Raw genomic sequence first — 72,089 nt, forward strand, 5'->3', positions numbered from 1 at the left:
GTATAAGGACAATGATCTCAAAATTGTGACACTATATAAAATATCTTAATCAAAGATAGAAATGTAGAGTGCAATATGACAACAGTATCCATAATATGTATCAATATACAAAATATCCTAAAAAGAGGTAGAACATATAGACAGTGTGACAAATATAATTTTACATTTTATCAACAAAAAATATTTCAAATAGAAGTGGGAACATATGTATAATATGTCAATTATAGTTTTGAATTTATATCAATATACAAATTATCTTAAATAGGAGTAGAAAAATTTTTTACATTTGTATCAATATACAAGAATCCATACCAGTGCAAATTTTCTAAGGCTGATAGTTTCCTAAGTTAGTTTACCAGTGGATACAATAATATATCTTAATACCCTACCCTGTCTATTCTCCTTTTAGGGGAAGACTAGTGGATACATGTTCTACCTATTACTGTGAAGTACCAGCCCCTAGGGTGTGGCCTAGGGACAATCCTTAAAACCTGAAGGGCACATACACCTTCTTCTGTTCTCCCTCATGGACTTGGAAGACAGATAGTTTCTCACAGGTTTATTCTCTGCCTGACCCAGTACCTGCCATCCAAGTCCTTGAGGGAGAACAGAGGAGGGCATACATGCCCTTCAGGTTTTAAGGGTAGCCCCTAGGCCACACCCTAGGGGCTGGTACTTCAAGGTCATAGGCAGAACAGGTATCCACTACAGGAGTGATTCAAACTAAGACACTCATGATAAGCTGTGGTCTCTACATGTGCATGTACAATTGAGTACACACACACACACACACACACACACACACACACACACACACGTTTAAATGCAGCAGTCACCTTAAATTGGTGGAGGAAACACAATCCGTGGAGCACAAAAAGTCCTAAAATCTATTGGCTAAGAAGTGATACTCCCTTCGAGAATGTGGGTAGAGGATCTCATAGGCCCCACAGATCATAAAGCTTCTTGCCTCTGGTGATGGTCTCATGTTGAGGTAGATAATAAGACCCTATTGCTGAGGGCCCTGAACACTGTGGCTGTAAATATGGAGAAATCAGGTTGGAACCGAACAGAAAGTTCTCCCAGCTGATTGGCTCTTTTAGTGCCACATTGTGCTGTGCTTGCTGATGCAGAACTACCACAAGAGAGTCTTGCAATGGCCTTGACAACTTCACTGGTATCCAGATTGCTGACCTTGCTCTAAGAATATATACACCTTCAAGGTAAAATTTAAAAACATACTAGAATTAACACAGGTACTAAGGGTACAGCATTCACAAGTCATGCTGTAATTATTTGGGTGCCATTGTACAGGCCCTTTCAGTAGCAAGTCAGGTAATGGTACACAAGCCATAAAAGGATGGCTTTGACTTAGTCTAAAAGACAAAGTGTACTTGTCATTCTTAATGTTTAATTTTCCTTCCTATGCCTTAAGAGGGTGGAAGGCACTTGCCAATTTCCACAAGTTAGTCTGAATTGAATTGCCAAATTGCAGGAGAGGGCTTGCCATTCCAATTCCATGCCACTGCATAGATTCATTAACAGAAGCACTAATTTCCATAGATCCAATCAAATTATACCATTTCCATCTTAACTCTGAGTGAGAATATTTTTCTTGAGGGGTGCTGTAAGGGCTCTAGTTAATGATGTCTCCTTTGGAGATATTAATTAGCACTCAAGGTTTTGTTGCCAACGAACCCAGTCAGATTCCTTGTTGGTAACCCAGTAGATTCATGGAACTAGTAGCATTAATCTCCTGTCCTTTAAAACCAGATACATGAAGCATATAAAATTTATTACGATAATCTTGGGTAGCATTGACTGTGGCTAGCCATACTTGAGAGGTTATATTTAGGCACTGAATCCCATTTCCCATGCAAATAGGAATTCCTCCTACTCCAACAATTTACCCTCCTCCATTGGCGTAGTAGGACCTCAGTTGTCATAAGGACCAGGTAGCCAAGAAGATTCATTAACTATTGCAAGAATATTCATATCTTCCCCACTTATTGCTATGTTAATTGGAAGATTGAGGATAAAAGCCCAATAATTATGATCCCTTTTACCTGCACCATTACCACAGAAAGCATGGCAAGAAATAAGTTTGTAGCCTTTAGAGGCTTTTGAATCATGGGAAGTATCATCTCTCCTTTGTCACATAAACTCTTAAGCTGTCCCGAGGCTGGGGGTGGGTACGTAAAAGTTATTTGCTCCAAAAGCCTGCTGTGTCTTGTCTTTCACAGGGGCATCTCTATGGCCTCAGCATCTGGGAGATTTCTCTTGTTCATGCTGGATTTTATCAATTTGATGGGATCTACAATCTTTTATCTCTCCTGTGGAAATATAAGCATAATCTCAGCCTTAACTTAACACTTTCCCTGGACTATTTGATGTTAAAAGATTTATAATACATGGTTTGACTCAATTTAGCAGTTCTTTCCATAACTCAATGTTGTTTCTATTTCATTAGCGTTTTTTCAAAAAAATTAAAGTTAGTAAGGGATTATGCAGTATATCCCTGGGGAGTCCTCATATCCCCCTTCTGTTTAACAAGCATCTCTTAGAGTATGATTAGATCTTTCAACAATTGCTTGTGCTGCAGGATTGTGTGGTATTCCAGTAACATGTGTTATGTTGTAATGTGCAAAAAATTATCTCATTTTATTGGAAACATAAGCTGGGCATTATTGGTCTTAATTTGTGGTGGTATGCCCATTACAGCATTTGTTTCTAATAAATATGTAATTATAGAATCTGCTTTTTCAGAACTTGAGGCAGATGCCCACTGGAACCCAGAATAATTGTCAATGGTATGATGAACATATTTTAATTTCCCTAAATTTACTAGATGAAATACATCCATTTCCAAATTTCATTCCTTGGTGTATCTTTAGGATTAGTTCCTGCAGGTAAAGGAACTTGATTACAAAAAGAACAAGCAGGACAGTTTTTTATAATTTCCCTAGCTTGTTGCCAAGTAATAGAAATTTTTTTCTTTAAGCCTCTACTATTAATATGGTGTTTCTTATGGAATTCTGAGGCTTCCAACACAGGTCCTATTAATAACTGTTCAATTTCTGTGTATCCTTCTGCTAATGTCCCAGACAATCCAGTATGAGATCGAATATGAGTAATATAAAGTGGGCAATTCCTGTCTCAGATTGCCTGTTGCATTTGTACAAATAATAAAGTTAAATCTGAATTATCAGGAATAAATTCAGCAGTCTCTATATGAAATACAACCCTTCCTACATATTGAGAATCAGTAATTATATTAAAGGTTTAGAATGTAAGAACCCCAGAAATAGTTACCCTTTTCACTATGTGGGGAAGAATTCATTCAATTCTTTTTATAAATTGAATTCACTTACTTTTTGAATATTTGATTTTAATTTCTCCTAAGAAATTACTATAAGCTCTTTGCCAATCATCATTAATCTCCCATAATTGCCTAATTTCAGTATTGGTATAGGGTACCACAATCTCAGCTGGATCCATACCTGACAATTGATGAAGTCTTAATCTCTTTATGATTAGTTCAGAAACATTTTCTATATAGGTTTTTAATTTTTTACTGTTTTGAGCTAAGAAAATCCACTCCAAAATATAATTCTCTCTCTGCATAAATTTTCAGGAGAAATTTGTCATCACCAACAGGGTAAATTTTTCTGTACTACATTAAATATTCTTTATGATGTATCTATATCAGAAGCAGCCAACAAAATATCACCCATATAATGATAAATAATAGATTGAAAAAATTGTTTACATGCTGCTTCCAGTGGCTGATTTATGAAATATTGACACAAAGCTGGACTATTAGCATTCTCTTTGGGAGGACATTCCAATAATATCTCCTTACTGGTTGAGCATTATTTTGTAAGTAGGAATTGTAAAAGCAAATTTTTCTCTATCCTGTTCTTGTAAAGGGATCATAAAGAAGCAATCTTATAAATCAATAACTATAATAGTCCAATTTTTAGGTAATAAAGAAGGTAAAGGAATACCAGGCTGTAAAGATATCATAGGTTGAATTATCTTATTAATAGCTCTTAGATCAGTTAACATTCTCCATTTTTCCAGATTTCTTTTTTATTAAAAACACAGGAAAATTCCAAGGGCTAGTAGTTTCCTTGATGTGCTTAGCATCTTACTGTTCTTTTACAAGGTTTTCAAGCACCTGCAATTTTTCTTTAGTTAAAGGCCACTCCTCTACCTATCCAGGCTTTTTAGTTAGCCATTTTAAAGGCAGAACACTTGGGGTACTGGCCCCTACTCCAAATTTGGATAGCCAATTCCTGTCCTATCCTGCCTTTATAAAACTTGTATAGCCTATGGTCTATCATTATAATTCTTCCCGATGCTCTTTCCAGGAATATATCATAATTTAAACATCGATTTACAAGCTATTTCTAAAATTGTATGAATATTAATTTGAGCTCCCCATTGTTGTAACAAATCTCTTCCCCACAAATTCATGGCTACATCAGCCACATATGGCTTTAATATTCCTACTTGTCCTTCCAGCCCTATACATTTAATCCACTCTACACTCTAGTTTCACTTGAGATAAGATTCCAATGCCTACAAATTGAGTGGAGACTTCTTGTAAAGGCCAGTTGGGATCCCAGTATTCTTGTAAAATTATAGATACATCAGTATCAGAATCCAATAATCCTTCATTCTCAATCCCATTTAATTTTACTTTTAATTTAGGCCATTCATCATTGATAACTGTTTGCCAAAACAGCTTTTTCCCTGTACTTCCAAAGCCTCCCATTCTACATTTAGGTGCTACTGTGCCTTTAACATATGGAAGCAATAATATCTGAGCAATTATATCACCAGCTTCTACTTCCAGGGTCCTTTTCACATATGCCATCTATAAAATCATTAAAGACAATCTCTAAAGAATTTGAAGAGGTAACTTTAGGCAATATTCTGGAGTGTTTTTATAAAATCTTAAAAAGAGGATCCCTTTTTATAAATCCCAAGTAACACATTAATGCAATGTATCAATTATTAACAGTATGGATTAACACAATTTACCTGTATTTTACTTACTGGAAAAATAATTTTGCAAGCTCTTTATTGGTAAGAGATTATTTTCTATGAGGTTTTTATCCTAGCAACCACATTATTTAATAAGCTAACAGCACAATCTGTTTCAAGTGTTACATTTCTATAGAATTTAACCAAGAATTTCTAGAAAGCAACTTAAAGAACACAGGCAAATTCTCAGTAATGAACCATAGACAAGAGCATAACAAATACATAGTTTAAAATTATGAATCCTGTTCCTTTAGTTTATCTACCATGAAAATCAAACATTCATCCAAACATTTGTTAGACAATCAAAAGAAGAAAACATCCTCTATACCCTGAATGATTAATATCTCTGGAAATTTAAACAGCATCAATTTAGCATTCCATGTCCTGACCACAACATTCTTTACCAGAAGTTGGGTCCATTTAAACTTCCTCTTTCTCTTATTAAGGGACTACTAATAATGAGTTATTCCCACAATTAGGGAAAAACAAAAACATTTCCATGAAGGGATCTTTAATATTGAGTTATTCCTGCTCTGAGGGAAAAATTTAAAAAAAACCCAACATTTGAACTAAATAAAAATCTAAGCTCTGGGCTTGCTGTGCTTGTTCAGGCTGCAGCAGTGAGGCCACCTGTTGATTCTTTGTAATTCAGATACCACCGCTCTGTGCAGGCAGGCAGAAAGAGCTCAGAGATTTTGCTATCCTCAATTTCTTATATTGGAAACAGCTTTTTCTCCCTCTATTTCTACTGAGAAGAGGCTTTTTTCTTTCCTTTATTTCCATTTATGGGACCTTTTAATCTTTAGGCCTAGTTTCATTGTTTTCCCTTTTTTTACCAGGAAAATCCTTTTTTCTTAATTAAAATTTTCTCCCTTTCCATTAATAAATTTTCTTTTATTTCCTTTCCTCCCCTCTTCTCTATTGGGAAGATTTCCTTTTTTATTTTCTTTCTTTCCCTTTTCTCTATTGAGAAGTCTTTTTCCTTGATTTATTTCCTATCTCAGGAGCCATTCTGTTTCTAGCTTTAAAAATCACAGTTACTACTTTTTCTTTGACAAGCATTTTAGCAACTAAACATTTTGTTGCTCCTGAGATGAGGAGTTTAAATTCCCCATTGTTGTGCCCAGATCATGACCCCCAGAGAGACCACCAAAGACGAGCATGCCGAAATGCAAAAGCAAGGTTTAATTTCTGGATATCCAATACAAGCCTAGGCAGGGACTTCGTCCAATACATCCAATGCAGTGGAGGCTGGAGGAAGTGCCCACCTATCTGCAAGCTCAGTTTTCAAAGGGAAAAATCACAAAGTTACATCATTTGGGGGTGCTAGTATGGGTACAATTCTGATTGGCTCACTTCTAGGGACTTCTAGAAATTACTTCTAAGAGAGTGGTTGCCTGCCACCATTTCTCATTGGCTGCCCTCAGGTGGGGGCATTTTTATGGTCAGTTACCCTGAAAACCAGGGAGAGGACATTCCATAGTCTGGCAGGCACTACCTCGTGACTACCTTGTGACTCTGTACTTTTACACTTCCTGGTTTCTGGAATCTGAACTGACTGGTTTCAGTAACTAATGGCCTATTCCCAAAAGGAGAAATCTTAGGCCTTAATTTTAGGGTGAAAGCATTTTGGTCTTATTTCTAAGATGGCTCATTTTGGTCTCACATTTCCCCCTTCTCATGTGCCTAATGGAACCCAATCATGGGTTTCGGCAGTTAAGTATCCCTCTGTAATAATGGCCATGTATAGTTAGCCATCTTGTCTCTATGCCAGGGAGTTTTCTTTTGACCCAGCATTTCAGTCTTTTCTGAACAGGGAACATGGGATGACACATTCTCTTCTGGAACTGCTTCAAGCTGGCATTGGGGTGCCATTGTCAGGGCCCCCAAAAGGCTGAAAAGCTAGTCAAAGACTGGGCAAGGGGGCATTTGTCAGAAGCATGTAGCTGCTTGACCCCATAGGGACAGGGAAGAATGATGTTAACTGGGCTGGTCCACATCAGCTTTTAGCAAGTCCGGAGCTCACAGTAGTCTGAAGCAGTGGAGTCAGCAACTGAAGCTTGGAGGTGACTGCCAGCCAAGTGGAAATCTGTTGAGACAAATTTAAACTAGGAACAGAAGTTAAAATTTATGAACTTATTTGGAACCCTTAGGTCCATACCCTTAGTAATGGGAAAAGCAGTAGTCCCAAGAGCAGGAGAGAGGAAAAATACCATCTTTAGGAATACTTATCTGGGGTCCTTTCAACCTCTGTGAAGTGGGTCTAGGTTTTTATGACTCTTTTGATCCTTTGAGGCCTACTTACAAAATGACATACAAGTTTTAGCTACATTAGTATTACCAATCTGTACTGAAATCCATATTGTAGACAAAGCAGGTAATGGGTATCTGTAAAACAGCAGAAGTGGACTCATACCTTTGAGTCCCAACAAGAACTACAGATTTGGGTTAAAAGCTTGTGCATTTTCCTTCTGTCCAGAAAGCCAGGTATAAATTGGACAGAGATATTTGACCTGATGAGAAGCACTTTTAGGTTTACATTTAGACATATTTAGATGACATCTAAAACAAATCCAAAATGTTGAGCTTGTGACTGAATAGTAAGTAGTCATTGCTCTACCAGCTCATCAGGGCTCCTAAATGTTAAGCTCTGAACCATAGAACAGGAGAGTAATCTGAAGCATATCTTATTTTAGACTCATATCTGAACCTTTATGACTTATTTAAATTTTTATATCTTAGAACATTTTCCTAAAAGTGAGCTAACAGGCTAGCTATAGCCTTGCAGAAGGATCTGGTTGTCTGATGCTGCCACACTGACAAAGTTAGAGCTAGCCTAGCCATCAGTACTATCAGAAATCTGAGAAGGATAAACTATATCTGAGTGCAAACCAAGAAGCATCCAATCCTATAAATTACAGGGACCAATCCCTACCCAGGTCTCCATAGCGTTGAAGGCACCAGTCAGAACAGCATCAATCTTCTTCCGCCATCAGGCCCATTATGATCCTGTTTCCTGACTTCAGCACCAACGGCTCCATCACAAGCTTCTCGTCAGCTCCTTCACCAGGCTCTAATGTGAACATCACTTCTCCATCAGGCTGAGGGATGCTTCAGAAGAGACAGTGTTGATCCCAGATGAACTGTCTAGTCAACTTGATGTCCACATCTACCTGGACAACCCTGGTGACACCATCTTTGATATGGTAGAGAAGACACTCAGACATCAAGGGGTCCTCATTCAGATTTACTAGATGGGGAGTCTCTCTCTCTCTCTCTCTCTCTCTCTCTCTCTCTCTCTCTCTCTCTCTCTCTTTGGAGAGAAGACACCCACAGTACCACCATCCTCTCTCTCAGGCAGCCAAGCCCACCTCAGACAGCAATGCTTTCTCTCCATTCTCAGGGCTTCTGTCTTACATAGCTTCTCCTCCCAAGTCTCATTCAGCTCGGCAATAATCTTCTCCATCTCCTGCAGCCTCTCCATGGCCTCTTCAGGCCCAATCTGGGGCTCAGCACTTCAGACCTCCTAGAGCAGAGGCTGAGAGTCCCTGAGCCATCAGCAGCTCCAGTAAACATGCCACCTTGTCCTGCAGCTCCTCCTGTAGCTCTCGGGTAAGCCTGGCATTGGGGCGTCTTGCCCTGTGGTCAGTGTTGCCATAATCCAGGCAGAGACGTTGTGGTATCTCGTACATAATCTTCTCTGGAGACCGTGGGTCACTGCTAGGATCTGAAAGCCTGTCTGATATAATAATCTTTTAGACAAACATTTAAATGCCATATTTTGCAGATCTCTGAAGTATGAGGGCTGTCCAGGTATATCTGAATAGACAAACTTTGTTTCTAGTTACTTGTTTCAAGCTCAACCCTGAAAACATATGGAAGGGACTGAGTAAATGAGTAAACTTATCCATGACTACAATTAAAAAAAAAACTTGATTACCTATGACTGACTATTTATGTTCTCTAACAGTCTACAATAAGTAGCCTAAAAACAATGCTTTTCAGTTGAAGCTCTTCTAGCATCAAATACAGGTTCAGTAAAGAAATCAAAACAAAATATCAATATAAAACATATATGTATCAGTTTATCCAAATAACTTAAGCTTAACAAACTTAGCAAATACAAGGAGGCTAGACAACATTCTTAAGCCTGAACGAACCTTGGGTAAGGAGAAACATTTTTTAAGTAATTGGTTTTTAACTCTAAAAACTGTTCTTAAAAGATTAAGATCTCTCAAATGTCTTCTGTAATATCAACAATAAAGTATCTTTGTTTACTTTAAGGGGGAAAAACATGGCATCATCATAATCTGTATAAACTAAAACCAAGCTCCAAAGTGCAAACAATCCCAAAGTTTAATATCTGGGATTTATTTATAATCCTTTTGGTTCTTTTACTTAGAGGCTTGGATGATTTCTTTGACCCTACCTTTGGCAGCACATACATAGCCTGCCTGCTCTATTTTATTATGGCTGGTGCTTCCGATAATCATCACCTGGTACTAGCATTTTTTAAAACTGCTAAGGTCCACCACTGCAACTAGACTCTTTTTGGAACTCTAGTCCTGCCATACATTTGCAATCCTCAGCTGTTTCCTATGATTCCTTTATGTTACAAAGTTTAGCTGCCAGAGCAAGGTATATTCCTGTGTATAAAAGCATTGATGTGCAGCTTTAATATTTACTAAGTATCTTATTTATTAAACATAAGTTGCCATCTATTTAAATTCTCTAGAAACTTGCTGTTGAACACTTGGTAAAGACATAAGTACTTAGGTGTTAACCTGAGTAGATCTTTATAACCTTAGTAAAAGATGGCTGCCAGCCACATGGCTGCCCATGAGGTCACCAGCCAAGATGGAGGGAGCCACGTGGTTGCTATTTAAAGCTCATTTTTCTAAACAATAATTACTTGCACACATACACACAGTTAGATCCAAGTTCCACACATACATACAGTTAAAGCTTGCTTACATTTTTAAGTCACATACCTGTCCACATACATACATACATAAGTGGTTTGCAGAATCATTAGCCATTTTTAAGATGAAAACCAACAAGAATTAACTTTTAAATTCAGTATTTGCAGGTATAAAAAACCATAACAGTTTACATCACATACCCTCTGACTTTCTACAACCTTCCATGTACCCTCAGTCCATTCCATTGATCCCTCAGACATTTAGACAAATTCTGCTTTTTCTTTTCTTTTAAAACAGAAACTCTTACCAAAGTCATTCTTGTGATTTCCCTTAGTAATCTAGAATATATTGTAAAGTTACAATATTTTAAACAAGAACAGAAATACATGCATATGCCATAACAAGAATAACTCTCAATTTGCATCAGCACTGTACCACAGATAAGAAACAGTAGGTTAGTCTCACATAGGTAGTGACATTCCATTCTTGGAGCAAGACCTTGATCAGGTTTTAACCCCAGGGCAGGTCTTGGGAGCCCCACCCAACAGCATGGAAGAGGAAGGGGATGGGGAAGGCATGCACCATGGAGACAAAAGATTGCTGTTAACCTCAGATTTTCAAGTACACGAGAACAGCAGACTGAAAGTGACTCCATGTCCTGGCTGGGCCCACAGACTTGTAGGCCACTCCTCAGCTGTGACCCTGGAGGGGCAGTTAGTTCTCCACTAGCCCCCATACTGAGCTCCTTGAGGCTCCTGATGGCTCCCGCCAGCTCTGCCCCGTGTCCACACAGGAGCCCAGCCAGAACCTGCCGGCCATATCTGGGCTCCACAGTGCTCACAGCTCGCCCTAGCACACAGCCATGCCTAGTCCCCATGCAGCCAAGCCTCTACTCCATAGCTTTTTAAGTGAGCTGGGGCCCCGAACCCACTGCATCTAGGCCCCGTGATGCTCACAGGCTGCCTAGCCTGTGCCAGTTCAACCACAAAAGGGGCCTCCATCCCTTCCACTGGCAATCCGGCCCACAAGTCCTGATGCATACACAAGCTCAGGCATAAAACACTCACACATGTGGCCACAGTTTTCACACATTTATACATTTATATAGGTATAACAAATCACACTGACAAACAAGATAAGCAGACAAAAAGGAAGAACAAGGGCCCTACAGATGGTCTAGGCAGACGAGAGTCCAGAGAGGGAGCCTCGATTATGCCAAAGACGGTACAGATGGGACAGGGACAATTCAACAGAGTCTCCCAATCCCCAGAGTTTACAAAACAGATGGACCCCTCACAGGTGTCCAAACAGACAGACCCTTCACGGGCGTCCTAACAGATGGACCCCTCATGGGCGTCCTATGACAGGGGGGGGACCTGTGGGGACTCTGTGTCCTGCTGAGGGGTTGGGACGTCTCCCAACTCCTCCAGGGTCACCTTACAGGTGCGTCCGCCAAGGTGAGAGCCTGTCGGATTCAACCGCCGGCTTCAGATAAGAAAATGAAAGTAAAAGGAAAGCAAAGACAAGAAAATGGAGCACTCTTACCGATCGGTGCAGATGGACCTCCGGAGCTCTTAGGGGTCCCGGTGGGGGGTCTCTGGGGATCCCAGAGAGCCCCCAAATGTTGTGCCCAGATCATGATCCCCAGAGAGACCACCAAAGACGAGCATGCCGAAATGCAAAAGTAAGGTTTAATTCTGGATATCCAATACAAGTCTAGGCAGGGACTTCGTCCAATACATCCAACGCAGTAGAGGCTGGAGGAAGTGCCCACCTATCTGCAAGCTCAGCTTTCAAAGGGAAAAATCACAAAGTTACATCATTTGGGGGTGCTAGTATGGGTACAATTCTGATTGGCTCACTTCTAGGGACTTCTAGAAATTACTTCTAAGGGAGTGGTTGCCCACCACCATTTCTCATTGGCTGCCCTCAGGTGGGGGCATTTTTATGGTCAGTTACCCTGGAAACCAGGGAGAGGACATTCCATAGTCTGGCAGGCACTACCTCGTGACTACCTTGTGACTCTGTACTTTTACACTTCCTGGTTTCTGGAATCTGAACTGACTGGTTTCAGTAACTAATGGCCTATTCCCAAAAGGAGAAATCTTAGGCCTTAATTTTAGGGTGAAAGCATTTTGGTCTTATTTCTAAGATGGCTCATTTGGTCTCACACCATGACCCTGCCAATCCTGGAGTCCTCTTACTCTGTGAGTGCTTCCCTCCAGTTCTTAAGATGGCCAGCACCTCTGTCTTTCTTCAGCAGATCATTTGTCCTTCAGCCACACATTGGGGTCCATTTGTCACATTGGGTGCCAAGTGTCGTAAAGTGTCATGGTAAGAGTGCTGCGGGCCGCAGAAATATATCATAAGAACTCAGCTGGTTATGGCAAAGTCACTACCTGGAGGAATCAGGGAATTCCTCCAGAGGAAGCCAAATCCCAAGGAGTTTTTGGTGTTACTTGGCTTGTTATATATCAGCTGTCTTCTGTTATGAAAATCATGTGTGCCTTCATAGTTTTCCCAATTGACTTTTCCCTAAGAACAGCTAACAATGTGGACTGATCACTCTCTAGACATACACATTGCAGGCATTTGGAGAACAGCCTCAGGAAAGGCTTTCTCTGGAATCAGATATCTCCCCTAGCCACTTTCAAGGACTAAAGGAGACACCACCCAGGTGGTTGCCCAACTTCCGAGGACTAACAGTGATAACCACCCACAGGCGAGTCTCCTGACTTAAGGTAAATTCCACAAGGAGACACCGCCCAGGTGGTCGCCCAATTTCCGAGGACTAACAGTGATAACAGCCCACATACAAGTCTCCTGACTTAAGGTAAATTCGACAAGGAGACACCGCCTAGGCCAGGTGGACGTTAAGTAATAGCTTTACACAATTTAGCTCGGACCCTCCTTTTATATACCGCGACTTCCAGGGCAGAGGGTCGGAGAAGAGAAAAGAGAATGGAAGAACTAGACGGGTAAGAACTTGAGAGGAACAAACTGAGATGGGGAAGAACTAGATTGAAGGGCTAGAAGAGAGGACTAGAGGAACGAGATGGAAGCTGAGGAAGAGCCAGATGGGGAACAACAAGATGAGGAAAAACGAGATGAGGAGAGAGAAAGAGATGGGAGAGAAGATGATATGGGAAGGAACAAGATGGATGAGAACCTAGAAGGGGCAGAACAAGATGAAGGAATTAAGATAGAACCCAGAGGGGACCATGGACAAGGGTAGAGAGAAATCAGGCAAGAAAAGACCTAAATATGAGAGCAGAATATAAGCTTGTAACTGACACAGAATAATAAAGTTTATGGACTAAGGAGTTTCGTGTACATAGATTCATTTCTTCTCATCAAAGATTAATTATCAGCTGGTTGTAGATTCTTCCCGGACCCTGGGAGGGGACTATCGAGGGGCTGGACCCCCATAGTCCCCGATACAAGAGTATGTAAGTTCACATGGATCCATGTAAAGAAGACTCAGAGGCACCTTAAGAATGAATGTAGCCTCTCTCTGCTACAGGAGGATCCAGTCTCTAAGGACTGAAACACTTTCCCTTCGCCCAGGACATTTATTTTCTATATTTAAAGTTTAGCCAGTTGATTTCCATATGTTCAAAACAACCTGAAAGAAGTTCCCAAAAATACAATGCCAAGTACAAATTCCTCCATTCACTAGGTACCAGTTTTCTGGGATTCCTGAACCAAGTTTGGCATAGGCCTTTGTATCCTTAGGAGACTCTGAGACAAGAGTTGAATAGAACAACAAGAGAAACAAAGGATATCTGCCAAACAAAAGATGGATTAGGGCTCGGTGCTACTCCCTGGAGCCCAGGCCAGGTATAGCCCAGTGAACGTGCAATCACAGAGACAGCCTGGGACACTGGACTGAGATACCTTTCTTTCCCAGAATATGACTGATACTCTGCTTCTGAGCTAAGTCTACACAAGCTTAAGATGGCTTGTGTGCATGTACATGTACATCTGTGTATGTTTGTGTGTGTGTGTACATGTGTGGGTCAGAGGACAACTTGCAAGTGGCAGCTCTCTCCTTCTACCATGTAGGTTCCAGGGAACTCAATGGTCAGATTTGTCAGGAAATACCTTTACTCACTGAGCCATCTCACAAACTCTTTTTCTTTTAAATTCTTTTTCATTACTTCCCATGTGTCTGTATATATGCTGGATGTGTGTGTCTGTGTGGATGTACTGGAAGACCCCACCAAAGGTCCAGACACAGTTCCCCCAGGAACCCAAAAGAGCTGAGGGAAGAGATATCTTAAAATAAACAGAACTGAGTCAGTTCCTCCTTCCTGGAGGGTGAAGTCAGGTGTTTTCAAAAGAACAAAGTCAGGATGTCTGGTAGTGACCAATTAACCATGAGGTGCCCCTCTCCAGAGATAACTTGACCAGACCCCAGAGATGGGTTATAAAACTCCTGACAAGGCAAACAGATAAGCTAGAATAAGGCAAAGTCCAAGCTGGGGAAAAACTGGACCAATCAAGGATGGACCCATACTAACCCCCTCCCCCCTAAGGAATTTTGTGGGTTTTGCCTATAAAAACTAACTTCCCCAAGAAAGAGGAACTCTCCTCCCTGCCTCGAGGCATTAGGTGTGGTGGACGAGAGCTCCCTGCTACCTTGAACTAAGCACGTGGGCAGAGTAAAATAAACCTTGGTATTGCGTTCTGGACATCTTGGGTCTCCGGTGGTCTCTTTGGGGTTCCTGATCTGGGCAGAACATGTACATATTTGTATGTGACATGATCATGTATGGGTGTGTTTGTTCATGTGGAGGCAAGAGATTGAGATCACATGAGTTCCTCAATTGCTCTTATATGTTAGTCTCTCACTAACCCTGGAGCTTGATTCAGCTAGGCACACCTCCCAGGATCCTCCTGCTCCTGACTCCCCAGTGATCAGATTACAGGTGTACTAGTGCAGTTTGCTTTTTACTGAGTGTGGGTTTTGGGACCTATGTGGGTCCAGCCCCTCGATAGTCCCCTCCCAGGGTCCGGGAAGAATCTACAACCAGCTGATAATTTAATCTTTGATGAAAAGAAATGAATCTATGTACACAAAGCTCCTTATTATTATTATTATTATTATTATTATTATTATTATTATGTATCAGTTCTTTCTCTATACATCTTCTATTCTACTCTCATGCCTAGATCCTTTCTTGCCTGATTTCTCTCTACATTCATCTGCTGTCCCCTCTATGTTCTATCTTAATTCTCTCATCTTAGTTTTGCCCCATCCAGATCTTTCTCATCTCATTCTTACCCATCTCATTCTTACCCATCTGGCTCTTCCTCATCTTCCATCTCGTCCTCAAGTTCTCTCTTCTTGCCCTTCAATCTAGTTCCTTCCCATCTAGTTCCTTCCTCTCCGGGTCTGACTCATCTAGTTCTTCTATTCTCCTTTCTCTTCTCCATCTCATCCTCAAGTTCTATCCCTCAAAATTCTCCTCTAGGTATCCTCATGCCTCTCTATTTCATCTTGTTTCTGAGGTGTTCAGCTGTAAACCCAAGCAATAGCAATCCTCTGGCTGAGCAAGGTCACTAGGCTTGAATTCTTGTAGGGTCATAAAGGCAGATAAGAGTTTTTCTCAGCGAGTGGTCATCAGGTTTTCTTTTACAACCCAAAAAGGGAATGGTTTAGGATGAGATCAACTGAGAGCTAGTGATCAGTTAGTATATCAAGAAAGGGGGATTTAAGTGCTCAGTCTACATTCCTAGAAGTGGTCAGGTATAGCTGGAGAGTTTCTCTCCAGGTCCCGCCAAGTCCCGGCAGTCCCACAGCCCACTTATAAAATAAACACAAGACACTTATATTATTTAAACTGTTTGGCCTAATGCCCCAGGCTTCTTGCTATCTAGTTCTTCTATCTTAAATTAACCCATTTCTATTAATCTATAAGTTGCCACGTGGCTTGTGGCTTACTGGTATCTTCCATCAGGCTTCTCCTCATGGCAGCTGGCAGCATCTCCTGACTCAGCCTTCTTCCACCCAGCATTCTCCTCTCTCCTTGTCCCACCTACACTATCCTTCCTGCCTGGCTACTGACCAAACAGTGTAATAATAATAATAATTTTATTTATTAATAATAATAATTTATTTATTAATCAATCATAGCAACATATATTCACAGCATACAGGACATCCCACAGCACTTAAGAAGTTATGAGTCTATAATGTTAGTAAGGCTGTATAAGAAAGGAAGGTCTCAGCTTAAACTGCACAAGAAGTAAAGCTATCCTCCTGACCTAGGAGACAGGTGTTGGTTCCATAAGGGTGTTACCTTAGTTCAAGAGATCATTTGGCCTTGGTTGCTTGATAGGTATTTTAGATAAATACACTGTTAGAAGTTCTTGGAACCACATATAGTATCCAAGAAAATCATTGGAGGAATCGGCTAATATATATACAAAAACTAAAATATCACCAAGACTTCTTAAACCATGGCTTGACATTTGGAAAAGTCCTTAACCTTTCCAAGTAGTAGCTTTTGTGATAGTAGCTGGATTCCATTACATTTTCCTGTGGCTTGCAGTATGCAGACCCTCATGCTGAAGGAGCAAACTCATCCGACTGAGCCATCTCCCTAACCTTGCCATTTTCTTTTGGGAGGATGGTGAATTGTAGGATTCAGACCTGTCTGGTCAGAGAGAAACATCTTGTACTTGACAATGTGCTGAGTAGTGCTCTGACCTCCACACTCTGGATACCAGGATCTCACCCCTACTGCCATGGCAGCAGCATGGGTCTCTGGATATTAATTACCCTATGTATGCAACCAGATGCCTACCAGATGCTTACTCAAAGCAGGACCATGACACAGAATGACTAGGAAAGGAAGGGAGGGAGTGGGGCTGGATAAATCAGGAGTGGTTGTGATCCTCAGGTTTCAGAACTGGTCACACTATGGTTGAGGACTCTAGAGAGCTTACAAATCCCTCTCCCAAAGAGCCCAGGAATCTCAACTATGGTTCCCAGCTGAGAACTAGAGAAATGAGAGCAAAAAACAATAACTCACTCTGTGCCCACTGCCCCAGAACTTCATACCCAGCTCCCATAAACTCAGCTGGAGCAGGACATACACATGAGCAGCAGCATCCCAAAGGTGGTCCTGTACATCCTAATTATAGAGTGATCGATAGAGATGTCCTCCTGCAACAGGAACCTGATAATGATGAAGCATTTCAGCCCTGTAGACAATGACAAAAACTGAGCCAAATGATTGTTCTTTCTCTCTCTGAAGGCTCAGTAAAAGGAAGACCCTTTACCTGAGTACTTATGGACATGGATTGTATACCAGACACCTGCTCTAGAGGGCATGAGGTCCTTGTGATCACAGATGCACTAGGGAAAACAGGAATGTTAAACACACAGGATTGTCTCTTCAAAGAAAGAGATTTATAACCTATTTTCCACCAGAAGACTGGGAGTGGATCTATAGGGCCAGGCCTCACCTGAATGTCCCACTCTCCTCCTCCTTAGACTTTTATTTTTAGCTTTGTTTCTCTATCAATAGAATTCATCCTTAGGAAGATGTCTATAGTTGACCTTAGTGCCAGGCAAGACCAGGAAAACTTCAGCTACAGATGTCACTTGTACTTTAGAGCCTGGTAAATGCTATGCTATATGTATGAAGGAGACCACATCAGATCCTGGGTCCTTAAGCTATAGATACCACCTTCATGGGCAAGGTCACATGTACTTTACAAAAGAGTTTCAATGTAGTCACACCTTAAGCTTTATTGTGTACATGGGATTGAGATCATTGTTACCAGGAAACTTTTTCTAAAACTGTCCTGTACTTAAATATGTCTAAAATAAACTGTCTGGGGTCAGACTCTAGAAATTTGAATGAACATCTGTTAATGAAGTCATATTGAGCCAGATTTCCTTCTTGCCTCAAGCAGATCATTGCTCTGTTGGCTGTGACATTTATAGGGACCCCCAAAATCTGGCACACCCTTCCCTGTTCCCATTCACAATGCCTGACATAGTGTAAGCCTATGGTTAACCTTCATCCTGATGTATAAAACAGCAGCTACAGCCCCAGAATACACCATGTTGTGAACCTTTGGCTCCTTCCAGTGTGTTCCATGTCCATCAGGAGAAGAGAGAAAGATAAAGATAGATTCAGAGCTATGACCAATGCATTCTCTGAGTTCAGGTGAGGCTCTTTAGCAAGCAGACAGACACAGCTGGTCTTACAAAAAATGGTGGATATATTATATGGTCAAAATGAATAGTTCCCAGATCAAAGACCACCTTACAGAATACCAACCAGACCTCACTGTCATGCAGCTAATTAGGATGATCTGCGTGCATGCACACAGTGTAGACAGACTCCACACCCACTGTGCGTTGCCAGGCTCATCTGTAATCTTAGGTCAGAGCTCATCTCCCATCAGTGGCCTGAGATCCTGGACAATAGATGCTCTGTGAGGAACACTGTACGGCCACATGATCCTTCACTGGGTACAGCCACAGTGTGTGCCCTACAGGTGCTATGTCAGGACAGCTCCAAGGCAAACCTGGCTTCTATGCATGCCACAGACAGCCACTAGCTGAATCATCCAAGTCACATATGTCAGCCAGAATTCTGTGTCACACCTCCTATTGGCTGCCCTCTCAAACCACCCTGCACCCAAGAGAGGGAACTAAGGCTGCCAGACCTGTAGATGCTGTTTAAGGCCATGGTCCTGCACATTAACCCTCACCCTGCACAAGTAATCTCTAGAAGATTTTGTATCCCTTCAAGGCATTCAGACCAGCACCACATCCCCTCTCACCTGGCATAAGGAGGGAAGTTTCAGTTTGGGAATTTGGGGGAACAAATGGAACCACAGAATCATGGCCAGGGTCAGTGGCTGACTAGGAACCCACTTCTATGATCAGACACTGTTCTGTAACCCAGGAGGGAAACATGTATCTGTGAGCCCCACAGACTGACTCACACTGGGAAACCACACACATTAAAGGTGTCATACGCACAGATAGGATCCACAGAGCTGGATAGTCACACAGGTATGACATGGACAGCTGCAGATCACATGACAGGGAGCTTATAATCAAGAAACCACAAAGGTGGGAGCCACATATGTGAGCTATCACATAGATAGGCACTACACATATAGAATTCATTCAGGTGTATTCACGCAGAGCCATACTGCACAAACAGAAACTAAATGGTAAAAATCACAAGGTCATAAGATGCATAGAGCAGCAAGATCACACATGGAAGGAAACAGGGATTTCACTGTGTCTATGTGGGGCCTCACTTGCTGTCTCCTGGTGTGTTAGGTCCCCTGTTGGTCATCCTGCAAACTCATTCTCAACAGGTCTATAAAGTAGAAACTTCTGAATCAACATCCCAGAGTCCTGGAGGGAAACCTGCTAACTCTGCTCAGGTCTGGGAATAAAATCCCTGCCCCCTTAGGATCTGCATGCCCTAAGGCAGAATTTTTCATCTAAAGGGAGAAGGTAGGCAACCATTGGGGGGAAGTTCAGCCATTAGGACTCATGGGCTTCCTTTTCCTCCTCAAACTATTTTGTAGCAATCTCCTCCCAGTTGAAACATCCTATCCTAGAAGGAAGCTCATTAAAACTCAGGAAGTAAACAACTCACAGGTTTCCAGTGACTCTTAAAACTTGCCAGATGCACAGACCCCTCTGGCAGTAAGTTCTATAAGCGGTAAGAACTCTGGAGGAGAGGAGACTCTTCAACCTGCAGAGCTGTGTGCAAATCGTTCAGAGAGCTCCAGGGTTTCGGCTTATATGCATCATCACTTCCCCTAGACTGGGCTTTCATTGATGTGTTTGCTTTAAGTCATCAATGCCCCTGTAAGTGACCCCCAACTCTTATGTCACCCCAATAAACTAATCGTTTACCATGTGGAACTTTGGGAATGGTGTGGTTCTGGGGTCAGAGATTCACCAGTCTGACTCAGATTTTGATTGTAGTGAAATACAGGCTTTTGATTTTAAAACGGTCCAGGACTGAACCAGAGAGATTTCTCTAGGTAAGGCCTTGTTGTGCAAGGATTGTTAGTGCAAGGATTATAGAGGCAAAAACCACAAAGTCATATTTTGGGGAGCCAAATTACCTCATATCCTATCAGGGTGCCGGCAAGGCTTATTTTTGTACCTCAAGTCCAGGAGGTGACTCAAACATCCAAGCAAGCGTTTCATACAAAAGCAGAGTTTAGTAGTCTGTTCAACCTTGTGACTCATTACCTTGTGAAAACAGCTGAGGCACCTACAGCTAATCATTAGGCAGAGCTCAGGGAATCCTGCAGAAAAGGGCTAGGAAGGATTGTGGGAGTCAGGGGTCAAGGACACCACTAGAAAAAGGCCCACAGAATCAACTAACCAGGGTTCACAGGGACTCACAGACTCTGAAATGACAATACGGGGGCCTGTATGAGTCTGACCTAGGTCCTCTCATATATGTTATGACCTAAGTCCTCTCCATTTATGTGAGGACCTAGGTTCTCTGTATATATGCTATGGCTGTGTAGCTTGCTGTGTTTGTGGAACTACCAACAGTGGGGGCTGCCTGACTCTTCTGACTGCTTTTGTGACCCTTTTTCCTTCTACTGGGCTGCCTTGTCCAGCCTTAATATGAAGGGATGTGCCTAGTCTCATTATATAGATATGCCATGTTTGGTTTATATCCCTGGGAAGCCTGCCCTTTTCTGAAGGGAAAGGATGAGGAGTGGATTTGAGGGAGAGGGGAGGTGTAGGGAGGGACTAGAGGACAGGAGGAAAAGAAACTGTGGTCAGGAGGATATATTTGATAATAAAATAAATTTAAAAAGAGTAACATTGATTCTTTGTATTGTTCTCTTTGTTTCTATTTTATTGATTTCAGCCCTCAGTTTATTTCCTGCTATCTATTCCTCATAGGTGTGTCTGCTTCTTTTTGTTCTAGAGCTTTCAGATGTGCTGTTAAGTTGCTAATATGACATCTTTCCAAATTCTTCATGAAGACACTTATTGTTATGAACTTTCCCCTAAGCACCACTTTCATTGTGTCCCATAAGTTTGGGTGTGTTGTGCATTCATTTTCACTGAATTCTAAGATATCTTTAACTTCTTTCTTTACTTCTTCCTTGACCCAATGGTAACTCAGTAACTCAGTTTGTTCAGTTTCCATGAGTTTGTAGGCTTTGTTATTTCTGTTGTAGTTAAAACCCAGCTTTAATCCATGATGGTCTGATAGGATACAGGGTTGTTGTTTTTTAAATTTTTTTTTGTATCTGTTGATTCTTGCTTTATGGTCAAGTATATAGTCAATTTTGGAGAAAGTTCTGTGTGGTGCTGAGAAGAAGGTATATTCTTTTGTGTTTGGGTGAAATGTTCTATAGATATCTGTTAGACTCATTTGAGTCATCACATCTGTTAGTTCCATTATTTCTCTGTTTTGTTTCTGTCTAGATGACCTGTCAATTGGTGAGAATGGGGTGTTAAAGTCTCCCATTAGTATTGTGTGTGGTTCTCTGTGTGATTTAAGCTTTAGTAATGTTTTTACAAATGTGGGTGCCCTTACATTTAAGGCATAGATGTCCAGAATTGAGACATCATTTTGGTAGATTTTTCTTTTGATGAATATGATATGCCCTTCTCCATCTCTTTTGGTTAATTTTGGTGGAAAATGTACTTTCTAGATATTAGGATAGCTATACTAGTTTGCTTCTTAGGTCCATTTTACTGGAAAATCTTTTTCCAACCCTTTATTCTGAGGTAATGTCTATATTTGATGTTGAGGTGCATTTCTTGTATGCAGTAAAATGATGGATCCTGTTTTCATATCCAATACATTAGCCTGTGTCTTTTTATTAGCAAATTGAGTCCATTGATATTAGTGAACGATTGGTAATTTCTGTTATTTTTTTTTGGTTGTGGTGTTGGGTGTGTGTGTGTGTGTGTGTGTGTTTCCCTTCTTTGGGTTTTGCTGGCGTGAGATTATCTATTTCCTGTTTTTGTGGGTGTAGTTAACTTCCTGGGGTTGAAGTTTTCATGTTAGTACCTTCTGTAGGTCTGGATTTGTGGATAGATATTATTTAGATTTGACTTTGTCATGAAATATCTTATTTTTGCCATCTGTGAGGATTGACAGTTTTGCTGGATATAGTAGTCTGGGCTGACATCCTTGATCTCTTAGAGTCTGCAAGACATCAGTTTAGGCCCAACTGGATTTTAGGGTCTCTGTTGAGAAGTCGGTGTGATTCTATTAGGTCTGCCTTTATATGTTACTTGGACTTTTTCCCCTGCCACTTCTAATAGTCTCTCTTTGTTCTGTATATTCAGTGTTTTGATTCTTATGGTGAGAGGGGATTTTCTTTTCTGATCCAATCTAATTGATGTTCTGTAAGCTTCTTGTAACTATATAAGCATGTCCTTTAGGTTGGGAAAATTTTCTTCTGATTTTCTTAAATATATTCTCTGTGTTTTTGAGCTGGATTTTTTCTCCTTCTTCTATTCCAATTATTCTTATAGTTGGTTTTTTCATAGTGTTCCATATTTCCTTGACGTTTTGTGCTAGGAATGGAATTTTTTAGATTTAACTTTTCTTTGACTGATGAATCTATTTCCTCTACCATATCTTCAGTGCCTGAGATTCTCTCTACCATCTCTGTATTCTGTTGGTGATGATTGCATCTGTAGTTCCTGTTCCTTTACTCGGATTGTCCATTTCCTGGATTCCCTCCATTTGTATTTTCTTTATTGTTTCTATTTCCATTTTCAAGTCTTGAACAGTTTCCTTTATATGTTTGTTTTTCTTGGCTTTCTTTTAGGGATTTATGGATTTCTTCCAATTTTTTGTTTGTCTTTACCTCAATTTCTTTAAGGGATTTGTTCATATCCTCTTTAAGGACCTCTATCATCTTTAAAAAGTCATTTTTAAGATTGTTTTCTTGTGCTTCAGCTGTGTTAGATTGTTCAGGTCTTGCTGTCATAGGCTAGCTGGGTTCTATTGATGCCATATTGCCTTTTCTGTTATTGACTATGTTCTTACAGTGGTATTTAGCCATCTGGACTTGGAATGATTATAGTTCTAGGTGTTGATTCCTACATTTGTCTTCGTTAGATGGATATTTTGTTTCTTGGTTTCTTTTTGATCTCTGGTCTTCTAGCCTAAATGGCTGAGGGTTGTGGTGACTAGCATGTCTTCAGATCCAGTAGGGTGACCTCTCGGGAATTTTTGGAGCTAGGGTTCTGGCCTCTGGTAAAGGGGAAATCTTCTGAAGTTGTAGACCAGGAATGGAACCCTAGGGATGGGGTGCAGACTGGGGTCTCTAGATATAGATCTGGTCTGGCCTCTGGGGTCTGTAGGACCAACCTGGCCTCCAGTACAGCTTCTGACACTGGAGTCCCTAGATCCAGCCTGTGCTCCAGTAAATCTGTAGTCTTCCTATAATACAGCTGCTGACACTGGGGTCCCTAGATCTAGCCTGGTCTATGGTAAAGCAGAAGTCTTCTTCTGAATTTGTAGGCCAGGATATGGAGCTGGGAGCAGAGGGTGTAGCAGTGGGTAAAATCTAGGGGTATTGGGAAGGCTTTAAAGGGGTTTTATCGGTGGTAGGCAATGTCTTACCTGGGGTTCCTAGGACAAGCCTGGCCTCCAGTATAGTTGTCAGAGCAATGGGTCCTACTGTAGAGCCCAGAAGAGGGATTGTAGTCTGGGGATGCTGGGTAGGCTTTAAGAAGCTATAGAAGCTATAGTAATAAAAATAGCATGGTATTGGCATAAAAACAGACAGGTGGATCAATGGAACTGAATTAAAGACCCAGACATAAATCTACACACCTATGGACACCTGATTTTTGACAAAAAAAAAAAAAAAAAGCCAAAATTGTACAATGGAAAAAAGAAAGCATCTTCAACAAATGGTGCTGGTCTAACTGGATGGTGGCATGTAGAAGAATGCAAATTGATCCATACCTACACAAAACTCAAATCCAAGGGGATCAAAGACCTCAACATAAGTCCAGATACACTAAACCTGAAAGAAGAAAAAATGGGAAATAATCTTGAACACACTGGCACAGGAGACAACTTCCTGAACAGAACACCAATAGCACAGGCACTAAGATCAACAAATAATTAATGAGACCTCATGAAATTGAAGTTTCTGTAAGGCAAAGGACACTTTCAATAGGACAAAACAGCAGCTTACACAATGGGAAAAGAACTTCACCAACCCCACATTCCACAGAGGGCTGGTTTCCAAAATATGTAAATAATTCAAGAAACTAGACATCAACAAACCAAATAATCCAATTAAAAATGGGGTATAGATATAAGCAGAATTCTCAACAGAAGAATCTCAAATGGCTGAGAAACACTTAAGAAGATGTTCAACATCCTTAGCCATCAGGGTGCAAATGCAAATCAAAATAACTCTGAGATTCTGACTTATACCTGTCCAAATGGCTAAGATCAAAAACACAAGCAACAGCTCATGCTGGAAAGGCTGGTGGGAGTGCAAACTTGTACAGACATTTTGGAAGTCAGTGTGGCAGTTTCTCAGAAAACTGGGAATTAACCTACCAAAAGACCCAGCTATACCATTCTTGAGCATATACCCAATGGATGATCAATTATACCACAAGGACACTCACTCAACTATGTTTATTTGTAATAGCCAGAACCTGGAAGCAACCTAGATGTCCTTATAGAGGAATGGATAAAGAAAATGTGGTATATTTACACAATGGAGTATTACACAGGTGTTAAAAACAAGGGCACCAGGAAATTTGAAGCCAAATGGATGGAACTAGAAAATATCATCCTGAGTGAGGTAACCCAGAACAAGAAAAACAAACATGTATGTACTCACTCATAAGAGGATGTTAACTATAAAATAAAGGATAACCATGCTACAATGCACAGCCCCAGAGAGAATAGGTAACAAGGAGTGGGGACACCCAGATCTCCCTCTGAAGGGGAAATAGAAGAGATTTCATGAGTGGACTGAGAGCAGGTGGGGAAAGGAAAATACATAATCAGGTTAGGGGGCAGAAGGGGAGAACACTAAAAGAGACTGATAGAAAGGGGGGCACATTTCAGGACTAGGTAAAAACCTGGTGCAAGGGAATCTCACGGGAATCTACAAGGAAGGCCCTAGCTTAGACCCCTAGCAATAGCAGATACATAGCCTGAACTGGCCATCTCCTATGACCAGATTAGTGCCTAGCCCAGATGTCATCAGAGAGGCATCATCCAGCAACAGACAGAAACAGATGCAGACCTACAGCCAAATATTTGGTGAAATTTGAGGAATCCTGCAAAAGAGGAGGAGAATGGATTGTAGGAGCCAGAAGGGCCAAGGATACCACAAGAAAATTCACACAGTCAACTAACCTGGGCTCATCAGGGCTCACAGAGACTGAACCAACAACCAGGGAGCCTCCATGGGACTGCCCTAGGCCCTCTGCATATATGTTATGTAGTGTAGCTTGGTCCTCCTCTGGGACTCCCAGCAATGGGAACAGGAGCTGTCTTCAACTCTTTTACAGGCTTTTAAGACCCTACTTCTCATACTAGGTTGCTTTGCCTAGCCTTAATACATGGGGAAGTGCTTAGACTTAATGCAACTTGACACGCATATTTTGTTGATACTCATGGGAGACCTGCACTTTCCTAAACAGAAATGGAGGAGTGGATTCTGGAGTGGGAACAGGAGGAGGATGGGGGGAGGAATTGGGAAGAGAGGAAGGAGGAGAAACTGTGGGTGGGATGTAAAGTAAATAAATAAATAAATGTATTTATATTTTAAAAAAGGAATAATATTTTAAAAGGCTCCCTGGTTGTAATGTGACTACAAGTTTGACTGTAATGTCTACCTACTAACTTTCATTTCTTTATATCCTAATAGTTGGTAATAATAGCATTCAAGGATTAGCAAATCACATTACATTGTTAAATGAACTGTATAAGTACAATATCTTGAACAAGTTTAGAAATATACGTACAGCATTTTCTAACAGTATCAATCTCAATATATATAATTTGTATACAATATACAAAAATCCAATCCAATGTAAACTATTTAAAACTAGTAGTTGTCTTTTAAAAGTAGATTCAGTAATCTACCCTTTGCCTGGAGATCAAAGGGAATAGCAAGCCATTTTAAGGTAAACACAAAAGTCAGGCAGTGGTAGCACATGCCCTTAATCCAATCGCATGGCAGGCAGAGTATCTGTGTGTTCAAGAACACACTAGGTAGTAGTCAAGTGTGGTGACACATGCCTTTAATCCCAGTACCAACCATAGAGACCTGGAGGTCTGTACAGACAGACAGTGACAAGGAAGTGAGGTATCTGGGCTAAGAGCCAATGAGAGAGCAGAACAGCAAGGCAATAAAAGCCTGGGTAGACAGGAAGTAGCTCTCTTGGGAAGTTATGGTGGCATGGTAAGTTAAGGCTAGCTGGTGTCTCTCACTATTTCCCTGATCTCTAAGGCTTTCACCCCTATACTTGGTAGGGTTTATTTGTATTAGTATAGAATGTAGGGGCTTCGGAAATTGGTGCTCCTTTCACTACCTGAGGGAGAATTCAATGATTCTTTTTTTTATAAAAAGTCTCTTGCTTTTGGGATATTTGTTGCTAATCTCTCCCAAAAAAATCACTGCAACCTCTTTGCCAATGTTCATTTTCTGCCCATAGTGATTTCAATTTCAGCATTAGTAAAAGGTACTATAATTTCTGCTGGATCTATTCCTGTTAATTGATGAAGTCTCATTTTTTCCTTTCAGAATTAATTCAGAAACATTTTCTATATAGGCCTTTAATTTTCATTCTGTTTGTATGCTAAAAATATCCATTCTAAGATATTATCTTCTCTCTCCATAAGAATTTCTGTAGGAGAATGAGTAGATGGTAGTGTGACTAGAATACAATCAAGCTCTATATCTAAGCAATCCACATGTGCATCCTGTAATTTTTTTCAACCAGAGCCAATTCTCTCTCAGCCTCAACTGATAATTTTCTTGGACTATTTAAGTCCTTATCACCTTGTAAGGTTTGAAATAAATTACTTAGCTCTTGAGTAGTTAATCCAGTTGTGGAAAATAGTCAGTTAATATCTCCCAGCATTTTTTGAAAATCATTAAGAGTTCATAATTTATCTCTCCTGATTTGTACTTTCTGTGGTCAAATTTTCTATAAACCTATCTTATATCTAGCTAATTGACAGAATCTCCTATTTGTACATTTCCAGAATTAATTTGTAATCCCAAGCAAGGCAAAATTCTCTTTACTTCATCAAACATTTTTTCTAAGGTATCTGCATCTGAGTCAGCCAGTAAGATATCATCCATGTGATGATAAATTTTAGATTGAGGAAACTGTTTATAAATTATTTCTAATGGCTATTGTAAAATAGTGACACAAGGTGGAGCTGTTTAACATTTCTTGTGAAACAATTTTCCACTGATACCTTTTAACACATTGAGCATTATTATATATAGGCACTGTGAAGACACTTTTTTCTTTGTCCTGTTCTTGTAAAGGGATAGTAAAAAGGCAGTCTTTTAAATCAATCACTACAATAGACCATTCCTTAGGTAATAAGGAAAGCAAAGAAATTCCAGGTAGCAAAGAGTCCATTCACTGAATCGCTTTACTCATGGCTCTTTTTTTTTTTTTTTTTTTTTTTTTTTTTTTTTTTTTTTTTTTTTTTTTTTTTTTTTTAAGATTTATTTATTATGTATACAGTGTTCTGTCTGCATATACACCTGCAGGTCAGAAGAGGGCGCCAGATCTCATTATGGATGGTTGTGAGCCACCATGTGGTTGCTGGGAATTGAACTCATGACCTCTGGAAGAACAGCCAGTGCTCTTAACCTCTGAGCCATCTCTCCAGCCCATACTCATGGCTCTTAAATCTGTTAACATTCTCCATTTTCTAGATTTCTTTTTAATGAGAAATATAGGAGAATTCTAAGAACTGGTCAATTCTTCAATAGGTTGAGCATTTAACTGCTCCTGTACCAGCTGTTCTGGTGCTTATAATTTTTCTGATGTCAAAGGTCATTGTTCCACCCATACAGGTTTGTCAGTTAACCAATTTATAGGTAGGGCAGTTGGTACCTTTGAAAGACCAATAGCTATTATGTTCTGTTTGTGTACAATCTGAATGGTCTGTGATTGTTTTTGATAATACCCTCTAATATTTTCCTCAGAAGCATTCTATATTTTATGATTTGTTTCTGAGATTGGTGGAATGTTTATGTTTTGACTGAACAAATTGCTGAAACAAATCACAGCCCCATAAATTCATTACTATATTAGCCACATGTGGCTTTAATTTTCCTATTTGTCCTTCTATCCCTATACACATGACCCATCTTGCACTTTGTTTTACCTGAGATAAAGTTCCAATCCCTAGACACTAAATATTTACCTCCTTAAGAGGCCAATCTGGATGCCAAGATTTTGGTGAAATTATTGTTGCATCTGCCCCTGTATCTAGTAAGCCTTCAATTGCAATGCCATTTATTTGTATTTTTAGCTTTGGTCTCTGATCATTTGTAGTAGTTTGCCAAAATATCTATAGCTGAAGTCAATCTCTGCAAAAAATCAGTTAAGGTTTCTTTTGGGCCTTACATAATTTTAGTAAATGATTCAGGTCTCTTTCCTGATTCTTCTACCTTGTCCCAAGAATTTAAAGCTGCTAAATGACATAGCACCAAGGTGTGATCACCAAATTCAAGCTGCCTTTGCAATTCAGCATACTGACCTTCACCTAGAAACTGATCTTGGGAAACATTAATACCTCTAACCCTATTTCATTCTTCTTCAGCCCTAGCTTCCTCTTTCCACCATGTTTGCCATTGTAACTAAGGACCAGCTTCCAACATTACTGTTCCAAATCTTTTCAGTCTTGGTGGATAATTCTGGTCTGAGTTGTCCATGAATTTAATATCTTCTTCACATAGGCTGAATGCATACAATTTAACTCCTTGGTAATATCTTGAGGGTGCCTATCACCTGCTGGTAGTTCTTATGTAGTAACTGGATAAACTAAGGTCGGTTTTCTAATAAACTTAGGCACCCCTCTTCAATTTCATCATGAAGTGGCACAGTAGGTTCTTGTCTAAAGTCCTCTGTCTGTGTCTACGTACTTTCTTATTTTCATTTATAAGTCTTTTTAAAGCTTGTGTCTTATCAATCAACTTTTCATATTTGGCACAAAAAAAACCACTATGGCTATTAAGGATAAAATATGAATTACTAGACTGATAGTAATTATAATTGGTATTATATAAATCTCAGTTAAGTCATTTGTCTTTTCATTTTCTGCTTCTATTTTCAAGTCATCTAGAGTAGTACTATACAGGGTCCTAACACTCCATATTATGATATTTTCCATCTTTAATAGGGGAAAGATTTTTCCTTTTTATATTACTTAATTCTCTCCTTGAGGACTCCCCAGGTGTCTTCCCAAATCTGATGGTTTCTCAGTTTGTCTATAGCTGGTGTGATTTCTCTGTCTGTGTGGTTGTGCCACATGCTGGAGTGCCAAATGTTGTTTTTTTTTTACTAGATCTCTATCATATAATTTTAGCAATAAATACTCAGGAGCCAGATGCTGGGATGAAAGCATGCTAGTTCAGAGAGGCAGAGAAAGCACCCAGCTGACCTTCCTCTTCTGCTCCATTTCAAACAATACTCTTCCAACTCAATATCCCTCCCTTCTATTCTCTCTCTCTCTCTCTCTCTCTCTCTCTCTCTCTCTCTCTCTCTCTCTCTGTCTCTCTCTCTCTCTCTTGCTCTCGCTCTCTCTTAACTCTCTCTTGTTGTCTAAGGTTTTTCCTTGTTCACTTCCTGTCAACTGGATCCTTGCTCTGCCTCTTGACCTATGGTTGACTTTATTTAATTCTGTTTACAATAAACAGAAAGCTCTTGGATTAAAGGTGTGTGCTAGGACTGAGCTACATCACATAGAAACAGGTTTTTTTTTTTTTCCAGTAAATAAAGTATCTCATGTTTCACAGGGTGATCAAATATCCTGCAACAAACATTAGAGACCACAGTTACCTGAACAGATTCATTCTGCACACCAGGCAGCTGTGCTTTCTTACAGCACTTCTTACTCTATAGTGTTTCATTTGTCTCCTTTCGTGGCTATAACCATCACCCATCTATCTACTCAATTACATTCCAAGATCCTGATGAGTAGGGCCTTGACCTCTGTGCTTCAACCTTTATTCCAGAAGCTAGAAAGACTCTAGCTATAAAGCAATCACAAATCTTTGTCCAATGAAGGGAAGTTGCTCAACTGTGCTTAAGGATTTCATCTCCAACAAGGGGATTTGGGTCTTCAGTTGTGCTGATCATCTCAGGACTCACTGATAGGACATATGGAACCCCTGTGCTCCCTTGACAAAACTCTGGCTCCTTCCACACATTCTAGCCTGATTTGAGATCCATTGGGTCTATCAAGGCCTGTTGTGAACCCACAAATGTACAATTATCTTAGACACTAGAGTTCCTGATCTGTGAAAGGTTTCCCCTATCTTGTCAGTTTGATAACTTGGAAGCCAGTAAGGAAACCTCAAGTCTGGCTTGTTTTGAATGGGGAAGCATGGAGGCCATGGACTCATGAGGGCCTGTTGTGGCTAGGTCACAAGACCCCCAAGCAAGACCACCACAGAGCTGATAGCCAATGCAAAACACAAAGGGGTTTATTACAAGCAAGCCTGGACTTGGTCTGCATCCAACATCTGACAACAGCAGGTAGAGGAGGAAGGCCCTGAGCTCTCAGGGTGAGCAGTTTTTAAAGGGAAAAACCACAAGTAGAGTGGTACAAGCCTTGCCATCATAAGATTGGGTGAGGGTATGTAACCTTTGAATTTACTGGTTGGGGGTTAGAGTTATCATTTTGGGACAGGCCTGAACAAGTCCCAGGCTTTGTCCTTGAGCTGCCATGGGGGCTGGCTGGCCTAGCATATACTGACTGTGAGGCTGACCCAGTGGCCTAGGCTCTGTCCCTGAGATGCCTTGAAGGCTGGCTGGCTTTGCATGTTCACATTGACCCATGCACATAGCTCTAAGTTGCTGAGGGGTCCTAGACAGTAAACAACTGGCTGAACCTTGAGCATTCAGAGTACATGCAGAAAGGGTGCTACTGCAAGGACTAAGTTAGCCCTCCCAGAAACTGCTTGCTTAAGTCTCAGGAAACTGAAATTGAGGCCTGATCTCTGAGAGAAGACTGAGCAGCCTGTTATGACATCTACTTGGTCCTTTCAGTCCCGGAGGTAACAACAGAGTTGCCTTGGCTATCTCATCTTCTGGCCACAGCCTAGATTCCTCTCCAGCAGGAACTCTGTTTTGTTCCTCCCCATCCTGATGTCCTGAGACCCATCTGACCTGAACTCTAGAGAGCTTTTAGTCCTACAAAGATACTTTTGTGCCTCTGTAAACTAATCATGGATAGCTTCAAGAATCTATAAACAGTAGTGAGCATTTTATGGCAAGCCCTGGGCTGTGCTGAGGAGCTGCCATAATCCAGCCCTGTAAGCTATTGCTGAGCAGGAATCCTAACATTCTGGGTGTGAGAGGGTGGGGCCAGTGCTCTTTAGGACAAGAGATTACTGAGTAGACTGGACTCTGCACTCAAGGTGCAAATCACTTTGTATACTTTTGTGTACTTCCTGCTGACCATACCATAGATATCTTCCACATCATTGTGTGGAAAACTGCTATCAGCACTTATGGCAGTAGTGTGTGTAATTCTTCCCTTAGCAAAATCATGAGAGTCAGACAGAGATTGCACAATATGCATCTTATGCAGTCTACATCTGATTCCTGTCTTCTATCCGGCTTTCCCTGTGTCCCAGTGGACTGTTTTCTACTAAGTTCTGCAACTATGCTTATAGATTTCTGTTAAGTTAAAGTGATAAAAAAAAAAAAAAAAACACCATTGGGGGTGGAAAGGCAGGGGATTGCAGGCAACCATGGGAGGAAAGAGGTAGGACAGGAAGTTGAGGTCAACTCAGGGTAGATGCTCTCAGGAGGCAACAGGTGTTTGTGGTCAGGCCTGCTAGAGTTGGGAGATGGTAGGTCTAAAGGGAGAGATCTCCTGGCCCAGGTTGTTCCCATGGCCTAAAGCATTTCTCTTCATCACTCCCCTTTCTTTCTGGTGGTGGATCTTGCAGGGATCCCCAGCTCCATAGTTTTAGCCTTCATTACTTCTTGTCATGTCCCTCACTACCCTTTGATTTTAATCTCATCTTGGTTGCCCCTTCTCTGTCCTGCTAATTCCAAGGTACATCACTGCAAAGGACAGGGTCCGGGGTTTAGCCATCATTTGCAGATAGGGTTTTTGATAGTACCTCTTATAGCACCACACAGAAGGTGCACTGGCTGGGACTGAGGTATATCTTAGTTAAAAGGTCATGAACAAAAACAACATGGGGAGGAAAGGGTTTGTATCGGTGTACAGTTCATAATCCATCATCCAGAGAAGTCAGGTGAGTGCGATCCTAATGAGTCTTAACAGTAAAATCCCAGAATCAGATATCGAGGGTGAAAGCTGAAAGATCAGAGAAGCAGAACAGCAGCAACTAGAAACTTCTTACCTCTAGGAATCCTCAAACAGAATAGGGGTGAGATCCTGTCTCCACCCACCTTATATTCTTTCTCTACCTCCCTAGTGCTGGAATTAAAGGTGTGCACCACCACTGCCTAGCTCTGTTTCTCTTTTAGACTGGTCCAATCTTGTGTAGACCAAGGTGGCCTTGAACTTCTGAACTACCTGCTTCTTCCTCCCAAGTGCTGGGATTAAAGGTGTGTGCCATCACTGCCTGGCTTCTATAGTTAACTAGTGGCTAACTCCACCCTCTGATCTCCAGGCAAGCTTTATTTGTCAGAACACAAACAAAATATCACACAACAGTCAGGACAGGAACTGAAGTCAGGAACCTAGAGGAGGAAACCAATGCAGAGACCACATAGGAATGCTGCTTACTAGCTTGCTCCCCACAGCTTGTTCAGCCTACTGTCTTTTGTTTGTTTGTTTGTTTGTTTGTTTGTTTGTTTGTTTTTTGTTTGAGACAGCATTTTTCTGTGTAACTTTGGAGCCGATCCTGGCACTTGATTTGTAGACCAGGCTGGCCTTCAATTCACAGAGATCTGCCTGCTGCCTCCCAAGTGCTGGGATTAAAGGCCTGCACCACCACTGCCTGGCTTTCAGCCTGCTTTCTTAGAGCACCAAGGACCACCATCCCAGTGATGGCATTGCCCACAGTGAGCTAGACAATTTCACACCAACCACCAATTAGTAAAATACACCACAGGCTTGTCCAAAAGACAATCTTGAAGGACATTTTCTCAATTAAAGTTCCTCTTCCCAAATGACTCTAGCTTATGTTGAGTTGACATCTAATCAGCTGGAACCAGAGGCATCTAAAATTCCTGGGAAGTAGTCTGATATGAATATCAATAACACCTGGAAGATCACCTGCACTGTGTGTACTAGAGATTGTTTCCCTAAACATAATTATTTTAGTCATTTTAGATCAACTAATTATACATGTATAAGTCGTTTTTCCTATATTTGTTTTTGTGCCCCACATTGTTGCCTAGGGCATGAAGAGGTCAAAAGAAGGCATCAGATCTCCCTGGAACTGGAGTTACAGTCAATTGTAAGCATCCATATGTGTACTGTGAAGGGAGCTCAGGCCCTCTACAAGAGCTTTATGTGCTCTTAACAGATGAGCTATCTTTCCAGCTCCTCATTAATTAGTATATGCAGGGTGCTGACTGCAGTGCCGAGGGGCACAGGCAGTGGTTAAAATATCAGTAGATTCGTGAGCAGCTGCTAAGCTGCCAGAAAAACAACACATAATGGAACAGAATAGGGAACAGGAAAAGCAGACCACAGATGTGAAGCCAATGTGTTCATTTTACAGGAGTAAATTAACCCAATGAAAAAGGACAGTCTTTTCCACAGTTGGTGTTGGAATAACTGGGCACCCGCATGGAAAAATCAATAATGCTCACATACATGTCTCATAAAAATAAGTTCCAGAGGAGTATGGTTGGGTACACTTTATCCCAGCACCTATCAAATAGAGGGTGACAATGAGGAGTTCAAGGCATCCTTTGTTACATAGGCATCAGCCAAGATATGAAACTCTATCTCAAAAACAAACTTAGAACAGCTCTAAAACTTAAGTATTAACTGCAAAAAATCACACAATGCCTAGACAATACCTAGAAGAAAGTCCAGGTGACTGTGGAAATGCCACCTCAAAAGCACAAGCCATGAAAGACAACTAATATGTTGACACCATTGGAATGAAAAACTTCTGTTTTGTAAAGGATGCTGTGAGCAAGTGATGATATAGTTGAGCTGATACAGTGCTTGCCCGGCATTCATGAAGCCCTGGGTTCAGTCCCTACCACTGCATTGACCATGTGTGGTGGCACACACCTGCAACCTGAACACTAGGGATGTGGAAGCAGGAAGATCAGAAATTCAAGATCATCCTTGGCTACAAAGCTAGTTCAAATCCAACCTGAGACACACAACAGCCAGTCTCAAAAGGAAAAGAAAAAAGAAGGTGTGAAGAGAATGAAAAGACAAGCTGCCAACCAGAGGAAAACATTGGCAAAGCACATGTCTGATAAAGAGTTAAAATTCAAAACACACAAAGAGCCCTCATCACTCAGCAATAAGAAAACAAACAACCCAACTGAAAAATGGGCAAAAGTTGTAGAGATATTCCATGAGGAAAGATACAGGTAAAAATAAACATGAAAAAATACTTCATACCAAATGTCATCAGGAGAATGCAAATTCAAACACAGACTGACAAGAGAGCTCAGTGGGCAGAGGTGCTTGCCACGAAGCCTGAGGTTGTGGATTTGACCCCAGGAATCCACATTGTAGAGCAAGAGAACTGGTTCACAAAGGTTTTCCTCTGAGTTCTACATATCTACTATGGTACATGAATCTCTCTCTCTCTCTCTCTCTCTCTCTCTCTCTCTCTCTCTCTCTCTCTCTCTCTCTCCATACACACACATACACACACCACAAAATGAAACAACAGGACACACTTGTGTTAAAATAGACAGAACCCTAAACACCGACATCATCAATTTTGGCAAGGAATGGAGCAACTGGAACCTTCATCCTTGAGGAAGTACAAAATGCTGCAGTCACTGAAGGAGAAGATGGCAGAATTTTACAAAACTAAAAGCACTCTTAACCACCCCCTCCCCAACCCACCCATCTCACTCCAAGGTAAGAATGGAAATGGTAGATCCGTGAGGAGACTTCATACAAATGCTCATTTCTGCCATCATCTCAAACCAGGGAGAATCGAAATGCCCTACAGTAAGGGAATCACCAGATTAGGTGGGCTGCCACCACCATGCACAGAGTGTGTGTCAGCAACCAGAGCAACTGGTCAGAGCAGATGGGATGGGGATTCAGTTCAAACCCCAGGGACCATCCTGCCAGCTGGGTCTGCACTACTGTGCTCGCAGGGTCTTAGGCAGGAAGGCATTATGGAATATGCATGTTCTCCCAGCACAGCTTCCTGGCTCTGCCATCATAGGACAGTCAGGTAGGGGGGACCAATGAGGGAAGATGGGGTAAGCTTGCATGACACCCTTCTCCATACCAGGAATTCAACTTCCTGAGATTCCATCATTTGCTTTTATTTTTTAATATTTTGAGAACAAGTCAAATATAGCTGAGACTGTCCTTAAACTTGAGAAGAAAGAAGTTGAGGGTGATACTGAGCTACTGATCCTCCTGCCTCCCATCTCCCGGGTGCAGTGATTATAGGTGTGTGTGCTCCTAGATCCAGCTTGATAACATTTTAAGGTTTTTTTTCTTCCTTTCCTTCCTTCTTTCTCTCTTTCTTTTTCCTTTTACTCTCAGACGTGAACCTACAAGCACAGGCCTAATGGAAGGTGGCAGCATATCACAAAAAGCCAGAAAGGGTCTCAGGAACAGGACAGTGGAGTTGACAAGGGAGCCTAGGTGTGTCCCCCACTGATGGCATCCCAGTGGAGACATTTTGGTTCTTCTCGAAATGGAGCTGGGAGTTTGTCTGGAGTTTGGAGGAACAGGAAAAAGGAGGGCACCCAGAAATTCCCTAACAGGAAAAAACAATGGACTTTCTCCATCTGAATATTCGGATCTGTACCTTACTTTACCCGTTCCCTTAAAGACTCCCAACTCTCAGCTTCCAACACCAAATATCCCAACCCTGAGTGGAAATGAAGACATGGAGGTATTGAAGAGGACATGGAGAAGCTCCTAGAAGGCTATGGGGCACTCTAAGTCTCCAGCCTTGTCTGAACCCCACACATACCAATCCCCATCTCCTTTTCTTAACTACTATAATCTTTGAGGTTAAATGACTCTCCTGTTCTCAAGGAACTCTGTCTACACCCTGTATCTTATCATTTTGTAGATCCTTCAGAAAGTGCCCAGAATTCAGGAAATCTACCGACCATAAAAGAGATGGTCAGACACTACACTCCATTTTGCATGTTGTTGGAGAATATTCTGTTTCACAAGCACACACTGAATAAAAATCAACCTATCAAGGCAGTTTCTTTTTGCAAAAGAGTGTTTCACCACACAGAGTGAGCAAACATATGAGGCAGGAAGTTCACTTGTTTTTGTGATAACACAGGTCATCCCTCAGCCTTATCTCATTGGTGGAAGCCAGACCTCGGAATTGATGTGATTGGCTAATTTATAATTACTGAGAAAGGGACTAGTGTGATAGGAAGTTGTCTCAGGAGTGTCCAGGGCTTGTCAGACAGCACATCTATGGGGTGTCAAGATGGGGGAGGTTTATGGAATATTGGCCATTGGCAGTTTATCCACCTTTAATAGAGGGGAAAAAATTCTTCCCAAGTGTGTTGACAGGCAAAAGGTGTGTGTGTGTGGGGGGGGGGGATTGGTCTCCATGAGTTTCAGGCCATCCTAGTCTAGTAGCAAATTCCAGGCCAGCTGTTGTGGGGCATTCACCAATGAATACTGGCCAGACATGGGTTAAGCCAATAGAAAGTCTTTATTAGTGGCCTGTGACTACACTGGGTGTTGGAGATCCCAGTGTAACACAGAGCCTTTCTCAGGGTGAGCTTTTAAGCATAAAAACCATGTTCTGGCCAGTGGGTGGTAGCACAAGCTTTTAACCTCAGCATTTGGGAAGCACAGGCAGGCAGATGTCTGCAAGTTCCAGGCAAGCCTGGTCCACAAGGGAGTTCTAGGATAGCCAGAACTGTTATACAGAGAAACCCAGAAAAAAAAAGTAAAAAGATATTCTGGGATTTCTGGGTTGACACACTTCTGTTAACAAGAACAGTTATTCAGAAGCAGAAATACAGAAGTTAAAAAGCAAAGGTAATACATTCTGAGACTTTCCCAGAACTATGGACTTTGATGGATTAGGCTTTTGTTTTAGTTTTAGCAGGTGGTGCTCTCTATGTGCTCAGTTTTACAGCCTGAATGGTACTTCCACCATAGAGTCAGTTGTGATAAGGTCTGGGGCCCTGTTACACAGCCAGGGATATATAGGGATCCTGTCACAGAAAAAACAAAATTCTCACAATGTAAGGAATGGAAAACCAGCCAAGGACAAAAAGGTCTTCAGGGACAAGAAACCATCTTGGAACAAGGTAAATGTTGGGGGTTTGTTGTTGCTTTGTTTTTACTTTTTAATTATTAATTAAATTTATTCATTTATTTTATATCCCAAGTGCAGTTTCCCCTCTCTCCTCTCCTCCCATTCTCTCCCCCCTTCCCCCACGTCCACCCCACCCCACCCCAATCCACTCCTCCTCTATTTCTGCTCAGAAAGGGGCAGGCCTCCCATGGGTGGCAACAAAGCATGGCACATCAAGTTGAGGTAGGACTAAGCTCCTCCCCCTCTATTAGGGCTGGGCAAGGCAGCACAGTATGAGGAATAGGTTCCTGGGGCCAGCATTAGGGACAGGCCCTGCTTCCACCACTAGGTGTCCCACAAGTAGATCAAGATAAATGAGGTTTTAAGAAAATTAAGAACATCAGAGCTAGGTGTGGTAACATGCCTGTAATCACAGCACTCCGAAGGTAGAGGCAGGAAGACCAGGAGTTCAAGGCCATCCTTGACCAGATAGTAAGGCTGAAACCAGCTGGAGCTACTAGAGATTCTGCCTCAATAAAAAACAAGCAACAATAACCCCATCACCCCCCAAAAAAGTAAAATTTGAGCCTGGGTTACTGAGTCGGACCCCCAACACTGCAAAAGAAAAAAAAGCAATAATCACTTTATATTGGAAATTTCAAATGAATACTAGAGTATAAAAATAATGCAGTGGACCTAACACTCAGCAAGTTCTGCCATGTGTCTATAGGAGACTATGGAATGAGATCAAACTTCAGTGGCAACATGCTCAAATAGCATCCACGAGGTCCTGGGTCAATCCTAAGTACCTCAAATGAAGAAAAAGAAAAAAATTTAAAACTTCCTATATCATCTTGAAATACATTTCTTCCCGGGATAGATAGCTAGCTATCGCCAAGTGAACCAAAAATGAGCAGAGGTGATGGTCACAGGGTGCTCATCTGCCAGCTGGGCTGAACAGGAGCTAAGCACCTCTTCAGCCTGCAGGCTGTGACTCTCCCTGCCCTCTGCCTATTCCTAAGGGCACTGGCCATCTGTCAAGCCTCCCAGTAGAGGAAGGCACACACCTGTGTAAGGATGCTCAGACCCTCAGGAAACTGCATGACAGAGTTTCCGCATGTTCCAAAGGCTCTAGTTACCATCTCACTGAATAGAAGGAGCATAGGGACACAGTGGGAGCTGGAGGAGGCTGTCACTCCAGGAGATTAGTGTGTGGTAAGCCAAGAGGTTGGTATCAGGGCTGCTGGAAGGTGACACTTCACCAATATCCCTGAAATCTTTCCAGTTCCACACAGCCTGGAGTGTCCCTGGAATAGGTCTGTCCTCCCCAATAGGAATTCAGCTATCAGTTCCTGATTGCCTGATGGTTCTTGGGCACAGCCACATATCTCAGCTTCTTCATGATGGAGGGCCAGCCCAGCAGCTGCTGGTCCCACATGTACTCTGGGGACAACACCTTTGTAGGCTTGTGGTATAGCAGGTACTTGTTCAGATGGCTCTCATCATGCCACACGGCCTCAATGCCATTGGCCTGGTCCTGCACCATAGCCTTATGGCAGGCCTTGGTGAGATGGTACACCTCCAACACTGACCCCCCAAAGAAGGCCCCCATGTAGTAAAAGTCACCCTCATCCCGGGGAATGTAGGCCTGGGACTGTGGCCGACGCTCATAGCTAAAGGCCTCTCGGCTGCTCCTGTAGAACCCAGGATGCAGGGTACCAAAGAGTGCTGAGAGAATCTCCACACCCACATGGTCACTGAACTTCATGTCCACATCTGCACACACCAGGTAATCCACCTCCTGCAGAAAGCGTCGCTCTGAGAAGTGGCTGATCATCTCCATCCTGTGCATGGACACATCCTGCCAGCGGGTGTAGTTGCGCACAGTTAGCACCACCAGCTTCCGTCCTGCACCCAGGGGCACCTGCGGCACGTCAGCTGGACGGTCAGTGAAGACATAGTAGGTGACCTTGTGTCCCACCATGAAGTGCTGCTCTGCTGTCTCCAGGAACAGCTTCAGGAACACCACATACCTGTGAGGGAGGACAAAGGGGTATGGAGAGCCTTAGTGCAGCTAGGTCAAGACTTGCCAGGGCAGGCCCAGGCTGCAGAATCCATGGCTACCTGGAGGCTTGAAGCAGTGGCATCCCCCATTGTACCCCTGTCCTGACCAGTCTGCAGGCTGTACCTCACCTCACCCTCCTTTGCTGCAGAAGGGTGCAACGTCAGCACCACATCTTAGCAAGGAACCCTGAGGTAGAGGCCTGGAAGATTTCAGCCAGGCAGCAGGTTGAAGTTCCTGCAGGTATCTCTTGTCTTGGCAACACCTCAGCAGGCTAACTCTCCATGTGTCTGTCACCATTCCCCCAATAATGACAGCTCTATTCCAAGACATATTACATACCACATGCTTGCACTGGCCTAAGGAGAACCTGTGCTCACAGGGCCCCACTTTCTAAACCCTGGTGGAACTGGATGGATTTGTAAGGGCCTGGGACCTGCACCCCTCCTTTTGGCACTCTCCAGGGTCTTGTCTCAGGAAAGGGTCTCTATATCCCAGACCTTTCTCCTCAGAAGCTTGTAGGTGCTGTGGACAAGGCACTGAGTTACTCTCTCATATCCTTAAGTCATACCCCATGAACTCCACCAGAGCAAGAATCAGTCTCACAGAGCAGGCAGGGAAAGGGAGACCGATACCCTAGAAAGAAGGGCAAGCCTAAGCCAAACCCTCAGGTTCACGGGCAAAAGGCTTCTACCCCAGGTTCTATGTCATCTCTCAATTCAAGAAGTCTTCATCTGCTTCAGATGGCTGCTCCTACCTTGATGCACCCCAGGGCCACTTGCCCCCACCATGGGAACAGGGATGCCCATCACCTGGCAAGTGTGCCAAGCCCTCCCCACTTCAATGTCAGAAACAGGCAAGTGAATGTTTTCCCTGTGCAAAGGTGGCAATGGGACTCCCAGCTAGTTCCCTCAGAGGCCTTCTTCCCACAGACAGAGCACCTACCCACTCCTGGCAGGGCTCTTGCTCATGTACCCAGCAGCACCCAGACAAGGTAGTGTTTGTGTCCTGTTACTGTGAAGTCCTTTGTCCACAGGAACTGCAGGCATTCTCAAGGTGCCTAAGCTCCTCCAGCTGAGACCCAAACCTCCCTCAAGTCTGATTGATACAAAGGCCTCAGAGCTATCCTTGGATCTCACCCAGAGCTGCAGGGAAGAACAAAGCCCCTTCTCATAGGTGGACAGCACAAATGGCATACCTCAGCCCCCCACAGCCTTCCACACCGTAATGCCACCCTGTCCTGCTCCCCACAGGCTTCCACAGGGCAAGTTGCTTGCCTGTGGCCTAAAGCCAGCCTAACCAGAGTCTCAGGGCTAATCCCTGCCCCCAAGTTTAAGGTTTTATCCAACCCTTTCTTGTCCTGCATGTGAGGACACATCAATGGTCACAGCTCTGTTGGCATCCTACTCCTTCTTGCCAGCCCTGAGGATGAGGATCCACACCTGAAGTGTGTGCTGAGGGTCACAAATGTCATCTGCCTGAGAGCACAGAGGTGGGGAGGCAGTTGGCCTGGGGCTCTGAAAGGAGGTAGGGTTGGGTTCGTTCATCTGTGAGCCCACCAGAGCTCTGGATGTTGGCAAAGTAAACAGACTCCACCCCTGCTGCATCCTAAACACAAGCATGAGCTTGCATTGAGGTATGCTTGGCCTCCTTGACCATTGCGTGTGCACATATGTGCATGTGTACACATGCCCATTGTACATATTCATGTTTACTTGCCTGTGTAACTGTGTGGAGGCTAGAAGTTGACTTTGGATGTCTTCTTGTGTTATTCATTTTTTTGTTTTTTCAACAGGGTCCCTTCTCTAACTCTGAAACTCACTGTTTGGCTATGCTGTCCAAAAAGCCGCCTCGATTCACCTGTTTCTCTCTTCTACCCACAGTGCTGGGATGACAGGGCATGCCACCATGCCCAGCTTTTACATGGATGTTAGGGATCAAACTCAGGTCTTCATGCTCCTGAAACAAGTGCTTTACCCACTAGCCATCGCTCCAGCACCCACTGCTTACTTTTTGATGGCAAACACGGTCAGTCCAACTGTGGTGTTACGAAGCCTGAACTGCTCATTCAGTATGTCGATGTTGAAGGTCCCCTCCCAGATGATGGGAGCCAGCCAAGGAGTCAGGACAAGAACATCTTTCCTACTACATGAGGACAAAGTCACAGTCAACAAGTAACCAAACATGCCTGCAGGAACCCTTCTCAGATTCCACACCCTCAGCTGCCCCCAGGGCTTCCCACCCTCCCCAGGGGGGCCTGGCCAATCAGCAGCAGCTCTCACTGACTACCCCCACCCCACTCCACCAACCATTAAAAACAACTGAGTTTACAGCCACTGCAGCCACCACATCTCTGAAAACTGATGACAGAGACAGGAAACAAGGAGCAGATCCCAGATGGGAAATGACAGACAGGAGATGCTCTGGGCTCCAGACCTGAGTCAGACAAACCTCGGACTCTGAAAAGGTTGTGAACTGAGGGCAACAAGAATCACAATCAGGTATTTGGTTTTTTCTGGGTTTGGTTTTTTCTAGTGCTGGAGACTGGCCCAGGCCTCAGGTGTGCTGCTAAACTATCCCCACTGCAAGCAAATCCTCCTTTAGTACCTTTACAGCACTTCCCATGCACTGACCAAATCTACTCACCTGGGTGTTAGCACCTTTGGCTGGGCATAGGCCATCCTGCAAAAAGACAGCACCAGACTCAAGGTGACAGGAAGGTCCCTGGAATACATGTCACTGGCAGCTGTGCACCAGGCAAACAGACCTGCATGAGCAGTGGCAACCAAGCCACTGTGTACGTCCATGACCCTGGGAGCAGAGGATGGGCCGAAGCAGGAAGATCATAGTCTCCCTTGACATAAAGTAGGGAGAGGAAATCATGACACCCCTCCCCTTACTTAGGGCTGGGAGATCTAAGGACTACTTTAATACACAAGCCGGATGAGACTGAACATGTCTGTCCCTGGAAGATGCCGACCATCCGACCTGGGCCTGCAGCCTGCCTTGGTCCTCTCCTTAGCTGGTGGCACACAGAGTCCTGGCTCTCTGTCTCAGTCAGAGACCAGTCCCAACATCAGTGTGAAGTTCCCTCAAAAGGTCAGGCCCCAAGGGACAAGAGCCACTTCTGCTAGTAAGCTGCGTTCTAAGCCGGCCTGTGGAGCAGAGAGCAGGGCTGGAGAGACGCTCAGTGGTAAGAGCACTGGCTACTCTGGCAGAACAACGGGATTCCGTTCCCAGCACCTGCATGGAGACCCGCAACTGTCTGTGACTCCAGTTCCAGGGCACCTGAGGGCCTTTTCTGGACTCTCTGGGCACAGGCACCTATGTGGTACACAGACATACATGCAGGCAAAACACATAAAACAAAATAAGTGTTTTGTTTTTTTTAAAGGCAGAAAATGAACTGAAAAAAAAAGGGGGAAATGTTTGCACAGGGATATGGCATGATGACTCTTACTGAGTGAGTCTAACCCATTACCAAAAGAGAAACCCTACAGGGCCCCATCCCTGGGAGACACTACTACACAGTGGCCACACTCAGAGGAACAACACAGAGCAGGCAAGATGGGTGCCAGGACCCGCAAAAGGGCTGGGCAATGGGGGGTCGATGTTTGATGGACGCAGTTTACAAGATGGACAGTTCTGGAGATGGGTGGTGGTGAGGCTGCACCACAGCATGAATGTACCTACTGCACTGAGCTGTTGAAATGGTGAGGATGGTAAACTCATGTGTTTTGCATGTTGCCATGGAAAAGGGGTGTACAGCTGTAAACTCAGCTCTGTACCAGATGAGCCAGACTGGCTCTTTAAAAGCCAAATGACATGCAGTTAGTCAACACAAAGAGTGGGGCTGTGTTCTCCACTCCAGGTGCAGGAAGGGACTTCCCAGCTGCCCAAACTTACACACACACACACACACACACACACACACACACACACACACACACTCCTCCATCCATGCCCTTCAGCCCAGATCTGTAGACACCGTGTGAGGGCAGGAGGATACCTTGACAGGGTTACAACTTCCTGGTCATCCAGCTCTCCGACAGTCATGCTGTAGAAGGAGAACACAGGAGACAGGTTTATAAAAGGGATACCAGGGGGGTTTAGGGGTGAGGTACACAGAGCCTGGAGGAAGGGGAGTGGTGCTTAAGCGTACAGTAGGTCTGTTACAGTTAAAGAACAACACCATGATGATCACCCCATGCACTATGCCAACAACATGAAATCAAGCATTGCCATACCACAGATTCAAAAGTCAAACACTGTGGTCAAGGTTCACTGCCCCACACTGACCAGCCACTCCCTAGTGGACCCTGAGCAGAAAAGGAGTTCCAGAACACAGAAGATTCCCAGTCCCCTCCCATCAAGAAGTGGAGCCTGTTCCTGTCCTTGAAGAGATAAACTGAGGCAGCAGTGCCTGGATGAATTTAAACGCGGCTTCTGACAGTTTGAACTAACGTGCAATATGGTCACTGGTCTAGAACCTTCCAGCCAGGTGTAGAGGAAGCTCAGTCTACACAAGGAGGCCCCAGGGACGGGCACTTCAGCTGAGGGCCACCCTCAACCACCAGAAATGTGAGAGACCTCAAGGGAGACCCACCAAGTTCTGCACAGCGACCCCAGGGAGCTCTGGAGAGTCATCAAAGGTGTGACTGCCTCCCAACACAATGGGGGGGGGGGGCAGAGTGCTCTGCAGCCGTGGAAAACTGACACAAGAGGGAACTGGTGGGAACAAAGAGCAGGTGGGAGGCAGTGTAGTCTAGTGGGAAGCACAGCATAGACAAAGATCAAGGCCAGCCCCACTCAAGGGCATGCATGGCTGTGCAGGAATGCGGAGGAAAAGGCTGCCGGGGAGGGTCAGCAGGCAGGATCTGATTTCTGAAAGCCTCCTACCTTCTGTGCTGAAGGATCATTAGCTACTGTAAGGGAAATAGGGCTGAGACAGATGAACAGGCATGTGGCTGATGCAAGGCCACAGCAGGTCCAGGACAGCAGAGCCAAGAGATGCCTTCCCGAAAGGCAGACTGACAGGATCTGGGACTGTGTGGATGGAGGGACCTCCAACTTGGATCTCCAGGTAGAAGACAAAAAATCTTGCACTCAGCAGGCTGCTGGGGAGGTGGGTGGGGAACAGGAACTGTTCTTGGGGCTACCAAGGCAGGTAGAGAAGGGAGGATAAGGTTGAAGCCAGAGAAGACAACAGTGTTCCTGGAACACACACACCCTTTAGAGACAACAGGTGACAACTGAGATTGCTCTGTGTAGCCTAGGGTAGGACTAGACCCAACCATGTAGAGGTACAGGCAGAGGCCACAAGGCATCATGAAACAAAATAACAGAATGTTCATCCAGCCAGCAACTCATCCGCCATGCACAGACATACACACATAGGATACACACACATTTGACACACAAACACTACACACACAAACATCACACACACACAACACCCACTACTCACCTAGTCACAAGTCCTGGGTCTCCCAATTCCTGGCTTCTGTGGCTGAGGAACCCATAGCTGTGGGAAGAACATGCGCAGTGGCAACTCTTCATTTAGTACACAGACCTGAGACTGGCTGGCTGTTTCTCCCTCCAAAATGAATCACTGTACCCAGTGAGCACAAACTTCCCCAGTGGGGATGCAGGGCCAGGTGACAGGACTAAGTAAGCTCATCTCACTAGAAGAAGAGGTGGCAAGAAGGACCCTGGGGACAAGGCCTGCATCTGGACACCTGAAGCAGTTGTAGACAGCCCAAGACCGCACCAGGGACTACTGCCTGGCTGAGTCTGCAGAAGCCCCAGTAGACATGGCAGTGTCTTTACTCTGTGAATGTTCACAAACCATCTGCATCTAGAGAGGGCTGCAGTCCATCCTCCAGGCCTGCCTTCCTCTCCTTCCCCAAGTCCACCCTCACAGCTAAGGCCAAATGACTGGGCTACCAGCTCCATTTGTGGAATCAGAGGGAGACATCTGTCCTGCAACCGAGCCTGCCCTACAGGGACAAGCAAAAGCTGGACATGCCACTGTGTGAGTGGCCAAGAGCACCCTCGTCACTGCCATGGTAGTGGGGATGCTCACAGTCTCAGGGTCCCCATCAGGGTCTCAGGAGCTGTTCCTCACCAGTCTGGATTCTTACCCAAAGAAGACCAAGGCAAGCACTGTAAGGGGAAGGTTTCCAAGGTGAAGTGAGCAGCATTTTGGTCTTCCTGAAAAACAGCAACACAAGATCCACTTACTCACCCCCTTCCCAGACCTGATTCCCTTACAGGCCTCTCCTGAGACTCAGAGGTCATCCTGAGCACTGCAGCCACCACTGTGCCCTATCTCAGGCAGCCCCAATCCCAGCTGGAGCTCCAGCCCCACTGAGCACTCAGAGGGTAAAGAAGGTTGTTCACTTCCTGCTCAGGACTCCAGCTGCTCCCTTGGCCCTCAAGGTCACCTTTGGCACAAAGTACTCATGTCACTGAGCACCCATTCCTATGGTAAACTGAAATGAACCAAAATGAATACTTCAGGGTCACTGCTCCACCTCTGGCCCCTGTATGCTCATACCCACAGGGACAGCAATTGGTCTGTTCTAGTGACATTTTCTCATGCTGGGGTTGAAACCCAGGGCTGATGAGTGTTAGGTAAGTGCTCTACCACTGGACTATGCCCCTAATGCCTCAGGTGATTTTCATGTCTCTAGAAGCTGTGTGTTCTCATAATCAAGTTCAAATAGTCCTAAAAGACACATATGTAAATAGACTCATATGTGGGCTCTGGAGAAAGAGCTCAGAGGGTAAAGCTTTTGTCACAGCCACACAAGCATGAGGACCTCAGTTCAGATCCCAGAGCCTATGTAAATCCAGACATGTGAAATCCCAGCACTCCTGTGAGGAGATGGGAGGGGGAGATGTAGGGTCCCTGGAGAGTCACAGGCCAGCTAGCCTGCACACAGTGAGGAACAACAGAAGAGATCCTGTCTCAACAAGGTGAAAGGCAAGGACTGATACCCATGGTTGTCCTCTGACCTCACATGCACACCCACACTCACGCACTGTGTTCCTAAAGGTTTCTACTTAAAAAGGCTTACCTCTCCCTGTCCCAGTCCATTACTTTCCCCTCTGAACCACATGATCTGGGACTCTGTTTACTTTATTTAATTATTTAGTTAGTTGCATGTGTGTGCACCTGTGCATGCCTCAGAGCACTAATGGAGGTCAGAGGACAACTTGCAGAACTCAGTTCTCTTTCCACAGTGTCAGTTCCAGGGATTGAACTCGGGTCATCAGGATGGGCTGCAAGCACTTTTGCCCACCCAGTCATCTCATCTGACACTTCTTAGGTTTTCTCCCACGTCTCCAAATCCTCCCACAATGGAACAACTGATTTCTAAAAGCTTCTGGAAGCAATCAATGAGAAAGACATTTGAACTGTGTTTGTTCTCAGTATGTTCTCCTGACCCTTTTTATAGTTTCTAGTTTAGCTCTAGAGAAATTAATGAAAAGTAATATTTGCCCAATTTTGAAATATTTCCTACTTTTTAACTTTTAAAAACAGCTTCTTTGGGACTGAAGAGATGGCTCACCAAGTAGGAGCACTGACTGCTCTTCCAGAAAATCACCCATTCAGCATCTCATAACCATTGTTAACTCCAGTTTCAGGGGATCCAGTATGGTCTCAGGCATTTAACGGTGCAAAACATACAAGTGGTTCACAGATATGCATGCAGACAAAATGCTCATGTACATAAAAATAAAAAATTTTATTTTTTTAAAAAAGTAAAATGCCTAATGCATTAAAAAGGAAAAAGCAAGACATTTTTAAGGCAAAAAGTAATATGTATTCTTTTTCTGTTCTTCTCTTGTTTTTGTTGGTGGTGGTGGTTTTGTTTTGGGGGTTGGTTTGTTTGTTTGTTTGTTTGTTTGTTTGTTTCAAGACAGGGTTTTTTCTGTGTAGCCTTGGCTGTCCTGGAACTTAGTCTGTAGACCAGGCTGGCCTTGATCTCAGAGATCCACTTGCTTCTGACGCTAAGTGCTGGGATTAAAGGCGTGTGATACCAAGGTGCAGGTAAAAGTCGTCTTTTAAAATATAATTTATATCTAATTAAGTATGCCCATTTAGATATAGTTTGATAATCTTTGAACAAGGAAACCCCCTTGCTATGTATGTCCCCACATTCCCCTCCTCATCGACATAGGAGTCAGGAGACACAAATGCCCTCAGCCTGGCTGTTTACATAACACTATGCTGTCAATACTCATCACACGGTCATGTGTGGATTCATCATTCTTTTTTATTGCTTTTTTTTTTAATGCCCAAATAGTTCCAGCCATTTAAGAAAATGCATTCTTCCTGTTACATCATTCTAGCATTCTTCCAAAATTACATGGTGGGAGCTGGAAAAATTGCTCAGGAAATAAGCACACTTGCTACTCAATCACGAGGACCTGAGTTGGGATCCCAGTATGCATGTAACACAAGCATTCCTGATGAAAGCCTGCAATCCTGACTCCAAGTGTGTGTGTGTGTGTGTGTGTGTGTGTGTGTGTGTGTGTGTGCGTGTGTGTGGCGATAGAGGATCTCTGGGGTTTGTTGGCTTCCAGCCTGACTGAGGAAACTGAGCCTCCGGTTCAGAGAGAGACATTACCTCAAGGAATAGGTAGAGTGATAAAGGAGAATGCCTGCCTGATGCCCTCTTTACTTGCACCCCTGGTGTGCACGTGTGTGTGTGTGTGTGTGTGTGTGTGAAGAACTATTAAAACTGAAGAAATAAAAAAGGGATATGTGCTAGTTTAAATCTAATTGGACCGCATACTGTCATAGGGAGTGGCACTAATAGAAGATGTGACTTTGTAGGAGTAGATATGTCTTTGGTGGAAGAAGTGTGTCACCATGGAGGTAGGCTTTGAGGTCTCATATATGCTCAAGCCACACCCAGTGTCTCAGACCACTTCCTGCTGCCTGTGGGTCAAGATGCACAACACTCAGCTACTTTTCCAGCACTATGTGTTCCAGCAAGCCACTATGTCATACAATTATGATAATTGACTAAACCTCTGAAAATGTAATCCAACCCAATTAGATGCTTTTCTATTATAAGAGCTGCCATGGTTATAGTATCTCTTCACAGCAACAGAAATCCTAAGACAGGATACTTTAACTTCTTTAAAGGGTAAAAAAAAGATTATCAGGTATTTTACCAAAGAAACACAAGTTGCTCAAACTTTCTTGCTCTTAAAGGAGCACAAATTAAAACCACAGGAACAGCTGGGTTACTGTGAGTTGTAGACCAGCCAGGGCTATACTGTTGTGTTGTTTAGGTATTACCAAGCATTAATCACTTTTTCCACATGGAATGAAGAGTTGTGAAGTATGTTCTGCTAGGCTCTGGACAAGCAAGTCACCTCAGGGCATGATCACTGCCAAGATGTTCGATACATCACCTTGTCAAGCACTGGGGAGACCCATGGAACAGAGGAAGACACAGCATGCAGGCACTTGCCAGAACTCCTGGTTGGTCAGTTCTCTAGGAGCCAGCACTTTCTAAGAAGCAGTTCCACACAGCAGCCATGCCCAGCAAGCTCACCAGCCACCACTTTGTCTAATCTCCAGGCTTATATTGTTTGGTGGGAGCCCTTTATACCTCCCAGCACTCTGTTCCAGCTTCTGGGGATGGACCTCCCCTGCACTAGCTCTTCTCATGACACACTGGTTCCCAGATTTGCACACACCAGGCCTCTCACTTACTTAAAGGGAGATTCCTATCTCCAAGCCTACCTCTTAATCCTGCTCACTGTGACAGGCAAACTTTCTGGTACCTAGCTTGATGATACCTACCACTGTTCAACAAATTTCACTGGATGGATGAATAGAGACTTAATAATGTAGGTAGCCTAAGAACAGGCACTAATTTGCTAAGTTCCTCAAAAACCCTGTACATTTTAATCTTCAAGACATCTGTCTCAGGTCCAGGCGTGGACCAGATCCTAAACTGGGGCCTCAAGGGTATGGACACCCACTGAAGAGTTCCAGGTCTTCTGAGGGTTCCAGAACGAGTAATGACTAGTCTCTGACCTGAGGACAACAATGCAGCCCAAGGGCAGAAGGAACTTGGAACTGGCCTGTTCCTTATCTTGATTAGAGACTGTGTCACAGGTGTCAAAGTCATCAAATTGTATACACTGTGTGTTTTACCATATAATAACTGTTAACATTTGTTGGGAAGGAAAAGGTAACAATAGAAGGACAGTGGTAGGGGGATAAAGAAAGGACAGAGAACATCCCAGGAAAGCATTCCCAATGACAGTAGCAGGGATTACCACACCAACTCCATTCACCCTTCCCACTGTGTCTATCTAAACCTGTCTTTCCACAGCAAAAAGAAAGCAACTCATCCCCTCCAAACCCAAGGACTTACTGAGAGATCCATGAGCCTAAACATAGCCTGCTGAATGAATACTAACACTGTGGTCATTGTTGGAATCAGGTGTGTCCTGCTCTGAGTGACTCCATATTGTACAAATCAGTTTTTTTTTTCAGTCCATTCTTTGCCCTCAGAGGCTCTGTCATCTGTCTAGCATCACCCATCCAGCACAAAATGATAAATAACTTTTTCCTGGGGCTAAAAAGGGAGTTATTATATATGGATATGGATATCAGTTGATACTATAGGGTCTTATGGGCATATTAAAATCAAACTTACAGGGATAAAGCTGTAAATTCTTCATCTTTAAAATGCCACTAGCTTATAAACTGTTATAGATAATTATGACATGCAAGTTAATGCTCAGTCTCCTTATAAATGATCAAATTCTTTAATGCTCAGAACTGTATTCCCAGTCATGCTAAGTATAAATGTAAGTCATTTACAATGACAAGCTTGATTAAGTTTCCTGTATATGTTTTCAAGGTTGAGCCTAAACAAGTAACTAAAAACAAGTGAAGTTTGTCTAAAATCAGATACACTTCATGCATGGTCCTCAAACTCTTCAGAGATATTTTGAATATGGCATTTGAAGTGTTTACTGAAAAAAGCTTCCAGTGTAAACAGAAATGCTAACACCCAGAGGCAATTCCAAGGTTGCCAAAGGGGCACAGAGGACTCCACCTGTATTCTGGTAACACTAACCCCTATGCCTGGCCAACCACCAGGGCTCTGCCCAAACTGTGGACACTGAGTTGACTGCTCTACTTCACCAAAGTAGGTCAGTTTTTTCAATTCCTCACAAACAGGAAAATCTCTCAGACCTTCTGGGTCTGGTAGCCCAAGGCATATGCTGTCCTATGAAGCAGATAAAGATGCAATGCTTTCCTGTGTGACAAAGACCTATGACCTCTGTAACACAAGAAAGCCATCACGACCATGGGTAAAGGGACTCTAGCCAAACTCACCTTGGCAAACATGGCTCTGGCAGGCCATGCCCTTCACCCTCATTCCCTCTGCCTTGCTAAAATTCATTAGATTACATTCCTAAAACTACCCATCAAGGTCTATTCCCTTACTTGGCCAGTCATCTTCCTGAGGGTGACTACCAAGGTCCAGCTATCAAAGTTTTGAAGTCCAGCAATCAAAAACCCCCTTTGGCTCACCTAATTAACATGGCCAACTTAAATACCTCATCCTAACACGGGGTTTTCTCTTTTACTTTTACAAGTCACCATTTTCTCATGAGCCATGTCCATCTCCTCTATATCTAGAGGCAGTCTTCCCAGCCAATACCCCTTCTCTCCTTTGTTCCCTTCCCCTTCTCCCTCATGTTCTGTCTCCTGTCTTTGTCTCTTATTCCCTGCCCTCTGTCACTCTGGGGCAAATAAATCTCCTTTTTGCTGAGAACTTGTCTTGGGACTTCTGAATCTGTACAGATCCCTTCACATGGTGCTGTGACTTGGGTATCAGCCTACAGGAACCCTGCCCCCCTTAGACCAGTTCCTGCACATTCAGACCTTCAGCCACCGGCCTTCTCCATCCAACAGTGTCTAGCTGGTGAGTTTCCCCCTAAACTCTTTACATTCCCACACTTCCCAAAAGCACATTCTGTTCAGTTTGGTGTGGTTGGCATGCTTCCCTTCACTTTTGGTGGTTGCACTGCCGAACTCCAGAGCCTTTCTCCCTCTGATAACCCTGCAGATAGGGTCAATGTTCTTTCTCACACACCCTGGTGTCACTCTCTTGGAGACAGAATCTGGGTGACAACCCCCTCTGTAAGTCCCTCAAGGAACAAGAGTGGCCAGGCCTCTCCCCTGAGGACCTCCAACAGCCAGGTTCCAACCAGAAAACATTTTAACTGCCCAAGGAGCCAGAGCCAGCCCCCACCTTACAGAGTAAAAAGTCTAAGTTCAGAACTTAAAATCCTGAGCTCTGGACTTGAATTCCCACCAATCCCTCCCTAGAAATCACCCTCGAAAGCTCTGCCTCCCAAGAAATGGTAAATAAACCCTGTCCTCTGCTTCTTCTTGCCGGAGCATAGGCAGCGCCCTCCTGGGTTCTTCCCTCCCAATAAATCTCTGTGTGAGGCCTGTAGTGCAGTGACTCTGTGGTATTGTTTGACTCTCAACTGACAAGATATCTTTCCCCTTAGAGCGGTAACATTTACACCCTCCCTAGCAGAGATCTCTGTTCTTGGCCTTTTGAGAGACATGAGGACACTGTCTCTCAACTTTGGTTCACTGGTCTTCACTGGTGACAGTCTTCACTGTTGATGGAAATGCTTTCTCCACCCAAGAAACTAATATTAATGATGAACTTCAGCACCCAACAATAATTCTGGCACCTGAACATATCTCTGCTTTCCCTTCTGACTTCTACAAACCCTTCTATGTAGCTCTTAGACTCTCTGAACTTTTAAAAACTTCCATTGTAAGCCTTTGCACCACTTTGTGTCTTATTTAACCCTTCTTGCTGCAGGAACACTGACTTCCAGGCACTCTGTGCCCACCAGCTGCTGCACTGCCCATGTGGCCAGCCCTACCACCATACCATACAACCCATGATGCTATGGAGCCCTCCCAAACCTGCAGTTTCAACCTATGCACCGATTCCACAGGCCGTACCCCTCTGGCTTGAACTGCTATAGTCTCTGCTACAGTCCCAACTGCCCACTGCTGACAAAGTCCCCCTTCCTTTCAGCCCGTCTGAGCTCTAGAAAAGCTCCAACAGCCCCCCTCCTTCTCCCTACCTTTCTTCAGCCCAGCCACACTCACTCCCTTGTTGGCCCTACCCACTCTACAAGGCCCAGTGCAACCTGACCTGGTGCAGAGGAGTCTACGCACAAGTGGCTCCAGCTCAGCCTCTCCAATGCTCCTGTTTTAACAACCAACAACCAAAACAAACCAATGTCTTCTCTCTTCTCCCACTAGGCCTTGCCCATGCACATCTCTCATATACAACAGGGTCCTCTAGCTACTTCTTTCGATACTTTTTATATGACGACAGCTCCCTCCTGTCCAATGGCCACTAAAGACTGACATCTCTATTTCCAGTAAAGACTATAATTGTGCTGACATGACAGCCTGACAAGCTGCCCTTTCACCCCACTTTTAGGACTCATCACACTTTTATGACTCATCCCATTTCACTCCAGGCTACCGTTCTAAATAACCCAGGTAACAATACACTCAAGCCTCCAGCACCAAATATTCCACTAACCCCTGCTTCCTATATTTATTCTCACCCTCTGGTGCCTGTTCTCTCAAGCTCTCCTGTTCCCCTAATATCAACTCTCTTCTCATGCTCTTACTTTTCCTCTGCCCAAATGATTGCCAAACATCCACTGCCAATTGACTCCCCTAAATTCATCAACTATACAGACATCCTCAGACATTAAACACTCTAAATAAAGCCTACACTCACAATTACAAGACATAACTAAACCCAAGCCATCTCCTCTCTCTCTCTCTCTCTCTCTCTCTCTCTCTCTCTCTCTCTCTCATGGCCAAACCCTCACTTAGGTCAAAGTCACCTCAACTTCACTAACCCCTCTTTCAGTGCCTCCCACTGCTTTCTTTGTGCCTCTCTTCAATGCCCTCCATCAGTCACAGTCCCTCTCCTGCAGATACCCCAGCCCCATCCCCACTAACTGCTTGTCCCTTGACAATCCAAGTATCCCTTTGGGAACCAAAGCCAAGTTCCCTCAACCTTTCCACACCTACCCCAAAATCCTGTCACAGACTGTCCCTCTCACCATTTGTGAAAGCTTCCCCAATCATCAATGTTCCTAAAATATTTCAATTTCAGAACCCATCTAAAGACTATTCTGATGCAACAAAAGTCTCTCAAAGTATATGCTCCCCAACACAACCAGACCCCACTTTCAGATAACAGTTGTTCCTCAATTAACTTTATATTACCAATCTAGATTTCCCTGGCTCCTCACAAGAATTCTCAAACAGATACCAGATAAGTACTCCTATAAACCAACATCCTGTTTTCCTGCCTATTGCCTATTCCTAAGGGTGGAATCTCTCCCCCTTTGCCTAGTCTTGACACTCCTCATCCCACTACCAGATCCATGAACCTAAAAGTTTCAAATGTATATCTAGGATAACTTTTTTCTAAATTCCTTAACCTTACCTCTGTTTCTAGTTTATCTGTACCAACAGAATTCAAATCAACTACACACCACCCCAGAAATTCTAGCACCAGCCATTTCCTCAAAATCTACATCCTGATGTAGCCTAACAGACTATACTTCCCTAGCCTCAGATGATCTCACATAATCCAATAATAACAGATAGATGGGAATGAAGGGATTCCAGCCAGCCTGAGCATGGCAAGCATGTCTCTATCACACCTTGCCCTTCTCTCCATTCCCTCTGCAATGATAAAAACCATTAGATTACATTCCTAAGGCTAGCCATCAAGATCTATCCCCTTATTTGTCCATTTCCTCTTCCTGAGGCTGATTACCAAGGTACAGATATCAAAATATTTTAGTCCAGCTATCAAAAGCCCCTTTTGGCTCAACTAATAACATGCCCAATTAAAATTAAACACCTCATCCTCACATAGATTTTCCCCTTTTACTTTTATAATCTACCACTTGCCTATGGGCCACATTTGTCTCCTCTATCCAGAGGCAGTCAGTGCTTTATTCCTCTGGGACAAATACCCCTTCTCTCTCTTCCTTGCCCCTTTCCCCTTCTCCTTCCTCCTCTGTCTCCTGTTGTTGTCTCTTATTCCCTGCCACTTGTCCCTCAGGGGTAAATAAATCTCCTTTGTGCTGAGTACTTGGTTTTAGGGGTCCTGAGCCAATACAGATCCCTTCAGTGGGAACCTAGGGCAACCCAGGTAGCTGTTAAGTTTCTGCCATTTTAATTGATACATAATGCAGTTGGATTATACTTCCTGCTATAATTTTTTTCTCAGATCTCTGATGGTATTGAAGGTTAACTGTAGCTTTGTTAGTTTGGCAGCAGCAAGTAAACAGCTCCTTCCCCAAGGCTGCAGCTGCCTTATCTGTTCATTTCATACGTAAAATCCGGCCTCAATCTCTCTAGAGCTACTAGGTCTCCAGTTGAGAAAGACAAACACAGTTTACCTGCTGACCTGACAGAATTCACTCTAAAAGAGATAAACTCACAAAATGGGTTTCAATGTAATGTTTACACTATTACACTTTTTAAAAGAACGTGCTTTATAATTGACCGTTTTCAGTAACCAACCACCTGTGTCTCTTGGCAAATGATTGGATAGAAAGAAAAGGTTAGAAGTTTATGTAGATTTTGAGGGTCTAAGAAAATGTTTAAAAGCATATAGGTGCAAGATGCTAAGGTCTGAGGATGTAAACATTTAAGTAAGTTTTGATGGTCTAAGAAGGTGATTTTAAATGTGTAAATGAAAGTTGCAAAAGTCTAAAACAGTGATTTACAGTACCTGAAAAAATGTTTCAGATTCCTTGCCTTCTTGCTATACTATTGTTATATTAAGACTTCAAAAGTTCAGGATTTTCACATTAATCAGTGGAGTTCTGATAAGCTCTTAATCTAATCCTGGTAAAGCGCTGACTGCTATTATCATAGTCACAAGCTCAAGAATTTAAATTTCCTTTGGCTATCTTCTAAGTATAGACTTAAGTGTGTTTCTCATCATGCTGAAAACATCTCTGTCCAATCTATAAATCCATCTCCCTGGTCAGAGAAGAGTTAATGCTTTTAGCCCAGACTCATTTCTTTGGGTCCTCAGGCTTTTACTATGACTAAAAGATGTGAATCTATTACTTTCTTTACAATGTGGATTTCAGTACACATTACAAATAGTGGTAATGCTAATGTGCCTAAAACTTTGATCTCTTTGTAAACTTAAAAAATTCATGTAAACTTACAGGAAGTCCCCTGGAGCTTCAGGATCCTCCTCTCACTGGTCAAATGGATCCAGATAAGTACTCCTGTCAATCAGCAGCCTCACCTGCCTATTCCTAAGAGTGGGATCTCCCCTTCCCCTGGTCTTTGGGTTCCTTCCCTTCCCCCAACTACTAGGACCACAGGCCTGAAACTTTAAAATATACAGTCATGGAGGGAGGGCGGGAGCGGGGGCAGGAGGAGGGAGGACAGGAGAATCCATGACTGATATGTAAAATTAAATTAAATTATAAAATTAAAAATAATAATAAAAAAGAAATAAAAATCAAAGAAGAAATTAATGAAATAAGAACAATAAAAATAATGCAAAGAAAAAAAATTTCACTAATTTTCTTAACTTTACCTTCTCTCCCTAGTCTGTATCTGTCCAAGCAGATTTCCAATTGAGTGAAGACTGAAAACTGTTCCAAATGAGACAGCCCTAGGAGCTTCTGAAGGAATTCCCAACCAGCCTAAGCCACTGCAGCAGACTGCTCCAGGGCCGCCTGCTCTTCACTAGCCCCAGGTGGTCTCAGGACCTGGGCAGCAAGCTTAACAGGTTTCACCCAGCCTGCACTCCTTTCCTTCCTGTCCTTTGACCATCACTCCAGCCTTCCTGCCAACCTCAACCCCAACAACAACACCCTAATTTCAGCTCAGAAGCACTTCTAGAAGAGATTATGCTGCCCCAAGCATCAACAAAAAATAGTAGGTCTTGTGAGTAAGCTGGACAATGGCTAACTGAGGTGCTTATTAACATATCAAAGCAGACTCTAGCCACCAGTCTCTCTCAGCATTGCAAGCAGCTATTGGAGAGTCTGGCTGCTCTCAGACTTCTCACCTCCACCCCCTACCCTAAACCTCTCCATCCCCTGAGCTTCACTTCCCTTCCCCCCAGCTTCTCTTTCCCATATAACTCAGCAATTTTGGCTATGTACTTTCTGGGTTCTTCTCTCTTGGCTCCACTTCTGGATCTCTCTGTGTCCATTTTTCCCTCTCTCATCTTCTATCTCTCTTCTCCTCCTCTCTCACTCTCCCCATCACTCTCTCTTCTCATGACCTGATCTATTCTACTGGCCATGTTCAGTCTGGACTCTTCCAGATGCTTCTGGCTGAACTCTTCCTCATATCTGCAATAAGAACTTTGACCTCAACCATACCTAAGTACAGTCATGTCTTCATTTTCATTCACTACCTATAGGTATTCTGGCACAATTGACTCCTGCCCTTAGCATCATAAAATGAACAAATTTGGCATTTCAACCCCAAAGGTCTATTGCCCACTGACGTTGACTCAATTTCATATCTCATAAAAAAAAAAGGAATGACAAATGACCAACTCAGTATAGAAATCCAGATGCAATTGTCCTTTTTGATGCCTCCCAAGTTACTTCTTGATATTATCCTCTTCTACAGGACAGATCTTGCATCCTTACCCCAGTGATAGGGTCTACAATTCCCACAGCACACCTCTTTTGTTGTTGCTATGCTTCCTTCCTCCTACCCTCTGCCTGGTGCCCTCATACTTTTTATTTATCTGGGATACAGCTAGGAAATGGTGGGTCACACTGTATTGCTATATTTGCTGTTGTAGGAGTTTCTCACATGATCAAAACAAATAACGAACCTGTATATATTTCACAAGCTTTCCAAACTCTTGTTCCTTTTCAGGTATTCTGCACAAAACTGACATTCCTGGTAATCCTGAAGGACAAACTACTGTTGAGATGGCTAACAATCTATTAAAACTACAACTTCAGAAACAGAGGGGAAGTAATCCATCAAAACCTTTAATTTTTTTTCTGTAAAGACACTGTGCAGGATTTTTCTCTCATACATTACCTGTAAGTTTTCTAGCAATATCCACAGGCAGATACATATAAAAACCACTCAAGACCTTCTTACTTAAGTATAAGGTATACCTGTATAAGTCATGAATATAACTGTCTTTATAGACAAGGAAAAAATATACAATTCTGGTCCAGCAGAGCCTCCCACAGAGGCTGTAAAATATCATTGCCCGAGTACTCTGCTCCTGGCCTGGAGGCAAGGAAAAGAGAGATCTGATAAAGGGGTGCAGGGATTAAGAGATCTGGGGCAGCCTTGTCCCCTGCAAATCTGCTCATTGAGATTCTCATCATCAGACCTCAGTGGCCTCTGCTTATGGGCAGACTTATTGGGCACTTATTCCTAAGCACACTGTCCTTCATCCTGTCACTTGGCTTAATGCTCCCCATATTATTTTAAATAATACACATACCTGCCTGGACCCTTATTGCCACAGTGCCCACGGATAGATTCCCTTATGAATATATTGGTTTCATGTTCCCCCTCCACCCATTATATATTGCTGTTATTAAATTCTTTTGTTATCACCCAGGATTACAAACCTGACTGGCTTGGATACCCAAGAAAGATCCAAAGGCCATGCTAAAATTTGTGACAACTTGGACATCCGAGCCTGGGATTCTTACCAAGGTCATTTATACTCCAAATAGGCCTTCTTGTGCTGACCATAGACAATGAGACCCCACAGGTGAGCTTTTAAGATGGTTTAAGTGTCATGCCAAACATCTTTGCAATAAAAACATAGCTAAAAGGGAGGTGATAGATTGGGGAGCACACAGAGAATTGAGGAATGGAGAAAACTGGGTGTTGGGACAGGAACTCACAATACACTTGAATCACTCTTATCACACAGTGAATCACTCCAATAACACTGTGAAGTGGGCAACAGGTGGGCTAGCCCCATCATCTGCTCTTAGAATGGGATTTGATCCTATTGCAGGACCATCTCTGGAGGCTGGGGATGGTAACAGTGTAGCGATTATCACTAAAATACAACTCAAACGTATTTAAACATTAAATGTCATTTAAACATAACACCAAATAAGTCATGGTCTGTACCAGCATATGTACTTATGCTCAGGAACTGGCCATCCCACACATGACTGTGCAGGCACCCTCACTGAAAGCTTAGTTTACCCAGGGAGAGCGTTGCTTTGTAAACGGCCCCGTTCTCCCCTGGCTGATGTGGACATGACTGTGTGCAGGCACCCTTACTGAAAGCTTAGTTTACTCAGGGAGAGCGTTGCTTTGTAAACGGCCCCGTTCTCCCCTGGCTGATGTGGACATGACTGTGTGCAGGCACCCTCACTGAAAGCTTAGTTTACCCAGGGAGAGCACTGCTTTGTAAACGGCTCCGCTCTCCCCTGGCTGATGTGGACATGACTGTGTGCAGGCACCCTCACTGAAAGCTTAGTTTACCCAGGGAGAGCGTTGCTTTGTAAACGGCTCCGTTCTCCCCTGGCTGATGTGGACAGTAAGTCTTTCCCTTTCACATCTTGGCTGTGCTTGTTTTGGCTTTGCCTGCACCAAGATGCCTAAAATAGGTAAACGTGCAGGCACTTAGGGACATAAAAGCACTAGGCAGTGGTGGGTGGGGACCCAGAACAACAAGAGATGGCAGAGCTGAAGAGGAAATAGAGTACTACAGGAAGCCAACTAAGCTCTGTGACAACAAATGGTGACATTTCCTCCCACACCCACCTGATCCACCCCATTCCATGTCTGGCCTTGCCTTTGTGGAGCAACTTGAAAAATCTGCCCAGGTCAGGAGTCCCAGCCTTTCTCCCATCTGCCCATCCCCACTCCCTGCCTCTAACCCTGCTTCCCTGGCACCTGGGCAGCCCTGACCCGGTTCTCACTTCTGTCCTTCTAGAGTTTCCCCGCCAACCATGGCTGACCCAGTGGAGGACAAACTGGCTCCCTTGGGCCTCCAGCCCTCCACACATCCCTGGTTTTGCTGCTCTGGTCACATCTTTGCTCCCCAGTCCCCACAGCACCTCCAGTGCTCTCCTGGGGCACCCCACCCTCAGGCTGCCAGATCCATGGTCTACAACTTCAAGCACAATTTGTTTTCTCATCCAGCCTCAACTTCCGCCCAACTTGAATCCCAGAAACTGAACCATGCTGGGCCATGTCATGAAAGTATCAGTGACCTGTACCACCCACACTGGACCAGAGCACTTGTCAGGACTCAGTGCCCCTTGCTGGGGGGTGGGGGGGTGAGCAGGCAGCACTGAGCTTCCTCCCTGACAGTGTGAATGTCTTTAAAGAAAATGAGCTTTGCACTTAAAATTGCTAAAACTGGTCAGTAAGAGGGCTCAGTAGAAGCCAGGCAGTGGTGGCACATTCCTTTAATCCCAGCACTCAGGGGGCAGAGCCAGGCAGATCTCTGTGAGTTCAAGGCCAGCCTGGTCTACAGAGTGAGATGCAGGACAGGCACCAAAACTACACAGAGAAACCCTGTCTCGAAAAACCAAACAAACAAACAAATAAAAGAAGGCTCAGTAGGTAGATCCTTTCTGCAAAAGCTTGACAACCTGAGTCTGAACTCAACCCATGACACAGAAGAGAAGCATCTCCACAGAGTTGTCCTCTAACCTACATACACACGCTCATGTGTACACATCATATATAAATAAACTAACTTCTTTGATATGGGGGTTGGGAGAACAGTTATGATAGTAATTTTGTTATATGTATACACAGGGAGAAAACAGGGAGTATGTGAAATTAGTTTTTCCTATCTAAGATTGTTAGCCTGTCAGGGGACAATACTCTATAACCTTCTTCTTGTAAAACTCTGGTGTACATGCCTGTTGACTCTATCACACCCTTATCCTTCGTGCTAAACAGTAATGAGACAATGGCATCAGACTGCAAGGTCCAGCTCCCACCAATGGACTGAGACACAGTTACCATTTACCCTAGGGGAATAAAGGGGATTTTGTGCTCCCACGTTACACACCCTTTTTGCAAAAACAAATTCTCTTCCTGGATTTGCTCTGTGTGTGTGTGGGGGGGGGGGTGTATTTGTGCAATGCCAAGAATATTCTTTTTATCAAAATGATCCTGGCTTGAGCAGGTGAAGCCTGGGGAGCCAGACCCACCCTCTCTCCCTTCACATCTCCTCACCAGCCCACCACCAGCCCTGCAGGGGTACTAGCCACTCAGCCCCATGGAGACTCTTTCCTTGGGCCTCCTTCCTCTCCTTTTCCCCACAGGAGACATGGACTCCTCTGAGCTCCTGGAAGGCCAGCTTCATGGCCACTGGCCACCACCTCTGTCCTGGAATGTCTAGGCAGGTGGAGAAGAAGATGTCCAGTAGAGGGAACAGGTCATTTGCATTCAATGTCCTTCCAGACCAGTCTTGCCTAGACAGATCAGGACTTTCCACTATGACCCAAACCTCTGCCCCACTTACCCACCTCTCAGGAGGACACACACAAACACACAGATCCAGTGACCCTCAGGATTCTGGCCAGCAGAGCAGGCCTGGCCCTGCTGCCTCTGAGCCTGTGGTCTCAGCAGCAATGTCGCCCCAACCAGATGGTGTGCAACCAATACAGGTAACCCACAGCTACTTCCTCACCCCTCAGCTCACCTCTGAGGTTCATGGCAGGACCCTGGGTGGTTCAGTTTCTGGGCAGCAAGTCCTTAGGCACAGCCCAGACTGCAGGCACACAGCAGGACCAACCCTCAGGAGAGAAAACCCAGTCCTGAATACCTATGGGCGGGGACAAACCCTGGCAGTCTTCTGATTTGCCCAGATGTGTCTACAGGAGCCAGGTGTCCTCAGCCAGGTATTCCCACGGTCACAGGCAGTATCTCACCCACCTCTCAGATCCCAGGGACTGTGGATGCTTCCCCCTTCTGTCTACTCTAGTCTCCCTTTGCTGTGGTCCCCCGAATCTGTCCTGCTGACTTCTTTGGCTTAGGTTCCTTCCTAATCTATCAGTCTCCCCCAAGCTCTCCTCTCCTGACTGTTTTGTTCTAGAATATTCTGTCTCATCTTTCTGTCTCCCTTTCTCTCCCTCCCTTCACTTTCTCTTCTCTCTTCCTCCTCTCTCCTGCAAAACAAGTTTTTGTTTACAGAAGCAGAAACAGAGGTTAACCTAAAACCCACTACCTTGCATAATGAAGAGTTTTGTTAAAATTGTACAAAACCAGGTAATTATAAAAATTAACCCTTAACAGCCTTTGACATTTAGAAGTCCAATTCTGTTTTAAAGTTCTCTTAAGCACAAAATTTTAAACATGACATTAGTCATCACATTCCTCGTTGAGTTACACCCTGAGTAAAATTCTTGCCTCTGTGCTGGGAACCTGTTCATGTTAGGAATTAATGACCATTCACTAAACAATTGCTAAGTGGGAAATTATTATTTCTGGTTAAGGCATTGATGATGCAGGAACCATCCGTAATCAGCGGGCACAGGAGAACTATAGGCCCTCCAATGGCTGACTACACTGTTACTAGCCAGCAAGTGCCTGAGAATGAGAATGGGAACCATTTGGGTTTTTTCCCTTTCAGGGCCTTCTCCCTTTCTTCTGGAGCACACTAAGTTGTCTCTAATGTTTCCAAATGCTTCCATAGAAACAACTTTCCCCTAAAGTCAGTGACCTCCTTGTGCTAAATACAGCAGGTCAAACACTCTCCCATGCTGTAAACCCACCTTGACTAATAAATCCACCAGTTCCTCTAGCTTGGCAATAAATTTTTTTCTACTACAGAAAGATTCTGGGGGATCTGGGATCTTAGGTTTTTTAAGTTAATGTCAGCCATTGCTGTACCAGGGTGGTGCCAAGGGTGCTTCCTGCTGTTCCTAACCCTAAGCTTCTTATGAGGAGTAGGAAGAGAGAATTGCATGTTTTTCCCTACACACACAGGATGGAAGGGCCTGGGTCTATGCATACATGTGTTTTCTCCCTACTGGACCATCATAAACGTATATCCAGGGAACGGGGATGCCAAGATGCAGACTCTCAGGGATTGATGCATCTGACAAATAGACAAGCAAAGGTGTAAACTGTCACACATGCAAACCAAACAACTTCAACTGGGAAGTGAAGGCTGGGAGCTGGGAGACATTTGTGGCAAATTTGCATTTGCTCTTAAAGGGAGATCTAGAAATATATGCCATGAAAGAGCAGAAGGGAACACAGTCAAACAAAACAACGATGTTAGTCTACAACCCAATTCAGCCTTATATTAGTGGATCTTCACAGGCTTTCCTAGCATACACAAAGCCAGAGTTTGATTCCAGTACTACTTTGCAGGTAGAGGCAGGAGAATCAAGATTTCAAGGTCATCCCTGGCTACATAATGAGTCCAACACCAGCCTGAGATAAGAGACTCTGTCTGGGGAAGAAAGACTAATTTTAAAGTTTATGTGGGGAAGCAAAAGCCCCCAGGAAAGCTGACACAGTGATGAGGGATAAAGCCAGAGGAATCACACTACCTGAGACAGTATGGTATTTGAAAGACTAGACAAATAGATGAGTGGAGCAGAACAGAGAGCCCAGAAATAGACCCACAGATATCAGTCCACTGAACTTTTGCAAGGTGTAAGGCCAGTACAGTGGAGAAAGGACAGTGCTGATAAGCTGAATACCCACATGCAAACCAAAGAAGCAAGACACTGCCTAGCCTTCATAAAAGGTAATCAGTACAGCTCCCAGACTTATATGAATCCTAGAGGATAACTACAGGACAGCTCAAGAGGAATCGGAGATCATGAGCACTACCCTTCCCTAAAATCAAATTTTTCTGCTCTAACAAAGGAGCAAAGGAAAGACAAGTCATAGACTAATTGCAAAAGACATTATCTGATGAAGGACTATCATCCAGGTACATAAAAAATTCATCATTTTCCTTATTTTCTTTCAAACTGTCAAAAGTTTCAAATATAGGTTCATCAAATCCGTTGTGGTGAATCAGGATAATCAAATGCATTTATCTCCTTAAATTTGTAATATTGTCCACACCATGCTTTCAGAACTCCCAGTGATGCCAAGAGAGGCTATAGTAATTGTAGAAGCTTGGATAACTGTAGGTGTTGGAGAATTGAAAAGCTTATGCCAGATACTTAGAGAATCCATCCTTGTACTTTTGTTGCTCTAGAACCACTGGTACTAAAATCTGTTAGTCTAGAGTAACTGGATTTATATAATGAATCTTTCTCTATAGAAAGGGGATTTAGTAGAATGACTTGTAAGCTGTAGTTCAGCTAATACAAAAATGGTTGGCTGTGGATGGAAAGTCCAAGAATCCCATAGCTGCTCACTCTATGAGGCTGGATGTCTCAGCTGCTCTTCAATACATGCTGGAATCCCAAAGAACTAGGCTCCTATGCCAGTGGAGGAATGGACTTGCTAGCAATGTGAGGTTAAATGGGCAAAGACCAAAAGCTTCCTACACTCATGTCCTTACATAGGCTTCCAGTAGGAGGCCTGAGCCAAATTAGATCTTCATTAAAGGTTTGTCTTCTCCCAGCTCAAATGATCTGGATTAAAAATGTGTCTTCCTACCTCAAGATCCAGATTAGAAGTGGATCTTCCTATTTCAAATTAAGCAAAAATTCCTCACAGGTGTGCCCTCCATTATGGGGTTTTAGTTCCAAATGTAGTCAAGTTGACAACCAAGAATACCCAGCATATCATGTTTTCACAAGAATGTCTGCCACAAAAGGCTGTATGAATTTGGTATGTCTTTATGACTTCTTTATTTTAGTATCTCAGAACTCTTTGTTTTCACCTCAAGGGGAACCAAGACCAATCAAAATGGAGGATGGAGACAGAGTAGGCAACTTTTATAGTCAAAAAGTAGAAGCACGTTGGATACCACTTGTTGGAGCCAGCCAACGGGTCAACTGAGTAGAGAGTGGAGGCGTGAAGATGAAGGAAAGACAGAGGAGACAGAACAGAGTCAGGAGGACTGTCAGTGAAACTACCATCCTGAGTTTATTTCTGAACCTGCTTATATACAAACTAAAGGCAGAAGCAGAACAATGCACAGCACAGGCAATCAGACATTATCTTAAGAAAGAACCATATCCCTATTCTGTCTTTGAATCAAGGAACAGTCAATTCTGTTATCTCATTGTTACCTCCTGCAAGTGCCAGCATCCTGCCTAGAATTTGTGCACTTAGATAAATAATATATTCTTTTTCATAGGCTAATTGAGACATTCTCACAGCTCCTATTCTTTCCAATGAACTTAATCTGAACATTCTCATAGCTCCCAAAGAGCTGGAGCAAACAAGTTGGAACTCTTTCGACTAGTAAATCAGAATGGACTCCAGATTCAAACTGAGTCACTATGGGCTCCCACCATGGGCTTCCACACTCATGCCTTTTCAGCCTGAGGATTTCATAAAGGTAAGAACTAGTGGCTGGCTGCTCTGCTTCCCTGATATTTCAGCTTTCACCCTGATATTTGACCCCTGGTTTTTATTAATAACACAAGTTAGGACTCATGCAACATCTGGTGTCAAACTCTTGTGGCATGAATTCACAAAAAAAGCTGCTTGCCTGTGGTTTTACAGCCATCAGCACAGGCCAGATCTACATGTTGCCAGAGTTACTACCCCACTGGCTAGATTTTCCTTTGCTTCCCCAAGCGCTCTGAGGTAGTCTGGGATTTTTCTTCTGTTGTAGCCTCTCTGAAGCAGACTCTACAGGCTTTTGGGCTCCAAAAGCTGCAGGAGTTAGCCACTTTCCACATTCCCCCATGCAAATGGCTGGTTCTTTAGCTTCTTTCCTCTACCTTTCCCTGAACCTCTCCTTGTGCTGCTGCTACACTATATAGCTGCCTAACTTCACTGTCAACTGAATCATCATTGTCAACAGATTTGGTGAGTCATTTGGGGCTTCTTAAAAGGAGGAAATAGTTAAAAAAAAAAGACAGAGAATTTTTTTCCCACATTAAAAAATGGGAAATATTTTTACAATGGAAGGAGTTAGGTCTCTGTTTGATAATATGCTACATGGTTTGAAAATGGAGCAATTAAATGAGAGGATAATTAATTTAGATGGGATTTATGTGATGTCAATTATAAATATTATTTGTTTGAACATTTTTGTTTTATCATTAAAAGAGTTTGTCAACATGAGTGTCAAGATAAAAGTTTTAGAAAAACTTATTAAAACATGTCATAGAGCTATTCAGAACCAAACAGAAGAATTTAAAGGAGAACCAATCTCAGCTTTGCATTATAAGGTTACAGAGAAACAGCCAACTTTAATTTATCCAGTAATTTTTAGGAACTGCCAAATGATATATATCCCCAAGGCTTTGTAAGAGCTGAATGGACTCCTTTGTAAATGTTATATTTTAGAAGATTCAATAAATGATAGTCTCATATGGCATGCATTCACCTTCTGTGAAGCAAATCTTAAACTCATGGTCAACTTGTAATAGAATTATCCCTCAAGACTGGAGAGATTTGGTCAGAGCAGTTTTGGATGCTGGTACTCAATTACAATGGAGGACTTGGTGGAAAGATGAGGCTAAGATCATTGAAAAATGAAGTAGGGCTAGAGGTATGGAAATCTCCCAAGACTAACTTCTTGGAGAGGGAGATTATGCTAATGTAGAAAGGCAATCTTTATCTGAAGACCACACCCTAGCTTTATGACACACAGCAGCCTTGAATGCTTGGGACAGATTTAAAGAAGTCTGAAAGAAAATTGATTCATTTAGAAAGTTATACAGGGTCCCAATGAAACCTTCACTGATTTCTTACAACGATTGACTTCAGCAGTAAATAGAATGATACCAAATTCAGAAGCAAGACATCTAGTAATTGAAACTCTGGCTTTTGAACATGCTAATGTACAATGCAATGGGTAATTAGGCCATTAAAGGCAAGATCTGCACCCTTTGAGGAATGAATTTAAGAAACAATCAATACTGAATCTTATAACCATGTTGATGCTTGGATAGGAGAGGTGATTTCCGGAGGTTTTAAGAAATATTGAAATGTCAAATGTTTCAATTGCAGTAAACAAGGTCACCTAAAAAATGACTGTAAACAGGGCATTCCTAGAAACAATGTTTTTGTTAATAGTAATCACAACAGAATACCCCTAGCTTCTGGATTATGCAGAAGGTATGGGAAAGGCAGGCATTGAACTAGCAAATGTAGAGCAATAAGGGATAGACAAGGTAACCCTTTGTCATTAGGAAACACTGTGGTAGGCCTCTTGCTTGCCCTCATGCCAAATTCAGTTCACTCATGACCTGTCATCATGGAGGAAACTCCTTCCCAGAACAATTAAAGAACCTAATGCCTATTGTAAGAAACCATACTGCTCTGGATGATAGAACAGCTATAGAGGAGAAAACAAAAATTCAGGAGAAACTATAAAGCAAATATTTTGGCAAACTTCTATAAATGAACAAAGACCAAAGTTAAAAGTATAAATAAATGACATTGTCATAGAAGGTCTTGTAGACACAGGTGTGAATGTAACAATACTTGAAACAGAATCTTGGCATTCAAATTGGCCTCTTCAGGAGGTAAGTGCTCAGCTTTTAGGGATTGGAATATGTTATCTCAGATAAAATAGAGTATGAGATCGGTTGAATGTATAGGGCCAGAAGCACAGAAAGGAACACTAAAGCCATATGTGGCTAACATAGCAATAAATTTTTAGTGACAGTATTTGTTACAGCAATGGAAATAACATTAACATTTCTCCAGATTAACACTCCTCCAATCTCAGAAACAAACCATGAACTAGCATATGTTTCTGAGAAAAAATATTAGAAGGTATCATAAACAACAGTCATCAACCATTCAAGTTGTACAAGAACAGGGTACAGTAGGTGCTGATTGTTCAAAGGTACCAACAGCCCTGCCTTTAAAATGGTTAGCAGACAAGCATGTATGGGTTCAGCAATGGCCTTCAACATCAGAAAAATTACAGAACTTAGAGTAGCTGGTACAGGAGCAGTTAAATGCTCAGTATATTGAACAATCAACGAGCCCTTGGAATTATCCTGTATTTGTTATAAAAAAGGAAATTTGGAAAATGAAGAATGGCAACAGATCTAAGAGCTCTTAATATGGTGATTTAGCCAATGGGCTCTCTACAGTCTGGAATTCCTTGGTCTTCTCTGTTATTTAAAGAATGGCCTCTTATAGTTATTGATTTAAAAGACTGTTTCTTCATTCTACCTTTACAAGAAAAAGACAGAGCAAAATTTACCTTCATGGTGCCTAATTATAATAATTCTCAGCCTGTTAAGAGATATCAATGGAAGGTTTTCCCACAGGGAATTTTAAATAGATCCATCCTGTGCCAATATTTTGTACAACAGTCATTGGAAATGATACATAAGCAATTTCCTGAATCTATAATTTATCTAGGGAAGAACTCTGCAGATTTGCCCAGATGTGTCTACAGGAACCAGATGTCCTCAGCCAGGTATCCCCATGGACACAGGCAGTATCTCACCCACACCTCAGATTTCAGGGACTGTGGATACTTCCCCCTCTGTCTACTCTAGCCTCCCTTTGCTGTGTTCCCCCAAATCTGTCCTGACTATCTTCTTCAGCTTAGGTTCCTTCCTACTTTACCAAACCTTCCCCAAGCTCTCCTCACCTGACTATTTTGTTTTAGAATATTCTCTCTCTCATTTTTCTCCATCCTCTTTCTCTTTCTCCCTTTTCTCTCATCTCTATCTCCCTTTCTCTCCCTCTCTTCCTTCTCTTCTCTCTCCCATCTCTTTCATTTCTCCTTCCCCTCCCTCTCATGTCTTCCTCTACTTCCTCTTCCTCTCATCTCTTTCCCTCTTCTCTTTCATCTCCTTCATCTTTTTATCTATCTATCTCTATATTTTTATAACTAGGCAGTATGTCCTGTATCCTAGACTGGCCTAAACACACTCTGTAGGACAGCATTTAACCTCATCTGCTTCCACTTCCTAAATGCTGTGATCACAGGCATGTAGCACCACCCCAAGTTTATCCAGAACTGGAGCTGAAACCCATGCCCCCAACCCTCCTTCTCCTGACTCCAACATGGCATCATTTTACTATACTGAGTACTGGATTTTTCCCAGGGGCCTGCCCTGAGAAAATCATTCCCAGAGTCCTGGGGAAGATGCTACATCCAGCATGAGGCTATCCAAGGGAAAAGAATCTAAGTACACCATGCTCTTTCGTCTGTTTACTTTATTTCTCTATATCAAACTTCTATCTATACAGCTTCAGTTCCATCCGCACACTCAGGTCCTCTCTGTACCGAGTTTTCTTGTCCTCTCATAGCCCTAATAATAACTAAGCTCTTATGCTTTCGATCTCATCTTTGTCCTCTGTTCCTTCACCCTCCATCTTTCCTTCTTCTCCTCCTGATCGGACCCAATCCACCTACAATCTACAAAAAAAACTTTTCCTTGCTCTTCATTCCTTAGCCTGAGCCACACTCTACAAAAGATCTGCCTTCCTCTCTCTCTGGCCATGTGACTCTCTTCTGCCAGGAATTCTGCCCCAGCCTTCACTCACACCTGGATATGAAAAAAAAACAAAAACAAAAAAAACAAAAAAAACAAACGTTTTTTGAGTCAAATGCTCTAGAATGCCATTTGGCCAGTCTGGGGAGGGAAAGTCTGAGCTTCATTTGCACAAGTAACAAAACTGTGCATCTACAGTCTTTCTGTCTCCTAGATTCTGTAGGGGTGTTACCTAGCAGATCATCAGTAGGTCTGAGAAGCTTATACTTTTTTGCCTTATGACTTAGTAGTATATGAGCACACAAGGATTTCATAGCAGAAGACAGCTGATATATTAAAAAGCTGAATACCACCAAATATTCCCTGATAAATGGCTTCCCTCTAGAAAAATTCCTTGACTTTTCTAGGTATAGCTTTAATATATACAGCTGAACTTCTATAATATATTCTTTTTTAAATTTATTTTATAATTTAAGTTAATTTTACATATCAGCCACAAATTCCCCTGTCCTCCCTCCTCCAGCCCCTCATCCCTGCATCTATAATATATTCGTATGGCTTGCAGCAGCTAAGCACCTTGAATGCACATCCACTAAACAACCCACAGGTCAGTGATATTTTTCACACCTTTCAATTAAATCTGGATGGAGAACTCCTGGTCTAGGCAATCCTGACACACTGGATTCTAAAGGTTTTGACAAAGGGAGATATCAAGGCAGGCTTCTATGACCCAGGTCATCAGGAGAAAGAGTATGTCCTCTGCTGTGGTCTCCATTCAGGATCATGCTATAAGAGCAAAAGCCAAATGAGAACTCTTCTGTGTCACCTGTGCTTGAACCCCACACATAACCTAACTCAGAATGATCAGTGGCCTAAACACTGAAGATAAACTGTCTCATTCTTTCTGGTTTGCTTTGGTTTTCAGCATTTGTTGTTGGTGTTGACTATTGTTGGTTGTTTTGTTTGTTTTGAGACTGGGCCTCACTATGTGTCCCTGGGTGTCCTGGACTTCAACATGTAGACCATGCTGGCCTTAAACTCACAGAGATATTCCTGTCTCCACTCCCAAGTGCTGGAAAATCATGTCAACTTGATTTTGAAGAACCTAATGTGAACCAAAGTTCCCAAAGAAGCTAAACCCTCCAAGTATCTTCTACAAGAATGATGAACTGATTATGAGACATTGGAATGCTGCTGGTCCAGAATCTAATTACAATTTACTTTGGGGCTCTCCTCACCTTCGTTAATAGACATTACATGCCCATCCTGTGTCTGACCTAACATCTTTGTGACTAGCAAGTAAAAAAAAGAAAAAAACCTTTTAAAATGTATTAACCTAACACACCATTCTTTCTCCCAACCACAAAGCTAAAATGTTACCAGATAGTATGCAAGGCTTGCAGCAGAGATTTCCCCACTGTGCTTTTACTCACCCATCTGATATTTGAAAGTGTCTTGATTGGTGGCTTTCTTTGTTCTGTTACTATAAAACCTACACCAAACTGTTGCCACATCAGTACATGAAATCTGGGGTACCTCAAGTCTGTGTTCCTGGGCTGTGGTCTCTCATATTGGGCTCCAGAATAAATTGTCTCTTCCCCTTTGAGGCAAGAGCCATTTTTTTTTAATGTTAAAACAAGGAAACAAACCTCTGGGCATTTCAGGAAGCTTTGACTCAGGAGGGAAGACCTACCCTGGATATGGGTGGCACTCTCCCTAGGCTGAGGTATGAGTACCAACAGTGTTCCCCTCTCTCTGCTTCCTGACTGTGGATGCAGTGTGACCAGCAATCTCAGGCTCCTGCCACCATGCCTTCCCTGCCCATCTTCCACCAGCCTTGGACTTGCCCTTTGGTTTGTTCTCAACCCCCACAGCACACCTGCACAGGTTTGGGCCTGTGGGGTGCTCTAAACACACTCAGAAAAACAAGACCTTCTTTCCCCTCATTCCTCCTGGGTAAAGCCTTGGAGATTGACAGAGGGAGATGGACTCCAAGTGTGTCCAGAACATGACAAACAGAACGTCTCTGGCTGTTTCAAGGGAGAAGCAAGACCACAATTCAGCTATATCTAAAAGGCTACTCTCCATTCATCTCTCAACCAGTCTCCCAGGTCCACCACATCTCCAAAGCTCTTGTATGACAGGCGCCTCCGAAGGCCCTCATTCTACCCATATCTCTGGTTCATTCTTTAATCAAAGAAATTCACACATATCACTTTAGAGATCAGCACTCTTCATGAACATTGGCTCTTGTCCCAGCTCTGAGGCTCTGAGTTACACACCCTAGAAATGGTTATTTTATTTTCCTGGTTATCCTAATACTTGCATCCACATTTTAATAACTTGCAAAGTATCTATTCTTTTCCTTATTTCTGCACTTCTGAATAGTGATCACCATCAAATTGGAAACAGTGTTCCTTGAAACATGTTGCTATTGCCTGAATGACAAGCAGAGATCATATAGTGGCTGCTTCTATCAGAATGTCAAGGGTGTATCTCTTATTCCATGCCATATCGGGTGGAGGGTATGCACACGTGTGTATAAGTGCAAATGCCTACCCACATGTCCAGAGGCCAGAAAAGAATGTCCAGAATCCTGCTCTATCGTTCTCCACCTTAATCCCTTGAGGCAGGATCTCTCACTGAACTTGGATCTAGGCTGGCAGCCATTCTAGGCCCTAGCAATTCTCTTGTCTCTGCCCTCCACTGAGCTGAGGATTTGAACTCAGGTCCTCCCTCATGTTTGACAGCCAGAGCTC

The 72,089-nt window shown here is 43.1% G+C and overlaps 1 protein-coding gene across 1 annotated transcript; it reads right to left on the reverse strand.

Annotated features, from left to right (window-relative positions):
- Nucleotides 1-38,947: 38,947 nt before the first annotated feature.
- LOC128101232 (histo-blood group ABO system transferase 1-like) lies at nucleotides 38,948-43,753 on the reverse strand. The gene is made up of 4 exons (XM_052724163.1): nucleotides 43,706-43,753; nucleotides 42,343-42,378; nucleotides 41,707-41,841; nucleotides 38,948-39,667 (listed from the first exon to the last, which is right to left on the reverse strand). The coding sequence occupies exons 1-4, from the start codon at nucleotides 43,750-43,752 to the stop codon at nucleotides 38,980-38,982; spliced, it is 906 nt and encodes a 301-aa protein (XP_052580123.1). The 5' UTR covers nucleotide 43,753; the 3' UTR covers nucleotides 38,948-38,979.
- Nucleotides 43,754-72,089: the final 28,336 nt, after the last annotated feature.

This window comes from Peromyscus californicus, unplaced genomic scaffold (genome assembly GCF_007827085.1).
Source record: "Peromyscus californicus insignis strain IS unplaced genomic scaffold, ASM782708v3 Scaffold_7__1_contigs__length_154581171, whole genome shotgun sequence".
Taxonomy (NCBI): domain Eukaryota; kingdom Metazoa; phylum Chordata; class Mammalia; order Rodentia; family Cricetidae; genus Peromyscus; species Peromyscus californicus.

Bases quoted from the DNA above. Each gene is read 5' to 3' on its own strand.
- LOC128101232 (XM_052724163.1), bottom strand. From the start codon at position 43,752: ATGACTGTCGGAGAGCTGGATGACCAGGAAGTTGTAACCCTGTCAAG. The intron at 42,379-43,705 runs GTATCCTCCTGC...GTCTTTTTGCAG, and splicing joins GAAGTTGTAACCCTGTCAAG to GATGGCCTATGCCCAGCCAA. The intron at 39,668-41,706 runs GTAAGCAGTGGG...CCTCCCTCACAG, and splicing joins ACCGTGTTTGCCATCAAAAA to GTATGTGGTGTTCCTGAAGC.